Genomic DNA, 72,089 nt, shown 5'->3' on the forward strand with positions numbered 1-72,089 from the left:
AACTACAGCCCCTAATTCCTTAGGTGGTCTAATAATCTTTGAAGGTTTAAGCACGTTAACCTAATATCAATAACAAACGATTATCCATTCCTAGACTAACCCTGTTTATTAGAACAATTCAATTCTGTCTAAGTAGAAAGCTATGGTTAGTAGTCATTCATTCTCACTAAATCATGTTTATATTTGATCAGGATATAAAAAGCATTAAGAACAATTGAATTGAATAAAAACTAGATTGTCATTCACAATAAATAGAGTTTCACAGCAACATGTTTCAATTAGGGTTACAAAGAATCATCTCAGACCTAACCTCTAATGTATTTAGCTACTCATAATGGTGTTTACAAATAACATAATCATTAGAGGAATCAATACATACATGAACAGGTAAAAGGATGAAGAAATCGCCCTCCTAGCCGTCTTTAGGTCTCAAAATCGTATTTTGCTCTCTCCAATTCGTAACCCTTGTTTTCAGAATAGTCTTCAACTTAAATAGGCAACAACTGATCCTAAAATTGTGGCACGATTTAAGTAAATCGTGACACGTTTCTTCTTGTGTAACAAACCACCCAAAGCTTTCCCTCCCCTCCCCCCAAACTCCCAAACAATGCCTAAGGGATGAAACAAAATTTCTACGCACTAGAAGTAAGATTTGGGACCTGTCGGGTCAGACTTGGATGGTGTAAATGAGGTGAAATGTGTAAGGAGGTTGGGTCTGAGTCAGGTTAAAACGAGCTAAAAAGAGGTGATTATTTCAAAAGTACTAAAATTAAATGAATAAATTTCATAAGAATTAATTAACTTTTATTTTCAAGTAATTTTGTGGCTATTATTTTACCTTAAATTAGTTGAGAATCTGATGTTCGAACTTGTAAATTTGTGTATGTTTAGTTCCACTTGTAGAGGGACCAAAATTGATTCCAAACAAATTCTATGGTATGCCCAATGATTCGAGTGTACCAGCACACAAAATCCTTTAATTAATTGTTAAATAAGTTGATTTTTTTTAGAAAAAATTATTTTCTATTATTTATAATTATAATAACTGAATTTTATTTACAAAAAGTACCGATAAAATAAAGTGTAATTTGTTTTTGAAAATTTTATTACTTCATAATAGAGAATATTGATTAATTTTTACGATAGAATGAAAACAATTTAGTATATTTCTTATAAACAATGAAATGATGTTTTTTCTTATGAAATGATATTATCTAAAATATAAAGAACATTGATGTTGACACATCTTGTAGGCTGAGAAACACGAGTAAAATATCAAAATACCCCCTCGGTAGCCTCGGTGGTTAACTGCATCCGGTTTCATATTTCCTCGGCAGTTAACTACCGAGGCGCCCTGATGCTATATCAGAGGCAGAAGCTGCTTCAGCTTCTGGTCATGTAATATGTTAAAAACACAAACATAATGTCATCATAAATAACACAAATTAATTGGCGCATAATGTGTTCAAATGACAAAACAAAATTGGCTCAATTTAACAAACACTGATTAAACGAACAAACTAATGAACCAATGTCATCAAAATGCAAACAACATAATGTCATCAACATACAAACATAATGTCATCAAAATCCGAAAAGTAAGAAACAAGTCCTAATCCTACTGCTGGTCCTGGTCCTGTTGATGTTGTTGGTGCCTCCTCCTCGGCCTCTGGCCTCGCCTCTTGGTAATGATCGGCACGATCTGCTGCCTAACATCATGCAAGGCCGTATACAACTGCTGAGGGGTCATGCTCATCACCTCCTGACCCAAAAACTCATCAGCATGGGCAACATCGCCACTAACCATGTCATAGGTATCAGGGGAGCTTCTCGCCTCGTACCGCTCCCACTGCTCTGCAATGATATGCTCCTCATTTGGAGGCCTTGGAATATCTCCCGAAAGAAGTGGCAAAATCTGAGGGTGAGACACAACGGTGTACCATCGTACATAGCCATCTGCCATACGCCATGTCTGCTCTCCTGCATGCTCACCCCAATCGGCCGCCTTAAGTGTGTGAGTGCGCAAGTCGACGAAAGTCTGCACAATTTGAGCCGGTGACAGCTCTACAACATCCGACAGATGTCTAGGGACGGTCTGGACGTATCTGTAGTGCCTCAAACCCTCTCGGGCAAGTCACGGTACACCCTACGATCACCGCACATAATCCAACTTGAATACCAGAATACCCCCTCGAAAGCCTGGAAGTCCATGTGCTCTTCGTACGGCCTCCAACATACGTCATCAAACGTAATACGATCAAGCAATGACCGATACATGACCCCCTCTCCATGACCCTTCTGAAGCTTCCACCTTGCTGCAACCGGTAAGTTTTCAACATAGTTGGTGTTTGGATCAACAACATAAAACTTAGGAAAGTGCGCCAAAAAACATGCTTGCATAAACCAAACAAATCACATTTATAAATTATTACGCACGGAAAATATAACAAAAAAAATAAAAGTTAACAAAAAACTAAAATATAAGTTTTCTTACGGTGAGCAGTGTCACCCTTCCCCCAATTTGCATGTCTCAAGGCAAACATGCCTCAACTAACTCGATGTATAGGTATGCAAGTGTCATCCCTCCCCACGAATAATTACGCATCACCGCGTAGCCGTCCTTCATGGTCGTCAGATAGACCAACTCGATGCGTTTGTTGCTTCTATCCCCAAACAACAAGCATCCAACCAAGTAGAGAAGGTAATACTTCACACAATAAGTCCCAACCCTCTCCAACTCCTCCAGATCCTCTGGATCCTCTGTATCCGCCAAAATGTTAGCCCTACCAAGGCTAGTCGTATGTAATTCCTTCAACTTTGGATAACTAATGACACACCATACTCTTTATTGCAAATTTTCTCTGCCTCCCTCTTCGACACACCCAAGTGCCTCACCAGTAGTGCCTCTCCCTCCTGCCTCAGCATCTTCTTTCGGTGGCCCAACATTCGCCCTTCAATCTGAAGATGCATAAGACATGCGACATCCTCCAAAGTCACGGTCATCTCCCCCATGGGCATGTGAAAAGTGTTGGTCTCGGGATGCCACCTCTCGCATAGAGTCATCAGCAAAACATGAGGCACAATGGCGTAGCCCAAGAAAACAAAATCATGTAACCTGCTCTCCTTAAGCGGATCCCAAAACCATCTCTGATTGCCGTTTGGACATCCGAGACTCAAAATCTTAGCCCCATGATTAATCGGTTTTACATAACAGAACTTACAACACTGAAATAATAGAAAAATAAACATAGTTTAAACAATGTAAACATTTAATTAATAAAAATAAAACTTAACAAATGCAAAAATAAAATCACAAATTTAATTTGCCGCACATATTTTTAATTTAAGACATAACACATGTAAAACTTAAAAATACACATAACAAAAACAATTTAAATCATAACTAAACATAAAGAAAACAATAAAAGTTGAAAGAATGAAAATATAAAGAAAATAATTAAACATAAATAAAATAATTAAAAAAACTCATATAAAAGTTGATATAATAATTAAACAAACACACATGTAAAGAAAATAATTAAACATAAAGAAAAAACATTTAAAAAAATTACACTTACGTTCTCTGAATTATACCAAAGCGACAATGCCACATGCTTGGCATAAGAGTGCAGCAGAGATATATTTTCCGGTCCTCCAGGAAAGGGAGGGTCCACAGGTAACAGCTCCGGAGCAGCCGCTGCTGCAATGTCATCATCGTCTGGTTCATGTTGTTGCTGCTCTGGTATATGATCTTGGTCATACCTACCACCAGTCACATCGTGGTGTACTTGATCCTGATAATTCTGGTACTCCACCTCAGACTGGTCAACAAGCTGTGACAGATCAACAACCAGTGACTCTTCAGGCTGTGTAGCCTGAGAAGTCCCTGAACCATCTCCCCTCCGACCTCTTCCCCTCTTTAGGATGTGCCCGCTTTGCCTCCTTCCGATGGCTTTGGGTCATCACACGCCTATCACCAATCATCTTAGATGGATCAATGGGGTCTTGATCGGCCATATCTACACAAAAAATAAAAAAAATAAACATCATTTCCATAACCTAATAAAACACATTAAACCTAGACTAAACATAAACATTAACATTAAACCTAAACTAAACATAAACATAATCAAACACATTAAAAGTACAACAATGAACATCATTTCCATAACCTAAAATCATTCAATATAATCATCATTGCAATAAAATTTATGTCCACCATTTCCATCATAACCTAAACATCATTCAATAATTAACATACACTTAATCATTTTTGTCCATCAATATACACTTAATCAAACTATAATTAACATCATTTCTATCATTTCCATAACCTAAACTAACTAAATAATCAATATAATTTTTGAGGCATTTGATCAAACACTTTGTGTGCAAAGTATAAAACATATTCAAATTGTGTTCATTTGCCACCATTCAAAGCCACATTCTCATTTAAACAACATAGGCAACAACTACATTCATTTATCAAAACATAAACTACACATGCAATGATAAAATTATCAATTCATTTATAAAACCTAACCACATGCAAACTACTCATTTTTTTTTAAAAAACTTAACATAAACAAATAATATTAAGATTGCAATTCGTGAAAATGGAATTTGGAGAGAATTTGAAGAAAAGAAGAAACTGCAAAACTGAATTTCTGTTTCTGAATATGTTCAGCACGCCTCGGCAGTTAACTGCAGCTGATTTTTAAATTCATCGGCAGTTAACTGCCGAGGGGGCATTTACGTATTTTACTTGTGTCTCAACCTTATAAAATGTGTCAACAACAATTTTTAAATAGAAATGTTAATAAATAGTTCATTTCATTTCATAAAAATGATCGTTAATTTATAGATTTATATACAAAGAGTACCTATATACTCGCAAGTGTACCATAAATTATTTAAATTAAATTAAATAAATCAACTCCAATTAACCAATATATAACAATTTTAAAAATAAATATAAAAATTTGGTATAGTTTTTGTTTTGTTGAAGAAATCAATTCTTGCAGAATTTTGCTTTTTTCAGTGTTAAACCGTCGCTGCTTACAAAGAAAAGAAGGGCAAAAAAGGAAGAAAAAATGGAGTAAAGCTTTCTCGTGTCTTTCTTCAATCTCCCAATCCCAACTAAGAAGTCTGATCTCTCTCGTCGTCGTCGTCGTCGTCAACAACTGTACTCAACCTGGAAAACGGACGCGGAGTTGTTCCTTCTCTCTCGCGATTCACACTTTTCATACCTTGAATTTACAGTACATTGCGATGAACAAGGACAACAATAAGATTGCACCCTGGAAGCAGAAAGAGTTCTTTTTTCTCGTCATTTATGCATCAACTTTCTATGTTATCATCATCAGACGCTCCCTTCAACTTTCTCATGGTATATTTCTGTTTCAAATTTCCCCCCCAATAACCTGTTTCTTTATATATGGCTTAATTGATGAACATTGTGTAATTTGTTTTTTATTTATTTATCGTTGTAGATCACTACAAACAACTATTCGGTTTACGCCCGGGATGGCTCATACCTAATCACCTCAATGTATGATTGTGCTCTTTCTATCCTTATGACCATTTCTTTGTAAGTATTTCAGCAGTTAGTTTCATTGCTTTTGCATTTTATTGCTGATTAATTGCATTTCCTATTCTGTTTGTTATTTGTAAAGGATGTCTCAGATGCTCAATGGAGGAATTTTCGAGGAAATTTACCTGTTCTTACACTTGTCTTTGGAATTTTTACTCTTCTGGCCAATTTGATGAGGGCTTTCTTCAATTTCAATGTGAGAGGAATGTCCATTGTCTGGCTTTTATTTTCTTTCGCCTACCTATCTTATCTGCATGGAGCATGGTATGGAATTCATAGTTCATTTTGATGTTGTTTCTTTTAATGTTGACATTACTTTTTGTTGTTCTGTCTAATTTTGTGTTTGTTTTACTTTGCAGCGTCATCTTTGTGCTCTCAATAGCTACTATTAATTTTCTTCTTGTTAAGGTGCGTGTAACAGAACAACTTATAAGTTTTAGTTACAATATTTCTAGCTGGCATGTGTAATTTGTTTGTTTTAATTATTAACTTAAAACTGAAAGTCTATGTCATAATGATTCTCTTTTTTGTAATATTTATTGTATATAAGATATAGAAATCTTGTTAAAAGGCATTCATATCAAATTTCTTGAATTATTCACAAGAATACATCTCTCTACTTAAAAATATGATTTTTTTTTTTTGCTTGTTTACATGTCGATTATTTGTGTATTTTTGTTTCTAGGATTCTGAAAAATTATTGATTACTTAAATGAGAATGGTATGACCAATTGACCATGGATCCCATAGATTAATACCTTTTACCATAGTAACACTGTGTAGTAAACTTAATTATATAGGAAGTCTGCATTTGCAACAAGAATTCCCTAGATCCTACTAAAGAAATATGGTTAAAACTTTGAATAGTTTTGTGGACTGAGAAAATAGGTATTCGTTAAGAGAGATTTGTATATACAATGGTGGGGATGTATCATAGGTCTCATTCTATTGGTTGGTTAGGCTTTGAAGTTACAACATATTTTTTTAGGAACATGAATGGCAAACATATAAGATATCACATCTATGATCTACTTGTTCCTAAATCGATATTATTTTGGACTTTTGGTCTATAATTTAATTACCATATTTATCACTCTTCCCTCAGTTGCCATATAAGACTAAAATGATATTTCTGCAGATGTTTGCACGGAAAAAGTACTTTCCGGTGATAATTTGGAGTTACAACGTATTTTTTCTTCTCTGTAATCGGATTTATGAAGGATATTCATTCTCAGTGTTTGGGTAAGATGCATTCAATTGTTTGCATTTACAATTTTATGGTAGGTGTAATAATATTCCCACTTAGCTATGCATTTATATTGCAGGCAACAATGGAGGTTTTTGGACAATTACCGCGGCAGCTTTAGGTGGCACATATGTTTCAACTTTGGTATTTATTGAGTTTCTATAGCATCTAAAGTTGAAATTGTCCATGTATTTATGGTTCATATTTATCTTTTATGTAACCTCATTTTTCCCATCTTGCTGGTTGAACTATTCTCATCCATGATCCATCACCAACATTCATATTAAGTTATGCAAATCCAAACTTGATCATTCCTTACTTAATTTGAAACTGGTTTCATCTTATGATGATTTTTAATTAGGATACTTTTGGGCTGGATATTAAAATTCGGAGATCTAAATTTAATTTTATTGTGCATTTACTAATTTTATATGCATGTCTTTGTATAACATGACGAGAAATATAGATTTCTTTATTTCTAAGCATAGTTGTTTGTGGCAGTTATTTTGCGCATGATAAGCTTTGGATTGGATTATCATTGGACAAATCAAGATTCTCATTTTGATCAGGAGGTATTACTATCTTAAGGAATATTGTATTTGTTTGTTTTGAGTATAAGTTTCCATTCTGCAGTCTCTCTCTTAACTTGATATGGTTGTGGTGATGATTATTCATTATATTGCTGGGGCATATACTATGAAAACTTTATCACTGAAGAGTAGCTTTTGATATTACCTCCAAGTGGCACTGCTTGAATTATGTAAGACCAGGCTGGTTTAAGTTTAATTAGGTTTTAGTGTACTTTGTTTTTCTGCATATTTGCTTATGGCCTGAATGACTGATAGAAACCATGTTTATTTTTAAGCTAAAACATGCATCCTAAGCTGTCTTCAAGTTGCTTAAATAGTCAAATTTTTAGGCAATGCATTGCTTGAAACATACTAACTTGAAGTATCAGTGTCTAATGCACATTTTATTATGTAGCTATTGACATGTTAACTGCTCCATGTGATCTATAATAATTTTGTCAATATTATGTTCTTTGATGATTGCAGAAACATTGTCAACGTTGTCATATTTGCAAATCAGGAAACACATGCTATCAATCTTTACAGGTTAGGATAGCTACCATTTAAAAATAAAGCATGGGGTGAAATTTATCATCATTGCTAAATTATGTTCTACGCTTCTTTTTCCCTCAAGTTTTCCATTTTATAATTATATAGTTTCTATTAGGCATGTAGTGACATGTTTTCCAGTACATAATTTTAATTTCATTATCAGGATAGAAGTCTACACGTCAACAAGTTCGGATATGTCGTATACCTCTGTTATTTGGTGTATGCACCGCTTTATATTGCCGGTCCAATAGTGAGCTTCAACGCCTTCGCTTCGCAGGTGTGTGACTGCAAGTTATTTTTAGGATATAAGTTTCATGATTGAATTTCATTACAATTGTATGGTTGTGGTCCTTGTGAAACCTTTAGGGGTTAAGTGCATCCTCATCCTGCTATTTTCCGAAATGTAAGTATATGGAAGATATTATTTGTTTAAATTGGAGGAATTTGAAACTTTAATCAACTATATAGTTAAATGCAAATGTTAATCAGTCAAAACACTTTAGTGAATTTTATGTAATACAATCAAATTGTTACTGTTGAGCCATAATCACAACTAGTCCTTTTTTGTCCTGGGTGTTTCTTGCATTGCTAATTGTTGTCAATTTTCTTTAATGCTTGCTTGAGTCTATGTTATATTGATGGTACTGGTTCTAATGTTTTTGCAGCTAGATGTTCCTCAAAATAGTAATTCAGTTAGAAATGTGATACTCTATGGATTCCGTTGGGTATTGTGTTTTATCCTTGTCGAGCTCATGACACATCTGTTCTACTACAATGCCTTTGCTAATAGGTGGGTGCTTCAACACTCGGTAAAGCACCTCATGTTATATTCAATTTTTTACTCTAATTTTATCGTATGGTAGCTGAAATACTTCTTCATCAATTTTATCCAGCGGTTTGTGGGAGCACTTGTCTCCTATGGACGTGTTCATCATTGGATATGGGGTAAGAGAATACATGACTATAAAATTAACATAAGTGGCTCTCTTGAGCCTAATGACACCAACCGATACATGTAGCCAAACCTACCTAGTGATATACTAAGGCTTAGTGGTGGTGGTTGTTAGTTATAGTTTGATAAATATGCTTCCAATTTAGGTTACAACAGTGTTTTTTTTTTTAAATATATATTTTTATTATGTATTTGTTTCAGGTCTTAAACTTCATGTGGCTAAAGTTTTTACTGATCTGGCGCTTTTTCAGGTTCTGGTCACTGGTATGTTACTTGCTCTTTTAGCATCTAAGCATAAATGTCCATGTATATACGTGGAGAAAGTCATTACTTTGGAATTGTGTTGTAGGTGAACGGGATAGAGGTTCCAGAAAATATGCCAAAATGTATAAATAATTGCCACAACTTGGAAGGCTTTTGGAAAAATTGGCATGCTTCCTTTAACAAATGGCTCGTTAGGTGCAATCAATTCTTTAACCTTGATTTTCCATTTAGCTTTTAGTTTTTCCCTAATGATAGCTTAAATTTGACGGGGTAGAAATTCAGGTATGTGTACATTCCTCTTGGGGGATCTCGGAAAAAGCTCTTAAATGTATGGGTTATATTCACTTTTGTTGCCATCTGGCATGATTTAGAGTGGTACGCTCCCTTTATTGGTCTGTTTAATCCATTCTATTTGTAAAGATGCACATTCTTTGGTCAAATATTTTATGCTTGATTATTCTCATGAACCTTAGGAAGCTTCTTTCATGGGCGTGGTTGACATGTTTATTCTTTATCCCTGAGTTGGTATTAAAATCAGCCACAAAAGCATTTAAGGTAATAATGTATATCCTTGTTTTTCTCGTCTAAATTTTTCAACGGTCCAAAATTGTGATTCTTACTGTCTAACATGGAGTTAAATTTGAAAATCAGGCTGAAAGCTCTTTTGGGGAATTCCTATTTCGTGAACTCAGTGCTGTTGCTGGTGCGGTTACAATCACTTGCCTCGTGGTTTGTCCTTGGTTTCCCTTGAAAACTAACCATATATGATTATTATAATTCTTAGCTATTCTCGGCCACAATGACTTCAGTTACCATTATTATCTTTTTGCCTGAGTGATTTCATATCTGTTTTGGTAGACACTGTCACATTTTTTTTTTAGAAAACAAAATTATAGTCAATATCTAATCTGAGAGCTGTGACTTTTGTTAACAGGTTGCAAACCTGGTTGGTTTTGTTATTGGACCAAGCGGTATTAACTGGTTGCTTTCTTCTTTTCTTCATAAGGAAGGTCTGTCGAGATCCTTAACTTTTTAACATATCAGAAGTTATGTACATGTTAATTTAATTACGAAATTCCATTTTACAGGGCTGCCTGTCCTTGGGGGCTTGCTTATGACATTTTATGTTGGAACAAAGGTATACAGTTTTTAACATTTGAATTTTCCATCATTCGAATGGTTTTCGATTCCTCACATTTGTTCTCCAATAATACTCTACCTGTGTATCTGCAGCTTACATTCCACATCGATGAAGCAAAGCAAAGGTCGCCCTGAACCGGATAAACGCATGACCATGATACTTGGTGCAAATTCTTGTCCGGTGCTAGGAGTTTCATATCTGATACGTAACAGTTTGTTTGGCTTGGAGATATCTGTGGGTACGAATCTCGACCCATTTTAAAGATTGACAATGTGTTGCACATCAAATTTGGGAGTCATGCGATCAGATTTTGTACACTATACAATGTAAAAATCATTGCCAACAAAAAACAAGGAAAATGAAGAAAAAACAAAATAAATTTATTGAAAATAGGGTTGGTTTGCATAATGAGACTTGGATTCCTCCTTCGCCCCCTTTTTCGTGGCTTAGAAAATGGTCAAACATTGAATTTGACGTTACACTCTTAAGTTTAGTTTTTTCTTCTTTTTTTGTTGGTTCTCGTATGTTGTTTTCAATATATGATCTGAGATATATTCACATCTCAGAAGTTCCAATCTTATACAAAACCATTTTTTCCTCTCTCTTTGGATTTTTATTTAACCATTTCAATGATATTTGGTTATTTGTTTTCTTGTTGCGGTTCCTGTGTTGCCTTGCCTATTTAGTTATTCAGGTTCAATAGAAATATGCCAATTTATCAACAGAATATCTCTCACTATGTAACAACAAACTATCGTCAACGAGATATAAGTAATCGTTGGCACAGTGAAACCTCCCGTTGTTGTCAAATTCACACCGTCCTCTTTGTTTGAAGTGACAATTTGCACATTTTTCAGTTATTTTTACTTCAGTTAGGGTATCAACAGTTATGAAAGTAAAGGGGTCCTTAGCATCAGCGAGGTCTTTAATTGGAAGCAGGACATTTGTACAATCTGAAAAATTACTCCGAGACGCATTATCAGCGTAGATGTGAGGCTGGTAGTAAAGGGATACTTATGAACATATGTTGGAGGGCTGACATGGAGGGTACGGTTGCACATGAACAAGGTTGTGTAAAGTTCATTATTTCCGGTTTCACATACTAGTACTAACTCGTAATTCTCGTTCGCATACACCATCATAATTTTCATTATTTCCGGCGAAGGGTGGGTGGAGGTGAGTTGAGAAATGATGTTTAAACATAAAAAATGAGATATATAATGTGGCGTCCCTTTATTATTGTGAGCTGATTATTTTTTAAGATCGTATATGATGTACATGATGAAAAGTGATAGAAGATAAACATACAAGAAGACAGTGTTACGTGTATGTTCAAATAAAACAACTGGAGTGAGTTAAGCATCGTGTGTTGAATCAAATAACGCTCTTAATGACAATAATTTGGTAAACTACAAGATAGATAACCTCCACAGGGTACTACAGAAAGTCAGAAACTTTATTCTGTTTCAGTTATCATAATTCAAACCAATCACATGTTATTTATAATAATTCAACAAATTACATCAGAACATGTTGCATCACTGAAAAATACGATTGAGGGTTGCTGCCAATCGAACTCCTCCTTCAGCTAATCGCAAACTGACTATTGGCAAACGTGATAGGAAGTAATCATCTGCAGGGTATTGTTTCATGATACAGTTAGAAAATGTAAATGAAAAAACTCTACTTCCAAAATTATTATAGCTTACCTTCTAGTACAGAATCTTCAGGGGCATCTTTATATGCCCATTGACATGCTGCCTTAATACCTTCAGATGCATATCTAAAAAATTACCCAAAGTAATTGTAACTTTATACAGATAAATGTTGGGGATTTTCTAGCTAGATTTTTGAACACAAATTAAACTAGTAACAGGACATACATGTCGGGGCATGTGGTCTTGTTAGAACTGCAAGCTTCCCATCCTGCTACCTCATCCGACCATGTTTTCTGTATCATAAAATTTGAGTATTAGTAAAAATCTCGTGCAAGATTGAAGGAATGTGCGAAAAATGTCGAGAAATAGAGGTGTAAAATTTCATCCGTGTCATTAGCAAAAGACTTTTATTAAAATAGATAACAGAAAGCTGCGGCATAGTATACCGTGATATTCTCCTGAATAGCACTGATGTATTTATCTATGTTAGTGTCATAGAATCTTTCTTCTGCTGTCTCAATTATGTTAGCATCCCAAACCTATATGTTACAAAATTAGTCAGTATTGTAAATAGTGAAATAGATCACATTGTAGTAGCTGATGATTCATGATGATGAGAATATGGCTCACTCACATGGTGGAGATTTTGTTTCCTTGTGAACCAATGAACATCAATTAAATTTCCTCCCTTATCTGTGGTAAACCCCGTATGTAGAGGCTGCAAATTAACCAAGCAAAAAATAGGCATTATGATAGCTAAATTGCAAATTAAGACATAAACTTAGAGTATGGGGGATCGGAATCGGGAGGTTCCAAGAAGTTACAAATTCTTGAATTCACGCAGTCACTACATAGAGATTTTAGTTTTTTAAATCAAATATAAAAAAATCTGCTTGAAATCTAAGTTGTCCTTATCTTGATCCAACGGTTGCCAACATGGAGACCGCTTTGTAATTGTTATTGTTAGACATACCTGATGGACATCTCCCATAAAATGAGAAAGGAAAAGAAGTGCTTGCGTGAGGTTATCTGATATTGTGATTTCCACATAGGAAGCAAGAATTTGGTTAGTCAGCACATAAGAGTTGATATAAATAAGTAAAACAAATGTAGACATAAGATTTTTAGGGTCATGGCAAGGGTTTTGTACATTTAGTGTCTTTGCCATAGTCAAGAAGCTGAGTGGTGTAATTGTTAATCGCTCCCACAACACATCTATCTTTCACTCCATTCAGATCCTTGCAATCCCCTGAATGAATGTATGTTTAAACAAGTGGTAAGTGCAGTACTACATTTCATTTTAGTCAAGATAAATAAATAATCTGCCTTGACGGCCTTCACTTTATCAAAAATATAAATAAATCACATCTTTCACATTTAAAGTCATTGAATTCTAGAATTTCATCAGAACTATCCAAAACGAAAAGGGAACTTACTGTCATATTGGAAAGTGCAAAGCTTAGGAGGGGTATCAGCAAAGTGCAAAGCAGAAGACCATTTAAGATAAAATTTGACACGATCAGCCCATGAGCACACACTTGACAAGTCATTTTGTGCATAATCTGGCAGCAATTTTTTCACAGCCGCCGCTGCTGTATCGCTGAGGCGAGACTGCACACAAAAATAAAAAAGGAAATTAATTTGATAGTACTTGTTACATGCATATAATAATAATACACAACATATATAGTACCATATTGCAATTCAAGAGGATTCAAGTTCGTGTTTTATTATATATTGTTTTGATAACAAAACACGGATTTGGAATCCTCTAAAGCTGCAGTAAAATACAACAGGTGTAGAAATAATTAGATTTAGGGAGAGAAAAATGATTGGTTACCTGAGCTATCTTACAAGTAATGGCATGTCCATCAGTTCCCCACCCTTGAATGTTTTGAAACAAAAACATGAATGAGATTATGGTTACTAAAATGATTTTGTTATGCTCCATTTTGTTTTCTTAACAGAACCGTGCAAATTATGTTCTTGCTATGCACTTATATATAATATGTGTGTGTCTGTTGAGAGACCTTATAAGGTAATTGAGTGAACGTTGGGTTTCTTGGTGTGAACTATGTGACTTAGTGAATGAATAAAGTGAACGTTGTTTAGCGTTACGTCACTTTCTAGTGTGTCTGTGAGTGTTATTTGCAATAATGTAAATGGAAATAAATAATCATGGAAATTTAATTGAAAATATAATTTTGATTTCAGGAATAAATTCAAATAGGTCTTGCAAATTGGTTGTTGTAAGGAGGGTAAAAGCCGGCTATAAGGAAATGTCAACCGGTGTTCCGGCACTGGTTAATGATACTAAAAAAGAAAGTTATATAGTAATTAATGTTTTGAAATTGTGTAATTAATTTACAAAAAGTCAGAAAAAATTTCATTTTATAGTAATAAATTCCCTTTTTTGATATCCATAACCCGTGCACCGAGCCCATTGGCATGATCCTTCCAAAAATTGGTTTATAATAAATTGTGATGGAATATTCCTTGAAAAAAAAAATCTGTGATGGAATATCTCGATCAGTTAATATGATTTTTCAAAAGAGATATCTCCGTTATGAATTTAAATAAATTTACGATCTTTAACTTTTTTGACTGTTATGTTTGATCTTGTTTTTAATTTTTGGTTACAAAATATGATAATGGATCTTGTTTTTAATAAGATGATCTTTGTTCTTTTTGAGTCAAGGAAAATTCTATACAACATTAATATTTCCGTAAGAAAAAGCATTGCACATATTCTTTTTAAATTATTTTTATCAATAATTATGAAATAACCATATTTTGAAAGAAAAAAAAGTATAGTTTGAAGGTAGTTGTTATAAAGTCTCACATCGGATCTTTGTGAGTTTAACTCAGTTGATATGGATAATGCATAATATATGCAAGGTCCGAGATTCAAACCAGTGGCGGAGCCAGGAATTTTTTGGAGCCTGGACAAAATAAAACAACAATAAGTTTTAGTGACAGCCGCAACGGTAGGTAGAGGTCATAATATTTTTAAAATGGTCTCCTTAGAATTACCTACGGTTTTTTCCGTAGGTAAAGGTGGAAAACTTGCAGTGATAGACATTTGGCAATGACAGACAGATTTAGCTACATAAATTTGCCTATAGTGACGGATTTTTGCCGTCACTAAAAGTCAAATTTCTTGTAGCGATACAAAGAAAGTATGGGTTGAGCCCGGGCGCGTGCCCGGGCTAGCTGGGGGCAAAATTGCCCCTGATTCAAACCCTGACCACCACCAAAAAAGTCTCACATCGGATAATTATTTTTAATGTAGTTGTTAAAGAGTCTTGCATCGAATAAAAAATGACATGAATATGTGTATATAAGTGGAGACAATAATCACATTACAAGCCAGTTTTGTACTGTTGTCTAAGACACAACCACAATTTCTAAGATGATATTAGAGTCTGCTCCAATATCTATTTGATCATCTACTATCAAGTTTCTGTTATTTAATCATCCACAATACACATGCCGATTTTGTGGGGTTATGTAAGACCCAACCACAATTTCTAAGATTATAAATGGTGGAAATTAATAAACTTGTGGATACCTCAATCACTAGTTCCTAAAAGTTTTAACGATATTGAATTGTTAAATTGTAGCTCAAACTCATGACTTTGATTAAGCTATAAGAGTACTTTGGTCGGAGCTCTTTTCAACCCACTCCTCTAACATCCACTCTGTTTTTTGCTTAAATTTATGAGTTCCACCACTTTATGTGAGATTAAATTCCAAAGTATAAAACTTAAATTGTCACTTTATTTTGGGAGGATCTGTGGCTTGATGACATTCTGTAAGCTAGTTCTTTTAGTAGGTTGTTTGAGTTAGCAGAAAATAAGCTAGTCACAATGGAGGAAATGTTTTTGTGAGGGTGGCAGGTTGATGGAGTGGCGTGAAAGTGGTGGCGGAGGTTATTTGTGTTAGAGGAAGGGTTGGTTGGAGAGTGTGCAGATCGTTTGTCTTTTATTATTTTACAGGTTGGTGTAGATGATAGGTGGGTGTGGAAGCTTCATTCTTCACACAGTTACACGGTTAAATCAGCTTATAATTACTTAACTGCAGTTGACATTGTCCCCAATGAAGGTTTTAATCATTTGTTGTGGCTCAAGGTGGTTCCGTTGAAGGTGAATATTTTTGTTTGGCGTCTGTTTCTAAATAGATTTGCTATGAAGGACAATCTGTGTAGAAGAAGTGTTCTTGTCGTTTCCCAAGTTTCTTGCTCGGCTTTGTGTGGTGGGCTAGAGGACATGGACCATTTGTTCTTCAGGTGTGACTATTACGGTCGTCTTTGACGTCTGATATTGGGTTGGTTAGGCATTTCTAAAGTATTCCAAGGGAATATCCTATCCCATGCAACTCATTTTGGAAGCCTCAGTGGATTTTCCAAGAATTCTAGGACTGTATTTGGATTGCAGTTCTCTTTGTTATATGGAAAGATCATGATAGAAGGATTTTCCATAATAAGATGAATCAACTTGTGTCGCCACCAAAAAAGGTTAAGCTCCAAACTTATTGGTGGTTGAAAGCGTACTTTATTCTGTTTGATTTTAGTAAATGTTAGGAAGATTGTTGAAAAATATTGTTCCAAACACTCTCACTTTACCACACTTTATAAATAAATAGACTGATTTATAAAACACCTCAAGTTAACATAAAAAAAAATTAACAGGATCAAGTAAGTCATAAATAGCTAAAACTTAGCACGTGCCAAACACACTTTATATCAAATAACTAAACAAAAAACCGTTACTTCTTTAAAATAAAATAAAAAACCGTTACTAAGTTATTTGGAATATTATTATTATTTTTTTGAAAGACATATTTGGAATATTATTGTGCACCAATCTATTTTCCTTCCCCGGCAATACTGCCTGAAAATGACAGCATCGTGTAGAAAGTGAAAGGCACTCTGTTGCAACCATTTAAATTTTGCATTTTAATCAATAATTAACTAACTTTCAATTTCAAACTATATATGGTCTGATTTAATGCATCACAGTAGAATAATCGTAAGAATATACCAAGTTGGCTTCATGATATTTTTTTTCCTTCCGCAATCTGAGCTAATGGAACATTATGGTTTTTCCCTTTACACACCAATCTGAGCTAATGGAATAAATTCACTAAAATGATAAAGTGATCTTCCACCTATATTTTTCATTCGTGTTAAGTATTAACCTTCTGTTCTCCAAAAAGAAGTCTTTGTAATCTGTAAGTTAATTATAGTATAGTATTAAGATATATATGATGGGTTGCACCGCTAAAGATGTTCGTGGTCCGTACTTGAACCATTATTAAAAAAATTAATTTTAAGATGCAAACTGGTATGTAAATCCAAATACATTTTAACACATTGTGAAAACCACACAATAGTGGTTTAGATGATATCATGAATAAAATAGTCGCAGCATTCTTGATTCTTTCCATGCCTTTATTCTTCATGATATCATATTCGTTGTGGTTAGTAATTTGTTTGAAAGAATGAGAGCAAATCTAATTATGGTCAAGTTCAAGGAAATGATTTAATTAGCATTGAAGAAAAGAATATGTGATTCATTTGAAACAAGGAAATAATTGTTCAATGTATAATTCATTTGAAACTGTTGAGTATAATTAAGGTCATGTGCAACCAAATACATAAATCACAAACAATTTGTGAAGGTTATAATCTTTGAGAAACCTCAAAATCCAGATAAAAACCTTCATTAATTAGTTCTTTTTTCATAAGGGTTCATTAATTAGTTATTCGAAGCAATGTTCACTCCATTTTCTACCATGGATATGAATACTGATGATCCAGTGTTGTCTACCACACCCATGAAAGGTGATTCGTATAAACGACAATTGGTAAGATTGACAACAAAAAGTAAGAATTGTTTCTTTAAAAAAAAAAAAAAAAAAACCATCTCTAGTTGATGTGCTTGCCCTAAATACTAAATCAGTACAGTTGAAATTATTTCATTATTATTATTAGATTAGATACATTAAAAGAAGGTGGAAGCAATATGCATATCAGTTAACTGATACAGTGATAGTTTATATTGATATCTTTTACAGAAAGGAAAGCTCCGCCAAGTCATTACACATTAGAAAAATGTGTCTAGGAAGAGTTTGAAGCTGGGGACACTTAGATTGATGATGTGTTTCTCATACAACACTAACTATGATTGTTTATGATGAGATTATTGATGTTAATGTTTGTGTCGAGGACCCATCTGGGAATACAAAGGGGAATATGGACAGGGCTACGTTTCTATTTATTTGGTACTTATGGACCCAACTTCATTACCTATTGATTGGGAGATCAACGCCAGCATATAATTTTATTGACGATGAATACGTTACCACTCAAGGTACAAATTTCAATTGAGAGTAATTGTAAACTTACTTTTAAGGTTGATTATATTTTTAGTATATCATAAAAGTACACTTCTGTAAGGTTTGGTAACTACAAAAAAAAAATCTTGAAATTACAATTATTTTTTTTGACTAATTGAAATCACCAAGTTAGTGATGAAATTAGTTTAGTGTTTAACATGACATGAAGCTATTCTATAGAGATTAAAATCATATTTTTAATATAAAAGTTTAATATCTTTTTACGCAAGATTAGAAAATGAGAAAAATAACTTATCTTATATGCAGATGCATCTGTTAGGCGTTTTCATGTCCTTAAAAAAGAGTGGGGTATCCCAAAATTCATCAACCTTGACACATTTAAAGACCCTACAAAAGGATATTTGTTGGATGATAATTGAGTTTTGGGAGCTGAGGTTTTCGTTGTCAAGACTGCCAATAAAGGCGGTTGCTTATCCATAATAAATCCTGTCTCTACTTCCCATAGCTGGAAATTTTGCAAATTTGGACAAGTACGAGTCTGAATCCTTTGTAGCTGGAGACTATAAATGGTACTTAGATAAACTACTTCTAATTAACTTTCTTATCACTAGCTTGTTGCAGGAGTAACAAATTTTAAGTTCTGACTATTTTTTATTTTTTTTTAAATGTTAACTATGTTAAGGATTCCACTAATAAAAATGTTGTATCGAAAATTGTGTTAATTTATTGCTCAAAAAATTTAATATTATTTTTTTTTAATTAAATATTTACCCTAAGGGCACAAGTTAATATGACCTTTTTTTATACCCCAATAGAGTCGTTGAGGGAAAGGGTACCAATATTTCATTATTTTTAGCTCTGGGTGTCTCAACTCTCCCATCCAACACTAAAATTCTTGTGGACTGCACTCTGCGCGCCAAAGACCAAATCTATGGGAAACATGTTGAACGAAAGTGTAAGCCCATATATAGGTTATCTTCTACTCCCTCCGTCCCAAATTGTATGTCGCTTTAGGGAAAAAAAATAGTCCCAAATTATATGTCGCTTTAAAATATCAATGCAACATTAATGGTACTTTTCCTATTATAACCTTAATTATTTATTACTCTCTCTTCTTTCAATTCTTTCATTTATCTTTCTCATATTATTTATTAAGGACAATTTTGTAAAACAACTCATAATATCTCTTTTCCACACAATATTAATTGCATTTCTTAATATGTGTGAAATGCCCAAAACGTCCTACAATTTGGGACGGAGGGAGTATGAAATAAGGATACGGACATAGACACCAGATACGACATAGACACTTACACACCAATATTGCTAATCATTTGAGAAAACTATATAATTCAGTGTAATTATATGTGTCGTATCGGTGCCGGACAGGACATGTGTGACCGACACCGAAACACACCTAACACAAGAAGTGTTCGTGCTTCATAGGTTATCTTTAATTTGTTTTCAAAAAATATGTGTTAATGTTGTAGAATTAGGAATAAATTATCTCTATAAATAATAATCAAAATATATAAATAAAAGAATCAATAAAATATAAATGAAAAGAGAGATCAATAAACTTATCTTTTGAAATTGTTGTGTTGAATTAGATCACAAACCACAACTCAACATCTTTGACAATCAGATCAAACCTGCTATCGAATCAACCATCAATAAGATCTGTAGAACGAACTGACAGTGAGGTAGTCTGAGACGTGCTGATCGCATTGTTCTTAAGAATTTTCCGCGTAATAGATCCTCCTCGACATAGAATCGAGGAAACATAACTACCATCAATATATTTTCACGAAGATGAAACCCAGAGTTGTTCACCGGACAAAAATTAAAATATGTAGCTTTTCTTAATTTTGGTACGAGAGGATTGTTATTTTTGTTGCTACTAATCAAGGACTAGAATAAGAAAAAAGCTTCACACACATTTTGTTTCCCGTAATCAGTTTTTCATATAGGCAAGCATTGCTTTGTATGCAAAAATAAAGCCTTATTAATAGCAACCAATGTGAACGTTGCAAAGAAAATGTGACTTCGTTTGACTCATTAATCAAGTTAAATGTGCTTAAAGAATAATAGTTAATTGCATTAACTTTTGAAATATATTATATAAAAATACAACATATTTCAAAAGTTCAAAAATTAATTTAGAAAACACTTTTTGGGTTTATATCTTGGATGTAATGCATCAAACTGATATAGCAAGCTATATGTATGAACTACTGCTAGAATGATAGTACTTAACACGCAGTAAAATTGATATAGCAAGCTATATGAACCAAAGACACTTATGTATGTTAGCGGCCTACCACTCGCATCACACCCCCACAATCCTTGCCGTTAACGTTGTGGTGCGCTAATAGGCCGTACGCGTGCCTGGATAATTTTATGAGTGTTCAAGTGCATGCTGCAAATCATACACCACCCACAAGGGATATGAAATTCGTTAAAAGCTTTGTATGCTTATCCTCTCAATAATGCAGTGTCTAGCACTTCTCACACACACCATAGGAAAGGGACGAGAACAAAAATTAATTAACTAATTTTTGGTACTAGCATAACTAATAAGTGACTTGTTCTTACCCATATGAACCTTATTCATGGGATCTCCAATCATAAAGATTGGGTTCCAGTCACTTATTAATTTCGGGTGGCTTAAGTCTCAATCCCCTCGATGTACACAAATTTATTTCATCCCAAGGGACTTTGTTTAGTAGCTACATTATACACAAATGATGAAGACAATTTTCTTTCATTATATAAGATTGACTAAGACGTCTCTAAGTCAATCAACCTCGTATATTTATCAAAGTCTATAACAATAAACTTGATATCTATAATTATTTTCAGAAAATAATTATGTGAATTTTAAATATATAAATAAAAAATCAATAAAATATAAATGAAAAGAGAGATCAATAAATTAGTATGGGTTTCATCAAGATCTGTAGAACGAACAAACAAACAGTGGGGTAGTTTGAGACAGCACTGTCCTTAAGGATTATACGCTAATTTCCATGATTTAACAGACCCTTCTCGACGTAGAATCGAGGAAACATGACTAGCAAGAATATATTTTCAGGAAGATGAAACCCAGAGTTGTTGACTGGACAAAAATTAATTTTGGTACGAGAGGATTGTTATTTTTGTTGCTACTAATCAAGGACTAAAATAAGAAAAAAGCTTCACACACATTTTGTTTCCCGTAATCAGTTTTTCATATAGGTAAGTCATTGCTTTGAATGCAAAAATAAAGCCTTATTAATAGCAACCAATATGAGAACGTTGCAAAGAAAATGTAACTTTTTGACTCATTAATCAAGTTTAATGTGTTTAAAGAATAATAGTTAATTGCATTAACTTTTGAAATATTGTACTAAAAATAAAAACTTTTGAAATATATTATATAAAAGAGAATTGTTGTTGACACATTGCATAAGGTTGTGTCACACGAGTAATTTACTAAATTGTCCCTCGACAGTTAACTGCCGAATTATGGAACCGGCTGCAGTTAACTATCGAGGAAAACTGAAAACTTCGGCAATTAACTGCCGAGGAAACCCCAAACTTTTTTTCTTTTTTGACAAAAACCATAAATTGTTATTAATAATATTTATTGATTTTGAATGTTTCAATTGCATTATTTTGCAAGTAAAATACTGCAATTGTTTGTAACGTACAAAATAATGATTGAAGCATTCAAAATCAATAAATATTATTAATGACAATTTATGGTTTTTGTCAAAAAAAAAAAAAAAAACAGGTTTGGGGTTTCCTTGGCAGTTAACTGCCGAAGTTTTCAGTTTTTCTCGGTAGTTTACTGCCGAAGTTTTCCTCGATAGTTAACTGCAGTCGGTTCCATAATTCGGTAGTTAACTGTCGAGGGGCATTTCGGTAAATTACTCGTGTTTATCAGCCAATGCATATGTGTCAACACCGAAAATCTACTTCCTTAATTTTATGTTATTATATTTCTAAAACAACACTTAAAAAACTGAGTAGTGATCGATAAGATACATTTAAAGAAAATATATACAATAGTTTTTTTTTTCATTTTTTTTTTGTGTCCGGGGTTCGAACATGGACCTTGCATATATTATGCATTGTCCTTACCAACTGAGTTAAGCTCACGAGGGCTGTTTTCATTTTCCAATCGGATGATTGAGTGCGTTTCTTTGAGAAATAAAGAAAAAAAATCACTTTGTCATTTTAAAATGTTTGTTTAGAATATTTTTTTAAAATAACTTTCATAAAATATATTTTTGACTCTAAAATGTAAAGTTATTTGACTTTTTCCAAAACGTTTTTTTTAAACAAGGAGGTAAATTATGAATTATTTTGAAAAAGTTATATATTATGGGAAGTAAACAAACAGAAATGGGTTTAAATTCTTTGAAATATTTTTAAAAATTAATACAAAATCTTTTTTTTTTTTTGAATAATCAAAATCTTTTTAAAAAAAAAAAGCTTAAACAAACAAACCAAATATCTTTGATGTTAAACTGTTAGATAGAAATTTCTGAGAAATACCGCAGACCATGTATTTTACACGTTTTCAAAATGTTGAAAGTTTTGACCTTGAATCTATTGTAAGCATGATGCCCAAGGCAAACATGAACTAAATACTAGTAATACAGTTTGGAGCACAGAAGGAAAGTTCAAAATTTGAACAAATGAAAATCTCTACTAATCTAATAATGTTTGGGACTTCCGTCATCATTCATATCCACATCCATGTATGTTGATTTATACAAACTAAATACATAATCCAACAACTTGCCAACAAGGAAGTTATAAGTTATCATTAACCAACACATTTCCTTACGTGGAAACTAATATTCTTCCACCATATATAGTTTATTATGTTAGTTATCGCTAACTACATAATCCAACAAATTGCCAGCAAGTAAGTTAAGTTATCATTCTAAAAAACAAGAGTAAGTTAAGTAGTTAGTTATCATAAACTATATATATATATATATATATCATCATCATCACCATTATTATTATTATTTTCCTTTCCATTCCATTGTTCTTCTAAAAATGATGCAAGTGCAAGTTCCTGTGACTCACAAAATCAACCATCTCTTCAATTTCCTTCAGAATCATCCTTCTTCAATAGCTCTCAATCTCTGCAAATATTCCGCTCTTTTCCTCGCTCTACTCGCCACCTTTCACACCATTTTCATCATCAAATTCCCCAAAAAAACTCCTTCTCTTCCTCCTCTCATTGCTGAAGATGATTTCGGCGACAGTGAAGATGAAACCTGCTCGTTGTCATCCATGTCATCGGAACCCGAAGACAATGAAGAAGAAGAAGAAGAAGAAGATGATGAAAACAGATCGGGTGAATATTTCCGATTAAAAGGCTCCGGAAACGGTGACGGATTTCTACGCAGTTGTCGTCGTAGTATTACCGATATATTTTCGTTATCGGAAATCGCGAACAGCAAAAGCGTTGTGAAGCTTTGGGATACAATAGGGTTTGGATTAGGATTTGGATTTGACGATTTTGATTCCTCTGTCGTGTCGTTATACGGCGGTGCCGACGAGAAACAAAGCACGTTATCGTCGGCGAGGATGGTTTCCGCCGGAGAAAACGCATCGGAGAATTCGGCATTGATGATTTGGGATACGAGACTCCGGAGACGGATACCGGCGGTGGTCACGGAGTGGGTGCCCGGCAACGGGAACGTCGTTGGAATTGTTTCCGGCGGCTTGGAGAAGGTTTGCGTTAGAGATGACGGACATTATGAGTTGACAATACTATGATGTCACAGTTAGAAGATGTAACGGAATCTCAGTTAGATTTGTGGTGGCCAAATTTCTACATGCTAAAAATTGAAGTGAAATACGTCGATACTGATTAATGATGTTAAAAAAAGAAATTATATTAATATTTATTGAATTAAAAATTATGTAATTAATTGATAAAAAGTTAATTACTTGTATCTTTAATCGGTACCCGTTAGCATGACCTAAAATTTAATTACTTAAAGTAAGGGCGGGAATATTTGAGAATCTAAAGTTTATTCTTTTTAGAAATTATCTTTAGTTTTATTCTTGTAAAATATAAAATAAAATTCTAGCATATGTATATTGTGACTGTGAATAATGCAAATTAATATATTATACTTAGACAATTGACTGTAATCTTTTTTATTTAACGTGATTAAACTATGTTAGGAAGAAGAAAAAATTTATATAGTAGAATCGGCTATCATGAGTGACTAGAATGGTACCAATATTACAAAAAATAAAGGGAAACGTACTCCCTCCATCCTTTTTTATTAGAGTAGTTTACTAAAAAAAGTCCCTAAATATAATATCATATTCAAATTTTTAGATGTATTGATTACTCTTTTTTCTAATATACCCCTTATTAATACTTACCAATCTATCTTGGCATATGAAAAGTTAACATTAAATATATATTTAATTAGGGGTAATCTAATAATAGTCACAAATATTTAAGACAATTTTATTACTCCAACAACTTTTCTTAATACTAGACACCCGTGTCAAGCACGGACTAGAATTTCGTCATAGTTGAGGGAGACAATATTATGACGTATATAGTGTCAGTTAAATTCAAACATGGGATAAAACAACATAGGTTTATTAACTAATAAACGGAAAAAAAAGAAAGAAAAAAAAAAACTAATACTTAAGCATGAAATTTTTTAATGAAGATGCAGTATCATTCTCAATTGTGTGGTTGTTCCTTCTCAAATGTGTCGATCGGCCGGTGTTGGTTCCTCCAGAAAGTCCAACGATGGTATGTTATTTATGTTTAACATTGTGGAGGAGAAGTTCTTGGTAGTGGAACACAAATATTGTGTCAAGTGTTAGTAAAAATTTCACTTTGTATGAAATAGTTATGTTAAGAAACATATAAGTGAGGTAACCCATATATCTAATGTTTTAAGACTTCAGGAGAAGATCTGATGTCAATTTCAGTTGTGTAGTTAGTCTTAGTCCAATGTGATGATACAATCAATTGTAGACTCCTGCATAATTCCTAATATTATGATGATTTATTTTGTTAGTTTCTGAGTGTCATTGAATTCTTTTGACTTGAATTTTAGTTCATCATTCACTTTCATGCCTGTTTTTTTATTCAACCTCTGTTATTTCTAATTCCTTCACTTTAGGTTTTTGGGGGATATGACAATTAAAAAATATAGATGTGTTATGCTGAGTTTACAAAATACATGTTTATTAGACAATTAAATTGATGTTTTTTAATGAGACTAATACTTTGGTAACATAATTACTCAGTAATCTCTAACACCTTTAATAAATCTATATAATTACAATGAAACTCACTCTATTTTCTATACCATCACGGATAAAACACGCACTCCTTAGTTTTTTCTCTTATCTTTTCTCTCATGTTCAAATTCTTTTTTCTTCTTATTTCTTTTTCTCTCATATGTGGAGTACTTTATATCTTCTCATGAAAAAAAACAAACAAAAACATATTCATATATGAAACCGCCACCAACCCACATTTTTACCATGTTGTGCCTCTGACCTCATTTGACTATCTCACTAGATCAGATATACAGAGAGTCTTACATTTAAGGGAGAGATGTTAATGTACCATGTGTGAGTTAAAATTATAAATTGAATGAAATAGTATATATTGAACAACGTATAAGTGGGAAGACTAATACATCTAATGTTTTAAGCTTTTAGAGTAAAGATATGGTGTCAATCTAACTTGTAGGATTTTTTACGTAGTCAAATATGATGCTCAAACCCATTATAGGTTCCCTCAGAACTTTGAACATTATAATGAACTTTTTTTAGATTTTAATTGCTTAATTTTTTATATTAAATATAAGTTTTTGGATGTTGTTCCCTTTCATGTAATTTTTTTTTATCAAACCTCTATATTTCAAGTATTTTCAGTTCTGATTTTTAGCGCGATCTGACGATGAAAAATACATATGTGTTATGTTTAGTTGTAGTACATATTTATTAGATATTTTAAATTAATGTGACGTTTTTTTATTGACTATAATTTTGATGAAATAATTACTCATAAATCTCTAACTCCTTCAAATAACCCAAAAAATTACCATTAACTATATTTCTAATATTACCATGGACAAAACACACTACTTTTTTCTCGTATCATTTGTCTCATGTTCAAATTTATTTTTTATATTTTTTTTCTACTTTTCTTTCTCTCACTTAATGAAACATGGGAACATAATAAATCTTCATCCATGAAACCACGATCAACCCACCTTTTCTACAATATTGTGGCTACGTGTGATCTTACTTTACTATGTCACCATATCACAAACACAAAGAGTCTTACACTTAAGGAAGATATGTTAATGTGTCCATTTTGACTTAAAGTTCCACATTAGATGCAAACAGGGGCGGATCTATGTTAGGGCTATGTGGGGCTAAAGCCCCACATGCTCTTCCCTATTTATATATATATATATATATATATATATATATATATATATATATATATATATATATTATAAAAATCGTAATAGTTATTTTGGTCCCTGAATATGTAATAAATAGTCATAATAATCTCTCAGTGTATTAAATTCTAAAATAATCCATGATTTTGTACTTTGTTAGTCATAATAGTCCCTGAAGTGACAATAAGTAAGTATATTGAAAGACTAATATGACAATATCAATGAAGTATTTTAATGTTAGGGACTATTTTGACTAATGAAGTGTACAATCAGAGACAATTTAAAATTTAAATACATTGGTGGACTATTTTAGTCTCGCATGTATCCAATGTCTAGATCCGTCCCTGGATGCAAAAGTAAATGTTAAGAAACATATAAGTGAGATGATAAAGATATACCTAATACACTAAGATTTTGATTGATGATGTGTTGTCAATTGTATGATTAACCTTAACATAATGTGATGATCCAACTCATTGTAGTCTCCATCAGAACTCTGGACTTTTTTTTTTTGTTACTTAACTCTGAACATTATGATGAACTGTTTTGTTAGTTTTTGGATGTCATTTATTTAATTTTAATATTAAATTGAAGTAGATGTTGAACAACATATAAGTTATATGACTCATATACCTACTACTTTAATCTTTAGGGTGAAAATATGGTGTCTAATCATTTGTTTGGTTTCTTTTAATCTAACGTGATGATCAAACTCAATGTAGGATCACCCGAAACTCACAACAATATGATGAACTATTTTTTTAGTTTTTGGATGTCATTTGTTTAATTTTGGCTTCATTACAGTTTTGGTTCTTCTATTTTCACTCACTCGCGGAAATTGTCATTCCATTTCAAAATTACACGGTGTTGGTGCCTCTTTCAGATTTTTGAACTTAAAAATAGTGATATGTCATATTTAAATTAAAACTTTAAAGGAGTTTTCATGTAATTACATGGGTATTGATCATTCTACATCATCAGACCAAATGCAAGGTCATCTAAAATATGTCACATCATCATTTTCTAGTCTAAAAATAGCAGAAAGGGACCAAAACACTACTAAAAAACAAAAATTAGTGAGGGATAACATGAAATCCCTCTCTAATCCTGTTACTAAATTTTGTGACCAAGGAATTTATGAAAGATTTTATTTTTTCCGTCACTAACTTTCCTCCTAATTTTGCATTTCCTAACAGTGAAGCTGAGTGATTTTAAAATGAACGGACCGATTCATGAGTTGCTGAAAATATGGGACTATATCTTCAATTAAGACTTTAACTTTGCAATCTTAAAATTTTGTTTTTGAATGTCATTCTCTTTCTTGTGAATTTTTCATTCAACCTCAATTATTTCAAATTTATTTACTTTTGGCCGTCTGTGGCAAATGAAAATGAAAAATTGTCAATGTGTTATGTTGGATTGATAAATATATGCTTATTAGATACTTAAATATATGTGGTGTTTTTTTTAATTGAATCTAATTTTTTGATAAAATATTTTTCCAAAGAATCTCCAACTCCTTGAGTAACCTCATAGATTTATCATACAACTCACATTGTTTTCTATACCTTCACAAACAAAACACACAATGATTAGTTTTTTTTTTCTATTATCTTCTTTCATGTTCAAATTCTTTTTTCGTATCTTTTTTCTTACTTCTAATTTCCTTTCTCTCTTCTCATGTGAGAAAGGAACATAAACCTCCTTCAATGAAACCACCACTAACCAACCAACCGTTTTAAACGTATGGTGTCTTCATTTGATATTATTTGACTATGTCATGTAATCATGGACACAGAGAGTTGCAAACTTGAATAAGCGATGTTAATGTGTTAAGTGTAAGTTAAAATTCTATATAGTGGATAGAAGAGAAGATTTTGAATAACATATAAGTGAGATGACTCATATACATACTATTGGCTTAAGGTTTTGTGTGAATATGTGATATCAATCTCACTTGTATGGTATCTCGTAGTCTAATATGGTGATAAAACTCAGTGTAAGATCCCTTGGAAGTCCCAAAGTTATAATGAATTATTTTGTTCGCTTTTATATCTCATTTATTTAAATTTTTTATCCTAAATTTTGATTATTGAACGCCATTCGCTTCCATGCTGTTTTTTTATTCAACCTCTCTTATTTCAAATTCCTTCACTTTGGATCTTTTGTAGAATCTAACAAAGGAAAAATGCATATGTGTTCTACTGAGTTGACAAAAACATACTTATTAAAAAATTTAAATTGATGTTGCGATTCTTTAATTGAGTCTAATTTGTCGTAAAATAATTACCCCAAAACTCTTAATTCTTCAACAATCCCGCAAAATTACCAGCAACTCACATTATTCCATATACTCTCAGGTAAAAGCACACACTCATTTTCTTTCATTTTTCTCATGTTAAAATTTCTTTTTTATTTATTTTTTTTTCTGGTTCATTTTCTCTATACTCATGAAATAAATCAATATAATCATCTCTTCATGAAACCCCATCAACCAACCTTTTCTACCATTTTGTGCCTCAATATTACTTTATTTGATTATGTCACCAAATTACAGAGGTAGAAAGTCTCACATTTAGGAGAGAGAAGTTAATTCTCATAGATGAAAGGAATATAAACATTCCTTCATGAAATAACCATCAATCAACTTGTTAGAACATGTTGTGTCTAATTTTGATCTTATTTGACTACTTAACATAATTACGGACGTAGATAGACACACAATTGATTAGGATATGTTAATGTGTCAAATACGAGTTAACGTTATACAATGGATGGAATAGTAGATTTTGAGCAACATATATGTCAGATGACCAAAATACCTAATGTTTTAAGGTTTCATGTGAAGTTGTGGTGTCAATCTCATTTGTATGGTTGCTATTGCCCTAATACGATCATCCAGCCCAGTGAAAAATCACCTAGAAATCCCAATATTATGCCAACATTATGATAATTTATTTTGTTAGTTTTCGGTTGTCAATTGTTTATTTTTTTTATCTTGAAATTTAGTTATTGGTTGTTATTCTCTTTCATGCTATATTTTTTTTTATTCAACCTCAACTACTTCAAATTCCTTCACTTTTATTCTTTGGTGAAATTTGACAAAGGAAAAAAGCATGTGTGTTGTTGAATTTACAAAATAAATTCTTATTAGAAATTTTAAAATAACTTAACGTTTTTTTAGTTAGTCTAATTTTTTGGTTAAATATTTACTCAAAAATCTCCAACTCCTTAATCAAACCAGTAATATTATAGGCAATTCACTCTATTCCTTACACGCTCATAGAAAAGCACACACTCCTTATCTTCCTTATCATTTCTCTCATGTTCAAATTATTTTTTTATCTTCTCATTTCATAGAAAACCAGTAATTTTTTTATTATATAACTTTTGTTTTTGGCATATTAGAACAGGAAAAGTACATTTTCCCTTGACAATTTAACTGTAAACAAAAATATAATTGCAGCCGTCACCATTACATTTAGATATGTCAATAATCTTTACTTCCAAGGTAAAATTGAAAACAATTTCTTATAAAATTACAAAACTTTTCTCTCATTAACCCAATAAAAGTTCGAATAGAGATAGAGGTCGTTCTGTCAACGAAGAAGATATAGAGATTGCAAAGTAGACATATCACTTTTCCCTTAGGTGTGAGATTTATTCCTTTTCAACCTTTTTGTTTTATGCTTTGTCTTGCGGTTTTGTTTTGGAGATGAATGATGATCAATATCGGCATTTTTCCCAGCAGAAGGGCTGTCGCTTGAAGGCAAATCTTCATCTTCATCAGAACTAAGTACCAAGTCCTCCACAACATCATCATCAATGGCAGTTTTTTCTTTTTTATGCTTTTTCCTCTTTCCTTTTGGTTCAGTAGGCTGTTGTTTTATCCTGAAAGCAAAGCATTCCTCAGATAAAAAGTAAAAAGAAACCTGTGTTTATGTCATCGTGTAGTATGTGCACAAATGTACGTGTGTTTGTGTATGCAGCTGGGTTTGTCAGTGAAAGATGAACAAAGAAAAAGAGCAATACTTGTCATTTCCGGGTAACCAGGATGAGCTAAATGCAGCAGTTCCATCCACGTTCTCTTTGGCATCCTCGTTCTCTTTAGTATCCTCCTCATCACTTGCTGATTCTTCATCACCAAAAACAGAGGATTCTTCTCCAACAAGAACACTGGAAATTTTTAAGTTATATAAGAAACCTATATGATAATGATGTATGCATGTTGGACACAGTAATCCATGTGAATGGAGGTGATTTTAAAATTCAAACCTGGATTCCTTTAATGAGTCGTTTTTTTGTTTTGCTCTCTGGCGGAGTGTTATAACATACTTTGATAGTGCACTAGAGGCTGACTTCTTCTCATCCTATCAAAATCAAGTTGACTGTTTACAATTCTCAAATATAAATGGGCATTTAATTTAAAGTAAAGTGACATTGAGGCGTGAAATAAGTGGGACGATAATCTATACAGACTTATATAATAAAATAAAGGAAAAGAAAACGGCAACACAAAAACATTAAACATCAATAAAATGACTTCATTCAATTCCCACCATACGATAGTGTTTAGCCAGATATATAGACCAAAATGAAATAACTCAATAGCATCATCAATCACTTCATTGGTCTTCAGTAATAAAGTAACAACCTATAGAAGTTTATTTGCTTAAGGAAAAAAGTTTTATGCAGGTAGCAGAGAGCTTGGAAGAATTGAAACATGGAGCAGACTACAATGTAAGTAAACAAATGAATGAAAAAGGTCAACCAACATCCAACAAGGAAACAATCAATACTCTCACTCATTCCTTAAAAGTAAAGAGAAAATCTGAGCAAACCTCAAGAAAAGATGATGCCGCAGGATCATTAGGTAGAAAGGAAATTGACATGCGCCTTTCATTCACAAACTGGACATTAGCCTCAATCTGAGTGGAAAATTAAATATTAGAGATGAATGCCACAAAATTTGATGCATGCCAATGATAAAAGTAAAACATAAAAGGTTTATGATCATTTTAATAAGATACCTCGCGAATAAGCTGCCTCATTTCTCTTCGAAACCTTTCAACTTTGGTCAATTTGCAAAAGTTGCGCAACCTCACAATTGGGATAAAAGACAGCTCCATGAACCCAACAGAGTAACTCCATAGTGCCAGGTGTTCCGCAAGTTCTTCAACCACAGAAAAAACACAAGCCTCTTGAAATGCCCGTGTCTTAAGAGTTGGCTTGCTAATCTAATATGAAAGAATACCTCTAAAAGGTTAGGTGGATTTAAAGTTATCAACAAATGCACGATTTCACCAAGTAACAAGTACCTTCAATATGCTGCGTAAATCAACAGCTTTGCCAACACCTCCTGTAGGGGGTCTATTCAACTCCTTCATCTCCAGCATATCCAAAAGGAGCATAGATACTGGTACAAAAGATTGGGTAGAAGCAGCAATCTGGTTCAACATCCGGATACATCTCAACCTAAGGGGAAAGTACCTAGCTGTGGGAACTAGACGGGCTACTCCAAAAATTATTTGGGTCAGTGGATATGCAAGTTGCTTAAAATCAGATTGTGAACTATAAGCACGAATAGCATCAGTCCAAAGCTCAAGAGAGTTAATGAACTTCCATTCATAAACCTTGCGAAAAGCTTCCTAAAGAAAACATTCAGACAGAGAAGAGCAACGTAAGAACCATAAAATAAAATTGTCAAAAATGCATAAACAATTTGTTTTGATTAGTGAAAAGCTCCAATCAAACACGAATAAAACAAATCTATTAAGGAATGTCTGGTCACATTTCCTTTACTCATTACTAACGAGATACGGAAGTGTCAAGCTAGTCAGGATAGATGAATTGTTAGGATTGGTTCCCTCTAACAGCAAAATGTTATGAGGCACTTCTTACAGTACCAAGGAAGAAAATAACATATAGTGAACAAATAAACAGCACCTTAGTTTTTGTATTAAGTGCGTCCCTTAAAATCATGGCCAACTGTCGAATGAAAATGAAGGCGTGTTGATATGCAGTCGGAAGATCCACTCCGAGAAGTTCAATGACGCAGTTGCTAAGAAAACGAATATGTTTAAGTTTCACAGCATTTACGAAATGGCAATTCAAAACATAGGCTTTATATATTCCTTTAAAGCAATCATCTATGCAGCCAGATCCAATACAGATGCACAACTCTCTCATGAATAGACACGAAACAACAGGAAGGGCACCTCCACCAGTACCCCAGAAATGAAGAGACACCTGATAATTTCAACAAGAAAGTGATTTACCAAATGAATAGACATATGTTAAGTTACATGTCCTAGCAAGTCACAAATGTTCTTTACATTGAAGCCTTTTCATTCACATTACCAGAAGTATATACTTACAGGGGAAAAAAACTGCATGCAACAGAAAGTTTACCGAATGATACTATTCTTAATTTTGTTTAAGTACGGAAAAATGTATCATTTATATGATCCAGATTTCAGAAAAATTTAGTTGATTTCTGTCCATCTATTAAGCTTTCTCATCATTTACTGCACAAGACCGAATGGTGCCACAATCACCAAGCATTGGAAGACATATTCAGCACAGAGCCAGAAACTTAAAATTACTAATGCTCATCTATGAATTTTGTAGTGAACAATGATGAGGTGACCAATGAACTCTTTGTACCTTAATATATTTCCTTAGGAGTGAAGGAAAAGCAGCCAACAACAATGAAGAATATTTTAGCCGATGTAAAGTAAATGATATCATTTGTGAGTCAGTCATTTGATTCAAAACGTGGAGAGCATTTCCAAGGTAGGACTTCACAATATGGCCATAAGTCCTCCATTGTTTTGTGGTCATCAAATTCATTATGATCTCTTTTCTTCCACCAGAAGCAGGAAGCTTCAACAATTTTCTTAGTATTCCATCCATTTCATTAAGTACAGTCAACATTATTTTGTTGAACACAACGCTAGACATTACACTAAGTTTTGCCGTAGAATCATTCTCATCATCATCACCATAGTGGCATGCTGTCCTAAAAGCCCTCATCAGGGAACGAACCGCATTTAAGCTCCCATTTTCTTTAATTGATTTGCACCACAAATCAACCATAGAAGTGGTTATAACTTTATTAGAATGTTTTTTATCCTTTGCTTGAACCTCATGCTCAATAGCCTTCTCATCTTCCTGTGGTTCTCCATCTTCCATGTCATCATCCACATCTTCCTGGATAAAAGAAGCGAAACAGTTATATATAGTTTCTATTGCTAACAACGCGTCACACTGATAGCAATTTAGTAATGCATGCAAATAGTTAACAGAAAAAAAAAATTAAAATACAAAAAAATAAAAAAAAATAAAAAAAAAAGACTGAAACCAATATCTTGAGATTCCCTACAAATTATGATCACTGCACCAAATATAGTTGATGAACGTGAAATCCTATATAACATAACAGCAAAAAGGAGCAATCTTGACAATACCGGCATTCCTCTTCAACCAATTTAAATTTACCACCAAACACTCAAGCACAGTCCAAATTTTTCTATCTTGATTAAAGGATAGATCATAAGTTTCAAGTAAAACCGATTCAATAAATATCATGACTCTACCCAAAGTGTCTTCTCAAAATCTAATAGGAGAACCATAACCTGAACCTAAAAGATATATAGCCTATAGGTCTAAAAAATACAAATCCCAAGAAACAAAAATTGAATCTGCAGGGATTGGTGGGTTGGTGGTTTACCAATATGAGCAACGCCATATTGAATTTATGATCTTGATAATGTGTGCCCTGAGGGCACATAATAATGAACCCAAAATGGAACTTTTGCAATGAAAAAATAATTTCAAAAGTTGAATGCACGACTTTCATGATGAATGCTTCTTTATTTAGTTTCTAAACATGTGCCCTTAGAGCACATGTTAGCATTTGCCTTGAATTTACATTTCGTTGTGTTGCGCCACAAACATGGCTCTAAAGGGAAACCAGTTACCCATCATTTATCCACTGCAATGACCTTTTTAGGATGAAAAAAAAGGAACAAGCAATATTGGGTAAACAAACAATGCAAGCTTAGCATCCACATCTTTCTAATAGAAAACAAACAAAAGTATGAAGAAGTAAAGAGATTGATAACCAATGCAAGCTTAGTAGCTAAGAAATTTTTTCCCATATCTAGGAAGGCATTAGAAGATACTGCATATTATTCATGATAACCATTTGGAATACACATCTCACATCAACGGCTCAACGCATCACGGAACCATATTCATCTCAATTAATGTATGAAGCAAAAACAAGACAGATATTAGATAGGAAGTGTCAAAATGAAACATACATCAATATCGTCATCACTGAACTTAAGCAGATCCGGGTCATTCTCTTTCAAGTACTCATAAAAATCTTCGTCCTGCAATGGAAAAGGTTGTTAATAACATTGCTAACAGAATGTAGCCCAATAAATATATAAAAGGCAATTTCCTATCAACCACCACCTAGTTCAAATTTCACACATACAAGCATTTGAAATGCGAATTAAATTATCAAAACCTTTACTTGTCTTAGTCTACGTCTACCCTATGGACATGCAATATGTCTAATTTCTCTAATAAAATTATACAAGGGCAGACGGCCTAGAGATAAACATTGCTTGAAACGACAAAACTTATATTTAGCTATTAAGGCCCTGTTTGGACAAGTGGCTTACTTGCAGCTTATAGCATAAGTGCTTCTTATGTATAAGCTATTTCTTTGGAAAAAGATAAAATAAAGTTTAATTGTTTTCGTATAAGCTATTAGTTGTTTTCATAAGCTATCTTAGAGAACTTATGAAAATAAGCCGAAAATAGCTCAGACATTTAAATAAAACTTAAGTAACAATATAAGCTGAATAAGTCAATCCAAACGGACCCTGAATTAAAGAGAATCCTACAAAAAAGAACAAGCAAAGTTGCATACACAGGTATCTTAGTATACTAAGAAACAACAATGTAATGGGTCTAACCTTGTGCTGAAGATTTTCTATTTGCTCCTTATGTTGTTTTGCTTCAATCACAACCATCGAATTTTTTTTGCTCTTTCTTTTTACATTATTTTCTGCTCCATCCACATTAATCTCTAATATAATCAAAATAAATAAATGAGACGAATTAAAAACGAAAACATAAAAAAGTAAATTAAAATAATGAAAGAAAGAAAGAACCTTTATCAATTTGTGTTGAAACTATTTCCTTCACCGCCGCTTTTCTTCCAACCATCGTGTTGCAATAGAAACGGCGTTGAATCGAAACTTATTGTTTTGCAGAAAGATGAACAAAGAATTCGTAGCTTATTACTTTTCAGAAACAAATTTAGGGTTTTCCAACAAGAAAAACATATTTGGGGTTTAAGACAAAAAATAAAAAATAAAAAAAAAAATTAGGTTATTATGGGTTGGGCTTCTTGTTTATTTTGCTAGTTTGTATCTGGGCTTATTAAAGAAACAATAATAAAATTACTCTTAAAACATCTTTAATTGCTCACATACACCTTGAAATGCCAAAAATGCTCCCATCAGGTTTTAATTCCCGGTCGTTTGGGATCGGGAATTACGTCTAGTTCACTCAAGATTGGGACTTACGAATCAATCTGTTTCTAACATTGCCCAGCTCACTTTTACTACACTTTTCTATCACAACCTACTTGCTATTTCATCCGTTCTTCCAAAACCTTTTTTTTGTTCCAAAAAGTGTGTCTCAAATTATCAAAGAAGCATTGGCAAAGGATTTCGACACATATTTAACGTGATTAAGTAGATATTGCTTCTTTTAACCCGTATATGTTGCTGGTTTTTGGCAGATTTTCTTGGAACTTGATGCGACGAACTTGTCATGAGTTAAGAACCGATCATGGGATCGGGTTCTAACTCATTATCCATTCAACCCCGATTTTTTTATTCATTCATTTGTGTTGCATTATTTGATGTTATTATTTTATAATTCAACTTTTTTTCTATGTTTTGTTATTTATAGTTATGGTTGAACATTCGAGTTGATAATTTGTTAAATCAAAATCAAATATTGTTGAGTAATTAAAAATTTGGTGAATCCCTACATCATATTTAGGTTTCCATGTGCAATACTTCTAAAAAAAAAAAGTAAAATTAAACAAATAAAAAATATTGACATGTTAAGGAATATAGATTAGGGACTAATAGGAAACACCAAATTAGGATAAATATTGGATTATATAATTCACTTAGAGGGAAACTCTACGTAATAATTACTACAGTATAACAGAGGTTGATTACAATGGATGGAATGTATAAGCTCCTTGTAGAAATGATACAACTAATTCAGATATGTTAATAGTGAAAACTATCCCTCTAATTCCTTACTCACACTCATTCTATGAACATGCTTAAGAGGCATATCATGGACATAATCAAGATTACAATAAGAGAACAAATCAATAAGCAACAAACTTTTGATACCTAATAAGTTATAGGAAGCAAAACTAACATTACAATCACATTCTAAGCCTCCCGCGCGTGGTGCTTCAAATGTGGTGACGGTGTAATCCTTCGTCATTTCTGTGTTAATTAAAAATTTGTAGCATTTTCCCTTAAGAAATCTAACTCAATTAAACTACAACTTTTTTAATTTGGGCCAAAATCTAATCCGTTCATCTTCCTTCCTTAAATTCGTTATCAATGTAACCAAAGGTCATTGAATTCCTAACTACCATGTCTTATGCAGACATCAAAAAATTATTTGATTATTAGCTTGTGCAGTAGTTCATTTATCTGAGAATCTATCCTAGAAGCCACATAGCTGTGTTTTTTAAACATGTCTTTATTATAGATATAGATTTTACTTGCAATTATCAATTAAGTTATCAATTATCCATAGCTGTGGCACATTAATAGGCATCAAGGAGTTTGGGCCCCTTCTATTAGGTTTTTATCCTTTGTTGGTCAAACCTCTCTTTTATTACTATTATTATTGACTGTTGTCATGAAACGTAGCTTTAATATAAATAAATATTGGGGTCTTGCCGGTGGCGTGTTATAATCAATTGACAATTGCAACTCCAACCAAATGTTAAATATTGGTAATTGAACTATAGAAAACTTCAAATTGCAGTTAAAAATAAATAAAAATAGTATGATAAGGAAGGAGTTGACTTTTGCTATTGCATAATGCGTTGTACAGCTCTTCATCAAAGGGGATTCTAATCTGATAATAATCCATTGATAGATAAATCAGATAATAATAATAATTCAAACAACAATATAACATGTCGACAAAAATCTTAAATTTGTTCAAGTGATTTGGCTTAAGGGTCAATGAACTTCATCAAAAGATGAATCGTTCGATAGAATTTCAATTTGATTATTGAGTGAGATATCAAATTATATTTAATTAATAAAGTCCATACCCCAACAAATAAAATGATTAACATAAAATATATATATATATATATATATATATATATATATATATATATATATATATATATAAAATACCGACAACAATCCATTAAACTTATTGCATTGTCTTTCACGTTGACTAGCTAGATGCTTGAATTCATCGATCCATTAGTTATAATTAAACACGTGATAAAATTATGGACCATATTCGTGGTTAGTTTGGTTTCACACAATACTTCTTCTTCCCCTTTCTTTTACCATTATTTAGCCTGGGGTTGGTAAGAGGAAGACGCTAAATATATAAACAACTGCTAAATTGGAAGGTGAATTATACACTAAAAAAACAAGACTGAATGAAATTAGTGTAACAAATTAAAGCCAAATGAATAATCTTTTGCTAATTCTTATGTCTAGAAAGAATGAATTAAATCTCCTAGTAATTCATGTCAATTTCTTATGTCCACAATACAACAAACTTTACAAAAAAATAAATATGCAACAAATTAATTAACAAATAAGAGACCAGCCTAATATAGCACACAACTTGCACCTATTAGTTGATGAATGAATTAATATTCAGGTAGATCTTGGATGAATCCCAATCCAGAAGGAGATATCAAACTTCCCAAAATCCCATATGGAGAATCAGAAAATTTATACACTGGTCGTGATGATGGAGAGCAAAAGAAATCATGTGAAGTTGGAGTGAATAATGGCATATCAGCAAACTTCATCATATTAGAAGGACTATGTTTATAATCAACATTGCTATTTACACCACCCTTATCACAATTCTCATCAATATTATATTCCCTCTTAATAACCGAACTAGTTGAAGTAGTTTCATCACCATTATTGTTTGATCCATCAGACAAAGATGACTCAAAATTCTCAGAGACTTCTAGCTGACGTGGAAGTACTTGATTGGTAGTGGACATGCCTGTGAGACTTTGAACAAGAGCCATGAAATCTTGTGCTTTTGTATGAATAACTTTTGGTGATTGTGTGTAAATGATTATGGGAACCCTTTGTTGTTTGTGTGATGAATTAGGCTTGCGTATCATCAAAGGGGAAGGACGAGGACCATTGATCATATTCTTTTGTTGATCATAAAAACCATGCAACTTTGATTCAGGCTTCATTTTTTTGTTCAACTCAATATTATTGCAACAAATGTTTTGTTTTGCTAAAAGGAGAAAGAAAAGTGAAACTTGGTGAATAGGGAAGAGAGGGTAGGTAGTGTATATATAAGCTTATATTAAGATAAACTATTTGGCCAACAATGCTGACCGTTGACATTGGAGCTACAACTATCAAATATAAAATTTGAGATATACTATAGTTGATGAGTTGTGTTTTTTGATTTGACCGGTGGAGATTTTGAACTTCAAGTATTCACTATTTGAAAAGGATTTTACTTACAAGATACGTACAAGAAAGTTGTTGATTAATGTTTACAAAAAGCAAAACAATGAAGGACGAATATTTGAAAAAATACAAATCATTTAATTATTTTTAAAAATATCATTTACTTTGTTTTCTCTCCCAACATTTTTTTTTAATTAAGTCTTGTGATCATGCAAAACTCTCTCTTATTAAAAAAATAATTCTTAATGATTTAGTGCGAGCTCCAATACCAAATATTTAGATGTGTATAGGTCATTTATATGCATAATAATTGTGTTTCACTTATGACATAACAATTAAAATCTAAATGGAATAACTATCAATTTTAACAACAAAACAAAAAGTAGTGTTAAAAAATATGTGATAGAGAGAAAATTTCTTGCTGCTCTTTCGGTCTTATTATAAGTGTTATTTTAGATACCACACAACACAATTGTTAAGAAAATGATTAATTTTATTGTTTTTTATGGTAAATAAATGTTTAAAGACTAAAATACTCATATTGGTTATAGTTCTTAAGTAAATGTGAGTATTTTCATAAAAAATAAAATAAAGGTAAATGTTATTATTTTTATCATTTATAAGAAATAAATGCAAATGCGCTTACTACCTTAGTCCCTATTTTGAAGTCCCTTTTGGTAAAATAACAGGAATTAAGAAAGTTGATATTTGTATTGAGTTTATTAATAATCACAAGCAGCAACAACATATTTAGATCTAACGTATCAACCAAGTGTAAAGCAATATAACAATCGAACCAAAGAACAATCAAGATAAAGAGAGTGGAGTATAGAGAACAACACCAAGGATTTGTTCACCCAGTTCGGCCCAACGATGACATATATTTGGAGGAGAGAGATCTTCAATTCACTATCTAAAGTTCTTTACAAAAAAAGACAAGAAATTAGCTTTAACAAGTTCATCAAGAGCAATTATAATTTCTACCATTTTTCCGAATCTCTTTCGCATGATCAAGAAACTCAACGATTTCACTATCCAAGGTGTTTCCCAATTGTTTTCCAACACTAGCACCACAATTTGCTCTCATACAATATGAATCTTGATCCAAAACGCATCACGATTTTCCTAAGACTAGAACTCCAAATTTGAACCAAATCGAACCACAATTTCGCAGAAACACAATCATATGTTTTTAAATCAAAACTCAACGATGTAAAGTAATATTTATTATTCCCATTGTTTTCTGTCAACCCATTTGGTTGCACTATTTTTTTTATTCTCGAATTAACCTGTTTGGTTTGTTTATTCATTAATTAGTTTGTTTATATATTAGGCACACATAGCCTAAAAAAAGAGTTTAGTACACAATGGACCTCCATAGTTGTAACTCTTACCCACCCGGCCCGCAGACGGCGCAAAACATTTTTAACCTCCACATATTTATTTATTTTTTTAAAAAGAGACCTCATGTTCTAACTTCTAACTCTAAAATTACGTAGTATGATCTTTTTTTGACTGGAAATTATGTATTTTTTTTTTTTTTTGGACTGAAGGAAATTGTGTAAGATATTGTTGACGCGTTTGTAAGTTGTATTTTTATATGTAGAATTTGCTTTTCTATTAGTACTTTCTTTAACGCACCATTTGAATCTAAGATCATTGCTCTTTTCTAATTCTTCCACTATAGCTATAAAATAACATTTAAAAGTAACCATATTGAAAATTAAAAGCTTGTTGTAATGTTGTTTTATTACTCTCTTCCTTGTTGGCAACTGTGTGGTTATTTTATTGAAATTTCAGCAGACTCGACCCCCTCCTCCAGATCAAAGATATATATATATATATATATATATATATATATATATATATATATATTTTATTTTTATTTTTTTAAAATGCAGCAGATGCAAATAAGACGTATATGAGCTCTCAAAAAAGATGTATATGAATATTTTAACAAAATGGCGTATTAAAAATAGGTTAACTTCTTAGTTTTTTAATACTCCTTCCGTTTTAAAATGAGTATCGCTTTAGCCAAAAAAAATTATTTCAAAATGAATGTTATTTTACATTTCCAATACAACTTTAATTTTTTTCTTCTAACTTTTCTCTCACACAATTTTCAATGTAACTTTAAGTTTGTCTTATTCTTATAAAGTAAGGTTATTTTAGTAAAATTGTTATGACATTTGACTATTTTATTCCATTCCTTAATCTGTGTGCAATTGGCCAAAACGACACTCATTTTAAAATGGATGGAGTATCTTATTATTTCTCCTGAAATAGGAAAAGACATGGAATCTCTCTATTAGACTTTTCGTCACACAATAAATCAAAGATGGTAATAATGATTTTTCTTGCTAGAAAAATAGCAATAATACTTTTTATTGGGAAAAACTCAAGTCTCACATCAGATAGATGAAATTTTTGATGAAAATTTATAAGGAGGATGCACTCCTCACTTCACAAGCCGGTTTTGTGATGATGAGTTAAGCCCCAAATTTCAACATTAGAGCTTGTCGAATTCAAGGATCACCTACCTATTCACACACCAAGCCCAATGAGTGATGGGCGTGAGGGGAGTGTATTGGAAAAAACTCAAGTCATATCAGATAGATGAGACTCTTGATGATCGTTTATAAAAAGGAGGCACTCCTCATTTCACAAATCGGTTTTGTGAGGATGAATTAGGCCCAAATTTCAACATTCTTAAAAGTAAATTAAATTAAATTAACAACCATATGGGGGCATGGACTTAACTCTGAAGAAAAGGAATAAAAATAAAAATAAAAATAAAAATAAAAAAAGGAAAAACAAATACAAAAACAACATTAATGTGTATTATGAGATTGAGTGATTGTTAAAAATGGTAAACGAGATGTTTTGGTGTACGACAGATTCAAATCAATGACATTTGCCTCCACGATGAAAACATATATTCTCATTAATTTAAAATTATCTTTTACGAGGCTAATAGAGTGATTGTAACTCATTTCGTAAGAGATAATGCATAATATATGCATTGAGGATCAGACCCAGAACACCCCACTTATTCACCTTTAAGATGAATTTCTCTAACCATTAGATTATCTCAAAAAAAAAAAAAAAAAAAAAAGTGATTGCAACTCCAACTTGTGAATGGGTCTTAATTTGTTGGAAGCCCCTAGAGGAGGGGAACGGTTAAGCTGAATGGTTGTGTGGTTTTGCTAATAGGATTGAGATGTGTAATGCTTATATGACAATAGCTATCGGAGAGTGTATAAAGGTTTTGTATGCTAGAAAGTCGGATTTCAGACGGTAGAGTTAAATATGAACTCTTTAGCGGTTGCTAATGTTCTTATAAAAAATGGAAGTGATCGTCTGTTGGAAAGTCTTTAGTTGAGAAGACATCGCTTGCTTGAGTTGGAGGTCGTTGTGAAACAATCTTTTTGTGAAGTTAACCAATTCACGGATGTGTTAGCCAATCATATAAATTCTTTAAAGGGAAATGTTAATTACGACACAAGTTAACGTGACCCTTCTTTAAATGGTGGATTTTTTGTTATGAGTCATATTGGACCCAATTCAATTATTTTCTTCTAGGTAATGTAATGGAAACTGTTATCCTTCGTTTGATTCTAGTTTAATCTTTTTCCAAACATGAACCTTTTTGTAATATTTATTTATCATAAGCCACTAATTTTTTTATTTGTGTTCATATAAAACAAGTTCTTTTTCTTTTTAAAGAATTTTTATGGTACGTGTTTGATCCATTTTTTTGTCAGATGGGAATCACACAACTTAAGTACGAATAAATTAAAATATCGCATTCAAATTCGCATCAGAACACATTAAATAATCCTTCAACTGCGAACTGGTTTATAATACGGAATTATTTAAGACTTACCTAATGTTTGAGCCTTTATCTACATATACTAGGAAGTCAAAAAAGAATAAAAGATTAAATATATACTTTTCATCTCCTATTTTTTTTAAATGAGTTTTTAGTTCACTATATTAAAAAACAATTTTTTTGTCCTCAATTTCACTTTTTTTTTTCCTTTTGAATTTTCCCTCACCTCATTTTGTTTCATTTTTACTGATGTGACATAGTATTCATTAATTATGTGACATCATTTATTCATCATTTTTTGTTGACATGGGTATTTACTAGTATGACCATATAAGCTCGGTCACATAATTAATGAATAAGCCGGTGTCAACAAAATTCACCCATAAATGGCATGGGGATGAAAATTATAAAAAAAAAAAATTCAAAAGTGCATTTAAGACAATAAATAATAATTGTACCAAAAAAAATAAAAGAGACGATAAAACATTTGTGGGATGTATGTATGGTCGCCGTGGTGGAGGGGGTTTTAAAATCAATATTATAATTATAGTAATTAGTTTTGCTCATTTCATAATGTAAACGGGCCAATTAAAAGCCCATGAAGCATCTTGAAATTACTTCCCCCTGTATCTCACGACCCCCTGGAAACGCAATAACACCCTTTCTTTTTTCTTGAGATTTTAGAATCGAAACCCGAAAATTTTAATGAGTTATTCGCATCTGTAATATTAAGATTTCATTTTACATATCTAAATTTTAAAATTAGAATGTGAAAAATTCTAGAATTGCATTTTGCCTTAAGAGGTGTTTGAACCATGTAAGTGCTTGAATTCTAATATAATATTCATGTGTAAAATTGATATTTGGTCATTCGGATTTTAAAATTCAGATGTATAATAATCCTGAAAAAACATCTGGTCACGATTCAATTTTGGTTAATGTTTATCCCTTGGACAGATAATAACTAATATTCATTTTATTTTAATATAGGTGTCATTTAATATATTTTTCAAACAGAAAAAGAACTTGAGCATAACAAATTTGCATAATGTTTTTTTTCTTCTACATTACCCCTTGATGAATCAGGGGTAATTTAGACCTATCAAATAAAAATCCTATTTTTTTTTACTATCAAATACCATTTTCATCTACATAACATCATATTTCTTCATATGCTTCGTTTAACATCGGATTTCCATCTCCGTCGTTCCATAGTTGGATCTTACAAATTACCACTAATTCATCAAAAGGTAATGTAGGCCTCACAATTTTGATTTTTTTTCTTACGATTAATTACCATTTTTAGCTCAAGAACGTCGAACTTCTTCTTCTCCTTCATTCAACATGTGATCTCCATCTCCTTTGTTCTAGAATCGAATCATAATTGTCATTAGAGGTAAATTACCACTGATTCAACAAAGGGTAATGTACGCCCCACCTTTGAAAGTGATTCGGTTGGACCTAAAGAGATGGTTGGTCGGTTGAGAGCCACTGTGTGGAGGGGTCAGACTTTGATCTATCCACCGTGTGTCAGGTTTTGTTGAGTCGTTCATTGATGGTCCTTCTCCATCGGAAGGGGGGTGGTGTACCTGAATGTGCTCTGACCCCTAAGTCGATGAAGGGTTTAAGAGTTATGTAGTTATAATATGGGTAAAGAGTGTCCTACATGACCCCAGGACTAAAGTCTGGGTATAAATATTGGCCAAGTAGGGTTAGTCTTTCAAGCCTTATCTTGCAAACTGTGTTTATACGCAGGGGCGGAGCCACCCCCCAGCTAGCCTGGGCACTAGCCCAGGCTCAGCTCCAACTTTCTTTGTAACAAGTTCAGCCATTACTAGAAGTTTTAGCTTTTCCTGCAGATTTTGCCAAGGATTTAGGTCCCTAGGTGAGGTAATACCTTAGGATTTTAGGATCCGCAAGAAAGATATATCCACAGGAAATGTGAAATTATTCGCAGGAAGGACGTAACATTTTGCGATAAATTTTTTGCCCAGACTCTATATAATTTCTGGCTCCGTCGCTGTTTACACGTACGAACATGAGCAACTCTCAGTCTTGATGGTGAGCTCTCGACATGCGTGGGCGTGAGCAACTCCCGGACCGATGAGAAACTCTCATCCTGCATTGTGATCTGATGGATTATATATAGGGCATGTTTATCGTATAGTATCGCATGCATAGTGGACTCTGGTTAGACCCGAGCGGAGTTAGATTGGGTCTTGGGCCAGTTCGATACAGAAAATGTTCACACAATATTTATTTAAAAGTAAAATTATAATAAATTAATTAATGTTACATTAATTAATAAAATAAAATCAGAAAAATGTTGCTAACAAGTGTTCTAAAAAGTTCTCTTTTAAACATAAAACATTACTGTCTTTTAAATTTCTTAACAAATATCTTAAGGGTCTTGCTAACAAGTGACCAAAGGGCATTTATTTAGGATTCAAAAGTAGAAATAATTGGTAAGTTTTATGTAAAATAAATTACTTTTCAAAATTTCAATGTGTTGAATGCATCATTTCCAAAACAAAGTTTCTGCTTTAGACTTTTTAACAAGTGCCTTGAGGGCACTTATTAGCATTTCTCATAATTTAAATACACTTATAACGTCAACTATAACATGATCAATACTCACTCTAATTTTCTTTTCTTCCTAAAATGATATTTATTTTAGAATGGACAGACAGAGTACGATAAATTTGGATTAAATTCACTCGCAAGTTGCAAAGTAAACACAATTGACTATTCACTAGGAGTACTCAACTTACTGTGTCTCACCCTATGAAGTCTGGATACTCCAAAACGGATATGTAAAAGATGAAGGGTAAATTTTTTGTGTTGAGTAAGTATTGATCAACACAAATTTTATAGCTGTGACTTTTATAATAATGAAGAGTAATCAATGTTTATTTTCTTTAAGTATTTTACTTACATATAAGTTTTAGTATAAATATTTGGTTAATGTATCTTAACTTTATCGTATCCTAAATTTTAAAAAAATCACGTATCCGCATACTCATATGATATCGTACCGGCACCCGTACTCATCATGGCTTCCCAGACCTGAGACATGGAAGAGCTCTAGGTGGGGGAGCACATAGAGGGAAATACATACAACCAAATTCAGGCATGCAAATTTACAAACCCCGCATTGTTGTCATAGTTAGTTGGGATTATATAAACCTAAATAGTGACTCACTCACTCACTCACGCGGTATTCTTTGAACCTTGACCCAGAAATGTACAAATGTTCCAGACCCATGCTCTTTCAGTTTTCACTATTTACATAATTAAATAATGTTCTTAGGATGAGTTATAGGATCATGCGCAAAAACAATTAACGCACGCGCACTGTCTCACTCTCTCATATGTTTCCTTCCTCTTGGTTTCTGTTTCAAACCCATCATGTTTACCACCATTATTCTACCTTATAAACCAAATATTATTATATTCTAATGTTGGTGCATTTGGTCCATTAAGCTCACACTCACACCCACATTCTGTAAGTAATGGCTTAGAAAACACTGTACTCACTCAGCTTTCGAAGCCTTTGTCTTTCACTCTTTTCACCTTCTTCCTTGGATCTCCCATCATCCCCTTTCTGTCATTGATTTAATGTTTCTTTAATTTTTCATCTGACATTCTTAGAAGGACAGCTTCATTAAAACCAGCATGTTCACTTCCAACCAAAACTGACACATACATTATATCTATACTAACTAGTTGGAGTGCACATATACTTAAGTTAAGGCAAATGCTAACAAAAGGAGTACCTTTTGCCTAAAATGTTTATGTATTTGTCGTGCATTTTCAAGATTAATTTTTTTATTGCCTGCGTATTAAATAATATCATTAGGGCATTTATTAATATAACTTCTTTTTTTTTTGGTTACAATTATACCTTCATGTTTAATTCACAGTTTAAGATGAATCAACCCCTGGAAAAATTCCCCCTATTTTTCTAAGCAAAAATATATTATTAATAAAAATGAAAAAGAAGGGAAAATACTCACATGAGAATAAGAACCAAAACTCATGAAATAATTCGAGTATATCTAAAGTTGCATTTTCTATTAAACTTCAAGTAATACTTCTGAGGTTTAGATATAAATGGTATAAATTAAGAAATGTATTAATTAGAAGAAAGAAATATATTATTTTACTAAATTATCCTAATCAACTATTGGTTTATTTTTCTTTAAAGAAAAAAATAATACTTTGAAAGTAGTGTATATATTATTAATTGAAAGGTACAATTGAAAATAAAAAGTTATTATTGTATTTGAAAACTGAAAGTGACATTTATTTTAAAACATTTTTTGAGGCTAAAACGACACTAATTTTAAAATAGAGGAGTAATTGATGGATGTCTCATTACCTGTGTGAGGAATTTGTAAGAGAAGCATATTTAATTGGTTTCTCATGTGCCATAATTTACACAAGTCCATTTTGGGAGAGTTTGTTTTTATTTTTAATACCTTTTGGGGGAGTTCTGTTTTGCAAAGTGTTCAATAAAAAAATTAGAATACTTTAGTTATAGTCATAGAAAAACAGCTATGTGGTAGCTCATCCCAATATGTCGCCAGCCATTCAGAGACTTCAATACTGCTGCTACTGCACGGTTTGCTTTCCCTCAATTGAGTGATATATATAATTCATAATCGAATCGCTAACTTGCAACCATCTAAAAATATTAAGGTGTAAGTTAGCAAATTACATCCACCTAAAATTATTAAGGTTCAAGTTAGCAACCTACATTCATTTGATTATTTACACTCATTTTTATAAGTATTATTAAGGTGCAAGTTAGCAACCTTCAATAATTTACCCCACTTTCATCATTTCAAATATTGTTTTCTTAAAAGTTTGTCTTTATTACATATTTTGTACCTTAAACATTTCATTGTCTTTTTTGTTTCTTTTTTTAAGGATCTTTTTTAAGCTAATTACAAAATTGTCATTCTATTTAAAATTAATTAGAATATAAATAAAAGGGTCTTTTAGTAAATTATAAGTGGGTGCAGCTTGCTTACTTGCACCTTAGTGTTTTTAGGTGGGTGTAAGTTAGCAGCCCCGTTTATAATACATTGATATATACTATAATACTTGTATATAAATACTTCATCCCTAAAAAAAAAAAAAAAAATCAAGTTGCACTCTAGATTTCTTGTACAGATAGTATGCTTCTACAAAATTGCAACCACAATATATTTAATTAGTTGCATAATTTTTAAGGAAGAGGCTATAACTAGTTGCATAATAAATTAGGGTTAAGCAATATAATAACTTTTAGGGTATTACTAATAATTAGTTAAGGAAGCCAAAAGTATCATGTTTGCATTGGTTTCAACAACGTTTTAACGTTTAAAAAGTTAAATTTATCACTTTTCACCATTTTCCAATACTATATTTCTATTTTTATCCTCTTATCCAATACCCCAAAGCAATGATTAGCGTTCTCTTAACTCTTAAACATGTTTACTTCTAGAGATCGGAACTATTATTTTTTGTTAAAATAATCAATTGAACTACTAAGTTGTGCCTAATCCTTAATCATTTAACAAATTTATAAAAGACATTCTCACATGAACATCTTTATCACCTATATTGCTCCGCCGCATTTCTAGTACTGTTGTGGTACATATGCCCTGAGCTAATGTATTTTTTTTAAGTTATTGGCCCACAACTACATAGTACACTAGTATATTCATTCTTTGGCGTGCATAATGTGGCCAACAATAATAGCATACTAAAGACCAAATTTGAGTCCAAAATTTACACAATAACAAATACAATTTTAATTAGAGAAATGATATTTGTACAATCAGTGGCGGAGTCAGGAATATTGTAAAGCTTGGACAAAAAAAATTTGCAACACATTTATAGGGCGTACATAAGAAATTGCAAGCAAATAATAAAAAATGTAAAGAAATTGCCCTATTTATAGGGGTTTATATAAGAAATTCATAGGGATTTACACAAGAAATTGCAAAAAATTTGGCCCGGAGCCCGAGCGAGTGCCCGGAGTCGCCGGACCTTAGAACCGCCCCTGTGTACAACCATTTTTTGACAACTTTTAAAACAATCTTCCCTCTCATACTCACATGTGTTTTTATTCTCTCTATTTTTCTTTCTCTCTCTATTGTATTTGTCCAATAAAAATAAAGAAAAAATGGCTGTCAAAAAAGTTGTTGGTTCCTTAAAAAAAAAAAATTATTGGTTGTACAAATATTACTCCTCTTTTAACTATGAGAAATATTTTCTAAAAAAAACCTACTACAAGAGATATATTTTGTTGACATACATTTCCGACATCTAAACATTGCATTAACTTATAAATTGTTCCCGTTTTTATATTAGTCATTTCTCTATTCTTGAAATCTAACCAACATTGAATTTAGGCGTGTTTTATAATGTGTCTTGTATATGATGTCAAATTTGTGTGTTTAAATATCATTACTTTAATTATAAAATGTTGATCAATTGGATTAAGGTCTTGAGGGTGCCTAGCTAGATTATTACTAGTTTTTTCACTAATTTCTTTGACAAAATAAAACGAAATTAAAAAGTGAAATTAATACTTCCACTCTACAGTTACTACATTGAAGAGAAAAGAACAAAAACACTAGCTAGATATATAAGCTATAGCTACTCACTTCTTTCCCAATGGAAATAGTGTCAGTTTCCATGCTCCTTCGGACACATTGCACTTTGCACATGTACCAATCAAGTTGGAAATTCTATTATTGTGTTTGATCTGAGATTACAAGCTGTAGTATAGCCAAATAAATAATCAATTTGGCAAAAACAATTAACATCTATAATTAATACTCATCACACTAACACTAAGTTTCTGCTTTGTCATGATCCCACTTAATGTTAACTATGCCATTGTATTAATCCCTTCGTCCCATAATATTTGATATAGTTGACTTTATTACGCATGCAAATTCATAATTTTGAGCTTACATATCTTGAATAATATATTAGAAAAAATTATGAAAATTGATATTTTGAAAATACTCATCGAGACAAATCTAACGACATCTTATATGATATTATTTATCTTTGTATATTAGTAGAAAAATATGATCAAAGTAAATTAGGTCAAAATTTCACATTTTTAAATGGATCATCTATTGCGGAACTGAAGAAGCACTAATTAATGACTTAACAAAATGCTTTCTCTTAAGTCATAACAGTTAAATAAGCTACTTTAGGTATGCAGTTCCACCTATGATCCATGTCAACCAATTTGGGTTCTTCTAGGATGGGTTGAATAATTATACAGCCTAAGAGCTATTCTTAGTAACTAAAGAACATGTAATGATGAAAACACAACTAGACACTACTAGCTAGTTGGACCAAAGAATAAGAGAAACATGCCTGCTCAAGGCCACTTTGTGTTTTGTAATTGCAACTAGTAAGGACTCTTCAATATATCTGCTTGTTGGCATTTGAAAATTCAAGGTTACTAAGTTGCAGATTTTTAAATTGCATGCTGAATAGTTTATATTTCTACAGAAAAATAATTACAGATATTTTAAGAATGTGCTAGTAGTAGTACTAGTGTACTAGTACGAGGTGTACTATAAACCTAACTAATTTGTAATTTGCCAATTTATATCCAAAGGTGTTAACAGATCCGTAATAACCAAGCATCGAAAATAATTACTCACTGTGTTCTATAATAATAATAATTATAATATCTCCAAAAACAATTATTCACTTTCAATTTTCAATATAATTTATTTTTCTCAACTGCACCCTCTAATTATACTACTGCATCACTTTCAAGTTATAATATGGATAATTTAGTTAGATCATCATTCTTTTTCTTTCATTTATTATTATCTTTCCCATAAAAATTTTCTATTTAAAGCCCTTAAAAAATGTCCCGTTAACATTTACCTTTGGAAAATGCTTCTTACAACGAAACACTTCCTCCCGAATGCATCCCGATGGAGTTGTATTAGGTAACTGCATCTTTAGTGGACCCTCTTATTTTTTTATACAACATCCCATGTTGTCTGCCATAGGAGATCTAAGCGTGCAGCTAATTCGTGAAATTGCTCATGATAAGTTTTTCGCTTGAAATAGCACTATAGTTGTATTATTTTCTCAAACCTTTTGTGTTTTATCTCTTCAAATAAAAAAGAAATGGAAATAATCATAAATGTAGAGGGATTTTAACTCCATTTTCACATATCTAATGATTTCTATATTCTTTTTCATGCACGTACGACACCTTAATCACACTGAATATTCTTTTAGATTATCACACCAAAAAGCATGATGTAATAAAATCTAATATTTTTTGTTTTTCCTTCTTAATACATTTCAATTGAATGCTTTGTTTGGTAGACTGAGAATGAGAAATAGACGGGTAACAAAATATAGAGGTTTGGGAAGAGGGGTCCATTCTATGTAACTATATATATAGTCTCGAGAAGAATAGATTGGTATTCATCAAAATAGGGAATTGAAAGCCAAAATGAAAAGAACATATTCTCCCTTAAAAATGCAGGGGACCCCTAAAACAGAAAAGAGCTTTGGCCCCCCACTCTGCAAGAGTAAATGATGTTATGAGTATTGGGGGGTTGGGGGAGAATATGATGACACTGATTCTCTCACCCTGGGACTTGTATTGTATTGTACATTAACATTATGCACAAGTTACTTTCCTATACCTATTTATCGAAAATTCTTTACCCTGATGCCCAAGTTTTTGGTCCTTTTGTCCTAGAATTAACAATGTGACAACTGACTACTCCATTATATTGCACTAACTACACTACCTATGCCCCTAGCCTTTTCTTTCATAGCTATGAATGAATGAAATACTCCCCCTCTCGCTTCCACAGGAGAAATCAAATAAATTCAAGTTCAAGGACAAAGACTCAGTACTGACATAAAAGGACACCCTGATGAGAAGGTTAGCACATATTTGGATTATTCAAAATCCGGTAATAACTCCTCATAATTTGGCTTCCATTTTCCAACTCTAAGTTTGTACACACGCCTAATTTGTTAGTTGAATCTGACATTAGAGACTTGTGTTGGTTAGTGATTGGATTAATCTAATAACTAATAGTGTGTTTCCAACTGAGGTCAAACTGCAAACTACAAATAATGTATATAGCTTCACTATTTTCATGTCAAAAACAATTTTGGAGTGCGAGAAAAAGATGTGGAGGTGAATCCAAACATTTGGCTAAGTTTAGAATAGAGATTGCGCAAAGATAGCAGTGGTCAATAGTAAAAGTTTAAACAAAGGTCTTGTCAATTTTTTGACTTAACGACACATGTTAAGAAAATTAAAAGTGAAGATTTTATTTTGAAAAAATAATATTTTCACCTTTAAGAAATTGAATGTATGACTTTTAAGATTTATATTCTATATTAAATTCCTTAACATATGTATGTATATGACTATGGTGTCTTTAATATGACAACTTTTTTTAGGTTGTTCAAATATCACCTCTTAGCATCAAATATCTACTTCGTATTTGTCTTAACATTAGAGCTTAAAAACTCTCTTTAATTTGTATAATTTAAAAATTGAAAATGCAAAAGTTTGAAAATGCACACAATGGTTGACCCCTACACCAAGTCAATGAAAAATTGAATAGTCAAGGGTCTCTCTAATGGAGTATTGATTACAAAGAGCCAATTAAGGGAATGTCTTTCTTGGATGCCCTATATCTTAAATGCTTTGAGATTTCCTTATTTTTCTTCTAATTTTCTCTTAATAAACAATTAATTTTAAACATAATTTATTTTTACTATATCTTCTTTTCTAGTTCCTGAATCAAACAATGTTATTTTTTCATCTAAATGAAATAATTGTAAGTTTAGAATCTTGAGTGGATTTATTCAGTATAGTTGAATAGAAAAATGATATTTGTACATTCATTTTGCAACAATTTTTTGACAATTTTCTCTCTAATATTTATATTATATTTATATTCTCTCTTTTCCTTTTTTTCTATTATTTTTTACCAATAGAAATAGAGAAAATTGAAGTTGTCACCAATGGTTGTTCATATATCATTGGTCAGTTCAATAAGCTGTGAAGATAGCAAAGATCAACCCCACCTTGCTGCTACTTTCTACTCTCTCCTTTTCAAAATTTTGAGTGTTGAAGAGCTTTGTTATTACTACTAGTACACGGAAAGTGACATCCATGTACTCAACGCTGCATGCAATAAGGAGGGCCAGACAATACATACCTTTTATTGCATGCATAATCAGGTGAGGAAATTGTTAAAAAATGTAACCGGTCGTATAAAATACGATGTTTGTGTTTGATTGTGTGTTTCTATATCTTTATTCATTTTTTTTGGTAGTGATATCTTTATTCATTTTAAACACATATTGTGTCAACCCGTGAGCTTAACTTAGTTGGTAGGAATATTGCATATTACTCCCTCCGTCCCTAATTATAAGACCCTTTTGAGAATTTTTTTTGTCCCTTTTTATAAGACCCCTTTGTTATTTCCAACTACATTAATTATTTCTTTACATACATGCCCCTATTTATTATACATCTTTTTCTTCAATCAACAATAAATATCATGTTGAAAAAATAAACTAACCTTCTTTCTTAAAGGATAAAATTGTTAAAACAATAGTGATTACAAACAACTTTAATACAAATATTCACTATCTTAATTCCCGCGATTTTGGCAAAAGGGTCTTATATATAGGGACGGAGGGAGTACATGCAAGGGTCGAGGTTCGAACCCCGGACATCCTATTTCTCCATATTTAAAATGTGTGAACTCCAGCCACTAGGCTACTTGAAAAAAAAAAAAAAACATAAGAACTTTTGTTAGGCCTTGCACAAAATCCAAGAAAACTTTTTTTTTTATATAAAAGAAAATAGTGGGTTAATTTTGCACGATAATTTTGTAAGGATTAAAAGTTAAAGTGTCTATTTCCAGTCAAGTTGCTCTCTTTTCTGTGGTTGAAAGCAAAACATACATCCTTTAATTACTGTTATCATGATTGGTGGAGACATTCGCTACTTTATATGGGAGTCTGTTGATTTTTATTTTGTCTGTTTTCTGGAACTCTTGTAGGATACTTGAGTCTGTAAACTTTGATTGGTGGTGTTCTTTGCACTCCTTGTGCATGGAGGAGCTTCACTGTTGTTATTAATATATTGCATTTTGATTTCTCATAAAAAAAAAAAAAATTAAAAATGAAAGTTTTTTTGGGATTAGTTTGTGAGGATTGCTAAATGTGAATAATAAAAATGACATACGAACAATTATCTCTTAAGTGATGAAAAGAAGGGTCACGTAAATAGATACAAGAAAATAAGTTTTCTCAAATGAAATCTTCTCAAATTTTCTCAATTTTTGTATTTCTTTATAATTTGATTTCTCATTTTTTTCTCTCTCTAGAATTTCAATAGAAAGAATTCACTCTTAATATTGTGACTGATGATGTATAAATGAAAACTGATCCATTCAATTTCAGGGGTTAAAGCTCGCATATTTAGCCATAGATTTGGTGTAACTCCAACCACATTAAATTACAAATTCCACTAACATATATTTCATCCGTTACTTTTTAATTATCACATTTTGACATTTTATACGAACTAAGACAATCAACAATTGATACTACTTTTGATGCAATAAACTATTATATTTTTACTATAATGACCTTATTAATTCGATATCTCATTTCATATATTTCTCTCTCCGCAATAAATAACTAAGGATAATATTGGTAAAACAATATTTAATGTTGCATTGAACTTTAAAAGTGACAGTTAAATAGAAACAAAATTTTTCTTTAAAAGTGACACTTAAAAAGGAACGGAGGGAGTATGCTTCTTTGGATTTTGTCAACTCTAACTGAATTTAAATACTGGCATAATGGATTCTAACTGGAGGCAAATCGAATAAAATTAACTTCATCCATCCTACAAAAGTCACATATTCATGCCAAGACAAATTATCCATCCTAAATGCCCTTATCCCCGTCATCTTAGTGCCCAAAACAAACACACACACAATTGTCCAAAAAGACAATTATAAAAATAAAATGATGAGAGAAATAAAGAAAAAAGTGTATGGTTGTCTTTAGTGAATTCATATGTGGTGGGGTTGGAGAGAATTGTGTCTCATGCCGTTTGCCACCCTTTCAGCCAGAGTCCCATTCTCCACCACCACTTGTACAATTGTACCCTACCCGTATTTATTCAATTAAATATAAATCCAATATATATATATATATATATAATTCATTATAAATGAATGTGTGTATTGGTTGCTGTTAGAAAGTTTCTCAACTTTCTTATTCGATTTGCTCATCATTTCATCGTCCACACCCAACGTGTGAGTGAGAGAGAGTGGGAGACACACAAATAAATCGTACAACATTCACAATTTAAGGTTGCAATGAAAGAAAAATAAATAAATTAAAATTGCTACATGCTACCAAAACTTTGTCAACATTTTTCTATTCTAGTAGTTACTCTTTCTTTTACATTTTTCTTACCAAATTAGCCTAGAGAAAATTGTAGAACGAACACAAGAGCCAAAACCTTTGTTGCAACTCCAAAACCCAAAATTTGTGACACACATCACAACCATTAATTCCTCCAAAATCTAACACCAACTTGCCAAGCCACTCCCATATTCTTTTTCATTTTTGTACATTTTCCCCCATACCCCAATTTTTCCTTCTTCTCAAGTAAAATAAAATAAACATTGCATAACAAAAAAAAAAAAGGGAAAAATTAAATAAAACAAAATAGTTGGATTAGCTAAGCTGGATTTAGCTGGAAGACCTACTCCATCAAGAAACGCTTCACAATCTTCACGCTTGGTTCCAATACTTGTTTTTTCCATACACCGGTAAATTCTTCTCCACCGCCGTTAGACTCTGACGTCAGCACCGCCCTAAACGCCTCCGTGGCATCAATCCGTTGTAGGTCCCACCCAGCTCTTTTTAACCGTAAGATCTTCCCTATCTGTCTCTTAGCTAACTGACACGTGTTATCTTTAATCGCCTTCACTGCTTCAATATATGCACCTTCCCGCATTGGATTATGACGTTCAGATTCATCTGGTCCAACCTGTGGTGGATATTGTTTAAAAAACCGGTCGAACTCGGGTACACCGATTGCTTTTCTTAAACCGGTTTGGTTATCTGCATCCGGTTCATAAAACTCAGCTAACTCGTTCACCATTCCCGAGTCAAACATATCATCGACTCGTTTCAGCAAATATTCCGACAACACAGGAAACGAAATATCCATCCAAAGAAAACAACATTTGTACCTTAAATCCGAGGATATCGATGTTGACAATGATGATGACTCGTCGAAAACGTTTGACTCAGGGTCGAATCGTTCTACAAGAAGAGCGTGAATGAATGAGTTGGACCCACCAACGATAATGGGAAGTTTTCTCCGGGAAGTAATATCGGAGATGATATCTCCGGCGTGGCGGCGGAAATCTGAAGGTGAGAACTCACCGTGAGAAGGATCAATGTCGCCGAGAAGATGATGTGGAACGTTGTTGCGTTGATGAAATGGGATCTTGTTGGTGGTGATATCGAGTCCTCTGTACACTTGGATTTTGTCGGAATTAATTATTTCTGAGTAAGGGAAGAGGGTGGCGAGTTCAACGGAGAGACGTGATTTTCCGGAGCCGGTTGCACCGACTATAATGAGGACTTTGTCTTTCCGACGGTGGCGTGAGGGGGAGATTTCCATGCGAGGGCAGTGGGGCCGCCGCCTGGTGTGGGTGGCGGAGGAAGAGGAAGGAGTAAAAAGGGTGTGTGAATAGTGGTGAAATTGAATGGGTTTATGATAATGACGTTGAGAGTGAGGAGGTGAGAGAAATGAAGGTGTTGTTGTTGTTGTTGGCATAGGAAAAAAGAGTGTTTTTGTGTGTGTGGGAGAGATAGAGAGAGAGAAAGAGAGGAACAGTGTATACGGAATAGTGGAGGAGAGACAAAAGAAACGTTGGTTGTTAATGTTTTGGAGAGAAAAGCAAAAACTGCGTGCGTAGGTTGGGTGTGTAGTACAGAATACTGTTAGTGTGGGTGTCCCAGCCTTGCTAATTCACTCTTGGCTGGCAGTGAGAATGAGAGTGAGTGGGTTGAGGAGGGAGAGGGAGGGAATTACAAAAAGTGTGTTTGTATTTGAAAATGCCAGCTAAATTCAATTCATTCATTCATTCAACAACAGTAGCATATATATATATATATAGCAGTGCTTTTATGCTTGAAAAGAGCAGCTGAGCTGAGGTGAGCTAGCTGGTTGCATGTTTAATTATCTCCTCATGATATATCAATCCATGAGTATAGTCTTGTACAAGTAGTATTAGTATATCTTTTTTTGTTGTTTTGGAAATGGGAGAGGAGGATGAGAATAACATTGCATTCAACTTTGGAAATTGGGATTGAAGACTTTGTTTTGCTTTTGCATTTACAATGGGACTGGGACATGCTCTTAGCTGAGCTTGGATATCATTCCTTTGCTTTCCTCTCTCAGTTTCTTACTCTTTATGTGAAATGAAATGGGTCTGTGAATGAGGCCAGGGAGATATATATATATATATATGCCCTCGCAGTTACTATCTTAACGAGTGTTTTTGGGACACATTTTAAAAACCACAAGTAGTATATATTTATGAAAAACTGTGCTGTCAGTGCATTGAAAATCAAAATATTCGATTTTTTAAAAAAATAATTGTTAATTTTAAAATGTTCTGGGGTAGTCGTTAACAAGACCTAATAAATAAACAAAACTAAACTTTTTTTTAATATACTTTTCGTTTTTGGTTCTGTTATATTCATAAATTTTGTTTCCCATTTACAAGTATAAATTCCTCCAAATATACTAATCAAATCGGTAGTACACTCAATTTCAATATACTGTATGAGCACTTTCCTACTGCCAACAACATTTGGGAGAAGAAATTCAAAGGATGATAAATTCTTTTTGGTGGCGCTCAAATAGAAGGCAAGGAAGAGGGATTGATTGGCTCAGCTCGGCAAATTAACTATGCGGAAGGAGAGGGATTTATCGATTTTTTTTTTTTGACCCTTTTGTAAAAAAAAATTCATGTCTAATCCCTTATGAATATTATTCACCAAAATGACCCTTTTTTTTTTTGTCCTTTTCTCCATTCCCGCCATTTGAAACGGCGGGAATGAGCAGCCGCTCTGACACATGTCAAATCCTAACTGGCTGACTGTTTTTTTTTTTAATTTTTTTTTTCCATTACCGCCATTTCAAATGGCGGGATTGAATTTTTTTTTTCGTTTTTTGTTTTTTTGGGCAACATATATACATTAAAAACATAAATAATAATAAATAAAAACATAGTAATGATAATGATGATATATTTAATTTAAAAACACTAACTATTTTATTCATAAGAAATAAAAACAAAAACTACTTGTACGAGTCGTTGGTTTTGCTCTTGTTCTTCCTCGTGCTCTTCTTGCTCCACATCCTCGTCAGGAATTTCAACATCATCATTAGTTTTCATAGTGACTTCATTTTGCACTTGTGAAGCTGAGTTGGTCCAGATTTCATTAACGAAGTCATCGTTATTAAACCCTCCTGCCAGACTTTCTATGGTATTAGTTTGTGAATTTAGCCATTGAGGTGCGTAGCTTGTTTGGGGATAGTTTACAATGTGTGGAGGGGTTGGTAGGTTGAACGAGGAGTATTGTGATTGGTCTGGGTAACTGGTTTGTGTGGTGTACTGAGTTGGATTGAAGTCATCAAATGAATAGTTTGATGTTTGGGAGCTTTCTCCATGATGACTTTGTTGAGAATAGCTTGGATATGGGATTGGGGTGTTATGTAAGATTTGGTTTGTGGGTTGTGGCGGTGATTGGTAAGTTTGGTTGTAGTTGTAGTTGGTGGATGGGTTAAAGCGTTGGTCAAAGTTAGTGGGTGGAGGTGTCATGAATTGGTTATAGGGTGGAGGAGTATTTGACCACATATTTTTATCTGGCACCGTATAAGTTTCTGGCACTGCATGATAGTCACGCGACAATCCTGGTAAAATTCTTACACATGCTTGCCTTGGATTTGACAATAATACTTCTCTAGAAAGCCACAGATGATCTCCGAAAAATTTCCAATACCATGCAAAATATTGACGATTTGGATAAACCTCGTGGTTGTACCAAACGCCGTGAAGTGCTAATTGATGACGTTGGTTCCAGTTTTGGACTTGACGATGATGCTTATCTCTCCACGAACCTTTAATTTTATCTTTTGTCAAATTAATTTTTTGGAAATCATTCAAATTATCTGGTAAGGAAGGTGGGAGTCGACGGGACGTGGTTGTATGGCGAGTACAAAGGGACATTGTTGCTTGCGGTAGCACAAGATGGAAATAACAAAACGATTTCAATCGCCTTTGCGCTTGTCGAAGGTGAGACAAAGGAGGGCTGGAGTTTTTGTTTTTGAAAAATCTAAGAAGGCACGTCACAAAAGGAATATCTGTCTGCATGGTCTCCGACAGACATGAATCAATTAAAAGCGCATTCAATGACCCAAGGAATGGTTGGCAAGAAACTAGTTCAGCTCATGTGTACTGCATTCGACACATCAAGCAGAATTTCATGAGGACAATCAAGGATGGAGGGATGTTGTAAATAATATGGGTAAGGATATTATGTTACAGTTTTTTTTTATATCATGTTATTATTAAATAGGTTTACTATCTAACTAATTGTTTTTTCTTAACGTGCAGGACATGCCCTAAATGTACCCTTGTTTGATTACTATCGTGGTGTAATCCATAAGGCAAATCAGCGTGCATTAGATTGGGTGGACAATATTCCGAAAGAAAAATGGACTCAAGCAATTGACGAGGGTCGACGATGAGGCCACATGACAAGAAACATCGTTGAGCTGTGGAACTCTGTGTTTAAGGGAACATGCAACCTACCTATTACACCTATAGTTCAATCAACCTACTATAGGCTGGCATGTCTCTTTGCTGATAGGGCTCAAAAAGTGTTTGCAAGGGTAGGTTTCAGAGATTTGTTCAGTGAATATTGCCAAAATGCGATTAAGGATGACATTGTTAAATCCAACACCCATCATGTCGAACAATTTGACCGAGAAAGGTATACCTTCTCAGTCTGTGAGACCGTCAACTACAGGGAGGGAAGGCCAATGGGAACTTTCAAGGTGGACCTACGAGCGGGGGTGGTGTGATTGTGGAAAATTTCAAGCTTTACATTTGCCTTGTTCCCATGTCATAGCCGCGTGTTCTTCATTTCGTCATGACTACACAACCCTTATTCCAGCTGTGTTAAAAAACGAGAGTGTTTACTCCATCTACAACACAACCTTCAAAGTAGTCCAGGACAAGAGTTATTGGCTCCCATATGACGGTCCCGTACTTTGCCATAATCCAAACATGCGAAGACTAAAGAAAGGTCGACCCAATAGTACCCGCATAAGGACTAAAATGGACGAGGAGGTGGTAGAGAGGACTCCGACACCGAGACAGTGTGGGTTGTGTCGGCATACCGGTCATATTAGGAGAAATTGTCCGAGTATAAATAACCGATAGTTAATAACATTATGTATTATGTGTTCAAATAAATTAATATGTTTTTATTTATCATTATTATTTGTGTTTTAAATAAACAAATGTTGCCCAAAAAAACAAAAAATGAAAAGAAAAAAAAATCAGTCCCGCCATTTGAAATGGCGGTAATGGAAAAAAAAAACAGTCGGCTAGTCATGATTTGACATGTGTCAGAGCGGCGGCTCATTCCCGCCGTTTCAAATGGCGGGAATGGGGAAAAGGACAAAAAAAAAAAAGTGGGTCATTTTGGTGAATAATATTCATAGGGGGTCAGACATGTATTTTTTTTTTTTTTACAAGAGGGTCAGAAAAAAAAAATCGGATTTATTGCATTTACAAAGCTAGATATTTCTGAAGACTGATTTTTTGGGGGCCGTCTAGACCATAACCCAAGTTATATTTGGCGTAGTATTTTTGCTTCACAGGTATTAGTGAGAGGGGCCAAAGGTGGCGCATTGGAAATGGTAATAATATCGTGGTGTGGACAGAACTGTGGTTGAGAACGGATAAGAGTTCGTATGTGTCAAGCGAAATGGTGCAAGGAATGGAAAATTTGAAGGTATCAGATTTAATAGAACCATATGGGGCAAGTTAGAATTGTGAGATGATTGACGGGCTGTTCAATAATCACGATAGAGAGGTGATTAAGAATATGACACTTTTAAATAGAGAGGGGGAAGATAAACGTGTAAGGAAATTCACTCAACAAGGGCATCACACGGTAAAGTCGGCTTATAGGTACGCCACAAAAACTCTTGTTGACAATGAGGAGTATCGAGTTCCAGGGGAGTGGAATTTATTGTGGAAGCTGAGAATATCGCAGAGAATAAAAGTGTTTTTGTGGAGAGCTTTAAGAGGTGTTCTTCGTACAAGAATGTGATTACACAAGACAAGGGTGTGTCGTGCACAAATAGTTGTCCACATTGTGAGACAAATTATGAGAATGATTGGCATGTGTTTATAGGATGTGAGGAGGAAAATAGAGTATGGAAAACAACTGGTTTATGGGATATAATCGATGAGGTTGCTGCTTCAGCCGCGAATTTTGCGGACTGTATTTTTTCTTTGTTGTGCAGGTTAACAAACAACATGAGGAATGACATGGTAACAATGTTGTGGTGTTTATGGCGTCGCCACAATGATAAGGTGTGGGAGGGGCGATCTGAAACCAATTGTCATAGTTGTACAAATTGCGCGAGAATCATTATCTCAGTGGCAAGCAACACGCGGTTCAGCAGGAATAACACAGCAACGTCAACAACAACATGAAGCACGATGGCAACCACCTGATGCAGATTATCTGAAATGTAATGTTGATGCAACACTGTTTGCGGAGCAAAGGAGCTTTGGCATATGTATGTGCATTCGAAACCATTATGGCCAGGGACGGATCTCCTTGGAGACCCCCCAGGTACCACTGCACCCCCCAACTTCTCTATAAATACCATATTAATCATAATATGTCACATGCTTTTGGGTTGTTGTAGTGGTCAGAGAATCCCCTAATTGTCTTGAGGGTGTGTGTTCGACTCTCTCACACCCTCTATTTTATATTCAAGCAAGCAAACCACAACAACTCATAATTATGGTAATGGTTTGAAATTGATTAATATATATTCTACCAATATTTGGCACCCCAAAAAAAAATTCAAGATCCGCCACTGATTATGGCATTTTATAGAAGTATTAGAATATAAAATATTCATTGTATAAATTATTAGATACTATTTAGAGATAATTGAGGACCAAGTTAAAGATATTTGATGTCCAAGATACATATTCATTATTTAATATTATTTAGAGATAATGGAGGATCAAGTTAAAGATACTTGATGCCCAAATTAAAGATACTTGAATGAAAGACATATGAGACAAAATTCTATTAATATCTTTAACAAAATGTTATGGCGTCCCCCCCCCCCCATATGAAGCAGAGGCATTGGGTTTACATGATGCAATTCTTTGGCTTGACCAATTGGGGCTATCAAGGGTGCAAATTGAACTAGATTGCAAGCTAATGGTAGACAACATAGATCATGACTAAAGAGATGATTTGGTGCATATCATCTATCATAACATTTAGTGGAAACGCGAATAAATGAATGTCTCATTAAAATGTACCTACACATTTCAATTCAGAGATGCAGCAAAATGTTGACCAAACAGATTTATGCATATTACTATTTGCAACACTTTCTTTGACTGGTTGCAAATTAACCTCTCTTTAAAATCAAACATTGTGGTCCCGTGAGCATAGATCAATTGGTAGGACAATGCATTATTATATGTAGGGGTCGGGGTTCGAATCCCGGACATCCCATTTATTCATATTATAAGGTGAATTCTAGCCACTAAACTACCTGACAAAAAAAAAAAAAAAAAATCAAACATTGTGTAAATGGTTCACATATGAAAAACTGTACTGTTATAATCATAGAAGATTTGCCGACTCATGATAGATTAGACAGGTAACTGCCCGTAAAGAAGGTGTTTACTCTCTTACTAATGTAATTTGAGATTTTTTTCTTCATAAAACCCGATTCCCTTTCCTTTTCTTTTTCTTTTTGAAACAAAAAACTTGAGAACGCAGACCACATAAGTTTGAATATAATTTGGAGATTAAGACCATATCTTAGTTTTCCTACCTTTTGGCCATTGATTCAAATTTGTTGAATTTTAATCATGGAAGGTCACGCTCAGTATTATATACAAAATCATTATGGGCCACAATTACGCAGCAAGTCTCACGTTCATGGTAAAAAGAGGTCCATTCATAGACAATTGTAACAGCAGGATTGTTAAGTGTATGTTTAATTCTACTACGTGTGTGTATCTAAGACAATTGATGGATTAATTAAGCTGCATTAGTCATAAAAAATTAAGTAGCCTTTGACGCTAAATTTCGTATAAACAAGCTACTTATTGTCGTCTATAGATATACATGATGGACTTATCAGGACTCAAATGATGATCAAGCATAGTACTGGACCTGGGCCATGGCCCAGTTTCAATTAATTAAGTTTTCATTTTTCAACAATCTTCTTGTTTATATAGTTAAATGCTTTATTAGCAAAAAAAAAAAAAAAAAGATAGTTAAAAGCTTTTCCATACCAAAGTGCAATGATTATTATGGCGGCATTTGATATAAGCACGCGCTCTTTTAGTTTATTAAGTTTATTCGGATATAAGAAAGAAGAGTAAACTCTCATTTGGGTCTCTGAAAGTATAGCTCGCTATAGTCACATCCTTGGATCAATTTAATGAACTAAAAACTCCCGTATTGTTTGATCTGTTAGTCAAATGCATCCAAAATGTTAACTTGATGTTAATGGTGTTGACGTGTCCGTTACACATGCCACTTCAGCTGCTTTGTTGGCCTTCCACGTAAACGAGGACCAAAATGACCAGAATTATGTTCTTGCCTCCATCTTCTCAAACACCTCCAATTCCTTCTTCTTCTCCAACACAACTCATAAACTCATTTTATCCAACATCTCTGCCCAGAAATTTTCATATTCATACAAATAACCCAAAAAATCAAAATCGGAATTGATTCATCCTCCTTATTTTCATCTTCATCTCAAAATCCAACCTCTTTATTTTCATCTTCATCTTCAACTCAAAATCCACAACCCAACAACTCAAAATCATCAACATAAAAAATTCAAAATATTCCCAAAATTCTATATCCAAATAGAAGAAAGATTTAAAAAAACCCCAAAAAATTAACAAATGTTGTATTTGACTTCAAATTTGTGAAGAAAGGAAAACTTGGAATCGTGACACGATTTGTGAAGCGTGTCACAATTTTGCAATGTCGAGAGCTGTTTTGCAGGGTGCCCAATCGTGACACGATTTTCGAAAAACGTGACACGATTTTTAACTTGCTGGGCACGTTTTCAGGATAAGGTTGGTCATACCTTGGGTCGTACACACCAATCGTGTCACGATTTGGGAAAATGTGACACGATTTTGACAGCTGAAGACTGCTATATAAGTGTTCTTTGCAGATTTTGAAGTAGAGCTTGAAGAGAGAGAAACTTGGGAAATCAAAGGAGGTAACTTTAGGGTTGAAGGTCTTTGATTAGAGTTCTCTTGGATTGGGAAACATTATAAAACACCTTGGGTGAGTGAAAATCATTGAGTGTCTTGTTCATTGGTGAGATTGAGAAAATGGGTAGAAATTAGGGTTGTTCTTTGTGAACTTGTTGAAGCTAATTTCTTGTAACCCATTTGTATCTCTTTGTAAGAACTCATTGATAGTGGATTGGAGAGATCAATCTCTCCCCCAAATTAGGTCAAGTTGGACCGAACTAGGTCAACAATCTTTGGTGTGTTTGTTCCTCTCTTCTCTCCTTTTATCTTTTGCTTGTGGATTTGTGCTTTTCATTTTGATTCCTAGATTAGATATAGGTGCTGTTATTGTTGATTATTGCTTGTGTTCACTTTGATATTGGTTACTACTTTCCTTTGCTCCACACATCATAGTTTGTATTGGTGTGATTTTGAGTCTGAATTTACAACAACAACAACAAAAGAAACAATTGAAATCGATTGTGAAAAGAAAAAAAATAGAAACAAAATTCCAATTTTAACACAACATTACAGTGCACTTATTGAAAGCTCATTATTTCTCATAAAACAACTTAAACTAGATAAGAAATAGCATAATAACAGAGCCCAAATTCACTTCAACCACACTTGAAATAAGCAAAAATCTCAAACCATGCTTGAATTGCATAATGAGGAACACACCATTGCCATCTCCATGTATAGTTGTAACAACAGAAACGAAATATACAGAACAACACATCCTGAAGTTGAAGCTCAAACCAGTCACACCAAAAACCACAACCCAACAACTCGTAATCATCATCAACGTAAAAATTTCTAGAAACCCTTTCAATGCTACACCTTCATAGATTCTTCTTAGTAGATACTAAATGCTTGTATCATTTTACAAGAAACATCTTCAGGTACACAATAATTCTCAATGTAAGTAAAAGATAATGAATGGTCTTTTTACAAGAAACACCATCAGGTACAAGAATTGTGTATAGATTTGTATCTATTCTTGAAGAAAATGACATACTCCATGAACCATTGGGGGATTTGCTTCTATTGTTGTTGTTCCTGTGCATCGCCCTACCTCCCATCATGTTCAATCTCAATTTGGGTAAGGAATTCGAAAATCAGTGAAGAGAAATTGAGGGAGGAAGTGGTTTTAGGGTTTGAAATTGGGAACATAGTGTTGATTCTTCAAAGTAGGAGAAATGGAGATGAGGGAGATATGATGATGAAAAGGGGTGATAATAAGGGAGGGACGAAAAATGACGGTTGTAATCTTGCTATTCACCCTCCAATTTAGTCCCTGCCAACGTGGAAAGCCTTCGTTGCAACTAAGATGGCAAGAAAAATGGCCAGATCAGTACAGTTAACGATCAGTTAACGTTCTGGATGGGAATGACTGATGGAAGAGACTTTGGGGGAGTTTTTGGTGCGTTTCATTGATCCAGGGAAGTGACTGATAGCGATGCACACTTTCAAGGACCCAAATGAGAGTTTACTCAAAAAAGAATTTTAGAGAGTGTATACGATTTAGTGAAACCCATCAAAACTAAGTCAAAAAAGATTTCTTACATTTCAACAATAAACAATGCACATTCAAGATATATAGTTAGTTACAAAGAAATAATGTTAGTCCAAGTTTTTTCTTTTGACGAGTTAAGTTAGTCAAAGTTAGAACGGTTGATATCGTGGATGTTAAAAGTTGAATGATCATCGTTGTGTAATGATTATGCATATTTGAATTTGTTATTCTAAGTAGAAAACTAACTCTCCTTTTAGCAAGCAGACATGTGATTGAAGACTTTAATTTCTTGACATTCACATGTAAACGTAGATACACATAGACATATACGGCTTACTTTGGAAACATGGTGGCACGCCTATTTTTTCGTCCCAATTCATTTAATGTTCACCGTCATGATAAAGCTCCTATACGCAGTTTTTGTTTGCTTGCGTAACAAGTTTTTCACGTTTACTCAAGCCATAGCAAATTTATCACGTTCAAATAAATTGGCAATGATACACAAGTGACATAAATCTTGCAAGTATAAGTTAGTTTCCACAATTGGATCAATAAATCACACCATTAAATCAAATGAGATATGATGTAATTTATTGATCCAATGATAAAAAACTTGTGTATGACACAATACCATCTTATTTGTGCATGTTAGATTAGATAGAGTCTATAGCTTAAAGCTGGACGCGAATTTAGAGCGTCAAATCTCTTATGCAAAACCAAACATATTTATAACATGCGTCATCAACGGAATAAAACAAATAATTTGAAATGGTAATATAATTCAAAAATGGGAAAACCCAATTGTAAAATAAAATTTGAAAGGCACGCGCTAAATATTCTGTTTGGTCAAAAAAAATAGTGGATAAACTAGCTGATAACGGAGATGAGCTTATAATTGATAAGCTAGCTGATTAATTTATAGTATTTGATAAAATTAACAGTTGAACTAGCCGATGAATAAAAAATAATGTAAAAAAATATTTTTATTATTTTTTATTAAGATAGCAGTGATAAAATTGAGAAAAATGACTAGTTATTTGCTCAAACGTTGCCTGGAGTACCTTATCAAAGTATTTTATAAGCTCATGAAAAAAATTGATACGAAACAATTATATTTTGGTCATATAAAATTATAAGTTATTGGCTATAAACTCAAAATTTTATCTCGCAAAACAGGGCTTTCCCTAAGAACAATTAAAGTAAGATTTCTATCCTTTTGAATATTAACAACAACACAAATTAAAGAACAATTATAAACAAAATAAGCATTTTACCAAAAAAAAATAAACAAAATAAGCAAAACAAGGCTTTCCCAAAGAACAATTAAGGTAAGATTTCTATCCTCCTGAATATTAACAACAACACAAATTAAAGAACAATTACAAACAAAATAATTTTAAGAAAAAGAATAATATTCACTATATCGATATGTTTTTTTAAGGTTTTTTTTTTGGAGCAAATATGTTTGCTTATGTTAATATTCACTTTATGTGTCTTCAATACCTTTATTATTCAAAATAAATACAAACTTTAAAGTAAATTAAAACAAAAATATTTTAGAAGGTAAAATATACCTAAAGGGCTCGTTTTTTTTTTTGGTGATACAAGGTAAAACAGAAAACAGAAAAGAAAAGGAAAAACCAGCAGAAGAAAAAACAGCTACAGGGTAGCTAAACAGCTTCTATTGCCGAGCGAACTGAACTCGAAGTGCATCATCCTGCAGCAGAGGCAAGATACCATCAGGTGGTTCTACAAACTCCTGCCAAGCTTCGTTACAGTTCGCGCCCATCTTCGCCATGAAATCAGCTGTGGCATTCGCCTCCCGCCACGTATGACTCAGTTGTAAATGCCAATCGCGAGCCATCAGGTCCTTTATATTGCTGATAATGGGTGCAAAAAGGTGTCAAGGATTCACCATTGTGTTAACCAGTTGAATGGCCAACGTGGAGTCGGAGTAACAAACAAGATGCCTATGCCCCTGATCCTACGCAACTCACAAACCATGATAAAGAGCCAGCAACTCAGCCTGAAGAATGGATGAAAAACCAATGTTTCCTCCAAAGCCATATATCCACGACCCATCATGTCTTCGTAAAACGCCTCCAAAGCCAGAGATGCCTGGGTTACCGAAGCTACTACCATCAACGTTAAGTACCGTAGCCGAGCTTTCCACCGGATGCCAAGAAGTCCACCGTCCAATTTCATTTGCTGGAACAGTAACAGTAAATATCTTATGAATGAGAGCTGAGAGCTTATACACCTCCATCTTTAGCTGATAGATAGTAATGTGTTCATCCTCCATACATAACAAATTGCGTGCTCGCCAAATCCACCAGCAGGCTGACATGAACAAACTTTTGTTATCACTTTCACTACCCCGACGTAACCAAGATGAAACCGACTGCTCCATAAAAAAATTGATGTTATCAAATCCAAGAGACAACCATAACTGCCTGGCAAAAACGCAGTCCCGGAAACAATGCATAATATTCTCATTTTCCATAGGACACCTTGGACAAGAGGCAGAATGAAGCATACCGCGGTGCTGAAGCATACCTCTCGTGGGGAGAGACTGGTGGTAAGCAGTCCAAAAGAGGAACTTTATCTTCTCTGGTGCAGCAACCCGCCAAATCCACTTCCAAGACCCTGCAATAGCCAGCATTACATTCGAATTGACATGACTAGTTAGCCATTGGTACCCGGCTTTTACACTATACAAGTCTGCCATTGTGCCCTTCCAGGTGAAGTTATCAACTATGCTAGAATTTAAATTCACAGACAGAGATTCAATACCATTCACAACATGGTTTGGCATAATAGTATATAATTTTTCTAGCTGCCAGTGCCCCCCTTGGTAAACATCTGCCACTTTCAAATGTAAATCATGGATATCAACGTACAATACCATATCACATAATTTTCCAAACTTCGTTTAAGAAACAAACCAAAAGGGAGAAGAGCCATCACCTAGACGAAACTCAAAACTATCCTGGAGAGCTGATTTGGCTTTCATAAGTGAATTCCACACCGGGGAACCTTGAACTTTTGGCATGTCAAGAAAGAACTTGTCCCCCACATATTTATGTCGCACCAATTGAACCCATAATTTATCTGCTTTACTGTGAACATCCCAAACCAACTTACCCAACATTGCTGTGTTCGATTCTCTAGCCTTCCGAATACCCAAACCACCATCCTTCCGAGGCTTAGTAATTTTGTCCCACCCCACCAAATGGATTCCCCTCTCTGCGTTACCTTGCCAAAGAAAGTTTCGAGACATTTTGTCGATTTGCTCACAGATAGAGGAGGGCAGCCATGAAACCTGCATATAGTAAGTAGGGATGGATGTGAGGACAGATTGAACCAGCGCTAATCTGCCTGCCTTATTCAACAATCTATTCTTCCAAGAGGCGAGTCTATGTTGTATTTTCTCAACTAGAAAATCATAATCACTTTTAACTAAACGCCCATGAATCATAGGGAAACCGAGATACTTCTCCAAGGATGTTGTGCGCCGTATAGAGAAATTTAAATAAAGTGAAGGGGAGAAATTTTGATAGAGAAAAGGGGAACCAAATGAAGATGATGATTGAAATTTTAAATGTCTTGTGTTTCGTTTGACGACGATAGAATGAATGTTTTTTTAACAAAAAAAAATGAATGTTTTTTTTCTCTCTCTTATAGTATTTAAGGTCACATTAAATAAAATAATAGTGTTTTCCGTAAATATACCAAATGACAATAACTATTATAAGAGGAGTAATTGATGTTAGAACTCTATTACAACGTTCGACTAAATAGTTTTGATATTTTTATCAATTGAGTTTAATCTTATGAAAAAATAAAATCGTATTTGCAGGGACTATTTTTCTAATAAATAGGTTCAGTCATCATGTGCTACATGTGCAAATCTTCACAAAAGTGGGGCAAGGGACCAAAACGAGACATATTTGCAGGAACCAAAAACAAAACAAAAATACAGGGACTAAAATCAAAACGAAGCATATTTGCAGAGACCAAAATCATATTTTAGCCTAGTCAATTTGATCTATAACTAGATAGATAAAAAGATTGTGGATTCTTTTTTCTTCATTGTCATTAACCGTGGTCGAGAGATATTTCAAGGCGGGGAGATAGGTTTTAGATGCCGGTTTAGTAGAAAAATGTTGACCTTTAGTCAATTTATGGTTTCCAATGATAATTAGAAATTTTCTCTAAGCATATGGAGACTATCCAAAAGCTGTTGTATCATTTTCATTGTAATCATGTTGGAATTATCCTTTAATGAATGAATTTCCATTTACTGTTAAAAAAAGGTAAATTTAATGGATAAAATGCAACACTAATGGCGTGGGATCGTGGTTTTAAGAAAGTGGTGCTATATGTTGATTCGAACGTCGTTGTGAGTTCGATCAACGATCCGGCAAATGTAGTGTGGCGGCTAGTTGGACATTGATGCAAAAAAAAATTCGGCTGATTAGCATGTATTGGGTGGATAATTGGCTAATTTAACTTACTCTCTCCGTCCTAAAATATAAGCAAAAAAATCTCATTTTCTTTGTCTCAAAATATAAGCAAAAAAGATCAACTTTTATGCTATTTTTATGTTTTTTCAAACAAATCATCTTTTCCAATGTAAAATTAAATGCAAGTTACATTTAATTTGTTCTCCTTTTTATTTTCTTCATGATTTTTAACCAATGAGAATTATTTTTACATCTTTCCATGAAACTTATTTCAAGAAGAACACAAAAAATTATACCTCAAATCACTAAGTGTTAGTTTTCTTAATAAGTGTGAATTAATGTTTTTTACTTATAAATTAGGACGGAGGGAGTATCAAAGAGGAGTCGTTACTTCGTATTTAATTAAGTTTTAGTTGTTTCTTTATTGAATTTCGATCCTCTTGTAATCCAAAAAATATGATAAAAGTTTGTCCCTATATCATCAAAAGAGAATTTTTACTCCGGTGTAAGATACCAAGTATGTTTGCCCCAATTCATTTTGAGAATTGTTGTTGACACATTGCATAAGGCTGAGGCACACGAGTAATTTACGTTTTTGCCCCTTCGGCAATTAACTGCCGAAAAATTCAAAAACCGGCTACAGTTAACTGCCGAGGAAATCATCGGGAGTTAACTGCCGAAAAATATGTTATAAGAACAAAACAGACATAGGAGTTTCCAAAACTCCATTGTTGCGTTTTTTATTCTCCTTGGTGCGATTTTGAGCAATTTGAAGTCATTCCAAGCCAATTTCAATCACAAAAACAAGTAAGATTTTTGAATCCTATTGCATTGTTGTTTTGTGGTCAAATTATTTTTTTTTTTTTGTTAAATTTCAATTACATAGGTTCGATAATATAGGTTTTATTGATTTTATGATTTAATGATATTAGGATAGTTTAGGTTATAAAGGTTAGAATTGTTAGGTTTAGGTTTTGATGAATCGTTGTAGTTAGGTTTTGATGAATCGTTGTAGTTAGGTTTTGATCGCCATTTTT

At 33.2% G+C, this 72,089-nt stretch overlaps 6 protein-coding genes across 7 annotated transcripts; 2 read left to right on the top strand and 4 right to left on the bottom strand.

The window, feature by feature from the left end:
• Positions 1-5,010: 5,010 nt before the first annotated feature.
• LOC11438227 (membrane-bound O-acyltransferase gup1) lies at positions 5,011-10,920 on the top strand. Of its 2 annotated transcripts, none has more exons than XM_003592595.4 (19): positions 5,011-5,389; positions 5,493-5,551; positions 5,676-5,857; positions 5,953-6,001; positions 6,732-6,835; positions 6,919-6,983; positions 7,341-7,411; positions 7,895-7,954; positions 8,124-8,237; positions 8,626-8,750; positions 8,854-8,905; positions 9,114-9,176; positions 9,262-9,371; positions 9,459-9,551; positions 9,650-9,731; positions 9,828-9,905; positions 10,111-10,186; positions 10,265-10,314; positions 10,410-10,920. In XM_003592595.4, exons 1-19 carry the CDS (start codon positions 5,272-5,274, stop codon positions 10,449-10,451), a joined length of 1,593 nt encoding a protein of 530 aa, XP_003592643.2. In that variant the 5' UTR covers positions 5,011-5,271; the 3' UTR covers positions 10,452-10,920. The 2 variants fall into 2 exon arrangements, with proteins under 2 accessions (XP_003592643.2, XP_024627509.1); XM_024771741.2 differs by having other exon boundaries at positions 5,299-5,389; positions 5,493-5,590.
• Positions 10,921-11,668: 748 nt separating this feature from the next.
• Positions 11,669-13,985, bottom strand: LOC11424647 (endonuclease 2). The gene is made up of 9 exons (XM_003592597.4): positions 13,816-13,985; positions 13,412-13,586; positions 13,126-13,224; positions 12,949-13,004; positions 12,610-12,693; positions 12,422-12,514; positions 12,201-12,268; positions 12,027-12,100; positions 11,669-11,950 (listed from the first exon to the last, which is right to left on the bottom strand). The coding sequence occupies exons 1-9, from the start codon at positions 13,924-13,926 to the stop codon at positions 11,856-11,858; spliced, it is 855 nt and encodes a 284-aa protein (XP_003592645.1). The 5' UTR covers positions 13,927-13,985; the 3' UTR covers positions 11,669-11,855.
• A 9,316-nt stretch (positions 13,986-23,301) lies between these two features.
• LOC11443733 (uncharacterized) lies at positions 23,302-24,305 on the top strand. Its single transcript, XM_003592601.4, has one exon. It carries the CDS (start codon positions 23,391-23,393, stop codon positions 24,117-24,119), a length of 729 nt encoding a protein of 242 aa, XP_003592649.1. The 5' UTR covers positions 23,302-23,390; the 3' UTR covers positions 24,120-24,305.
• A 5,925-nt stretch (positions 24,306-30,230) lies between these two features.
• LOC11431017 (nucleolar complex protein 2 homolog) lies at positions 30,231-36,156 on the bottom strand. Its single transcript, XM_003592602.4, has 11 exons — positions 35,992-36,156; positions 35,794-35,906; positions 35,128-35,199; positions 33,467-34,012; positions 32,747-33,049; positions 32,119-32,448; positions 31,831-32,037; positions 31,642-31,728; positions 31,076-31,170; positions 30,833-30,976; positions 30,231-30,691 (listed from the first exon to the last, which is right to left on the bottom strand). Exons 1-11 carry the CDS (start codon positions 36,044-36,046, stop codon positions 30,448-30,450), a joined length of 2,196 nt encoding a protein of 731 aa, XP_003592650.1. The 5' UTR covers positions 36,047-36,156; the 3' UTR covers positions 30,231-30,447.
• Positions 36,157-38,558: 2,402 nt separating this feature from the next.
• LOC11425408 (VQ motif-containing protein 8, chloroplastic) lies at positions 38,559-39,417 on the bottom strand. Its single transcript, XM_003592603.4, has one exon. The coding sequence runs from the start codon at positions 39,339-39,341 to the stop codon at positions 38,769-38,771; it is 573 nt and encodes a 190-aa protein (XP_003592651.1). The 5' UTR covers positions 39,342-39,417; the 3' UTR covers positions 38,559-38,768.
• A 16,382-nt stretch (positions 39,418-55,799) lies between these two features.
• On the bottom strand, positions 55,800-57,959 carry LOC11438228 (adenylate isopentenyltransferase). The gene has a single exon (XM_003592605.4). It carries the CDS (start codon positions 57,294-57,296, stop codon positions 56,211-56,213), a length of 1,086 nt encoding a protein of 361 aa, XP_003592653.2. The 5' UTR covers positions 57,297-57,959; the 3' UTR covers positions 55,800-56,210.
• Between the last annotated feature and the right edge of the window lie 14,130 nt (positions 57,960-72,089).

The sequence above is a fragment of the Medicago truncatula genome, chromosome 1 (assembly GCF_003473485.1).
Source record: "Medicago truncatula cultivar Jemalong A17 chromosome 1, MtrunA17r5.0-ANR, whole genome shotgun sequence".
Lineage (NCBI taxonomy): Eukaryota > Viridiplantae > Streptophyta > Magnoliopsida > Fabales > Fabaceae > Medicago > Medicago truncatula.

Bases quoted from the DNA above. Each gene is read 5' to 3' on its own strand.
- LOC11438227 (XM_003592595.4), top strand. From the start codon at position 5,272: ATGAACAAGGACAACAATAAGATTGCACCCTGGAAGCAGAAAGAGTTC. The intron at 9,372-9,458 runs GTGCAATCAATT...GTAGAAATTCAG, and splicing joins TTTAACAAATGGCTCGTTAG to GTATGTGTACATTCCTCTTG. The intron at 9,552-9,649 runs GTACGCTCCCTT...CATGAACCTTAG, and splicing joins ATCTGGCATGATTTAGAGTG to GAAGCTTCTTTCATGGGCGT.
- LOC11424647 (XM_003592597.4), bottom strand. From the start codon at position 13,926: ATGGAGCATAACAAAATCATTTTAGTAACCATAATCTCATTCATGTTT. The intron at 12,515-12,609 runs GTGAGTGAGCCA...TGTAACATATAG, and splicing joins GGAAACAAAATCTCCACCAT to GTTTGGGATGCTAACATAAT. The intron at 11,951-12,026 runs GTAAGCTATAAT...AATACCCTGCAG, and splicing joins TGAAGATTCTGTACTAGAAG to ATGATTACTTCCTATCACGT.
- LOC11443733 (XM_003592601.4), top strand. From the start codon at position 23,391: ATGATGCAAGTGCAAGTTCCTGTGACTCACAAAATCAACCATCTCTTC.
- LOC11431017 (XM_003592602.4), bottom strand. From the start codon at position 36,046: ATGGTTGGAAGAAAAGCGGCGGTGAAGGAAATAGTTTCAACACAAATT. The intron at 35,907-35,991 runs GTTCTTTCTTTC...TGATTATATTAG, and splicing joins TTCAACACAAATTGATAAAG to AGATTAATGTGGATGGAGCA. The intron at 32,449-32,746 runs GTGCTGTTTATT...TGTTTTCTTTAG, and splicing joins CACTTAATACAAAAACTAAG to GAAGCTTTTCGCAAGGTTTA.
- LOC11425408 (XM_003592603.4), bottom strand. From the start codon at position 39,341: ATGAAGCCTGAATCAAAGTTGCATGGTTTTTATGATCAACAAAAGAAT.
- LOC11438228 (XM_003592605.4), bottom strand. From the start codon at position 57,296: ATGCCAACAACAACAACAACACCTTCATTTCTCTCACCTCCTCACTCT.